At 40.7% G+C, this 72,089-nt stretch overlaps 1 protein-coding gene across 1 annotated transcript; it reads right to left on the bottom strand.

The window, feature by feature from the left end:
- Positions 1-14,326: 14,326 nt before the first annotated feature.
- HRNR (hornerin) lies at positions 14,327-44,950 on the bottom strand. The gene is made up of 3 exons (XM_058439728.1): positions 44,767-44,950; positions 37,529-43,157; positions 14,327-14,724 (listed from the first exon to the last, which is right to left on the bottom strand). Exons 1-3 carry the CDS (start codon positions 44,902-44,904, stop codon positions 14,327-14,329), a joined length of 6,165 nt encoding a protein of 2,054 aa, XP_058295711.1. The 5' UTR covers positions 44,905-44,950.
- Positions 44,951-72,089: the final 27,139 nt, after the last annotated feature.

Below are 72,089 nucleotides of genomic sequence, written 5' to 3'. Positions count from 1 at the left end.
ATAGTGGTGGCGAGATTTATATCCAGGCAGTCAGATCCCAGAACTTATGGGCCTAACAGTTGCAACCATACAGAGCTCCTATTTGGTATAGAGACAGCCACATTTTGTGTCATTTACCCACAGATTCCTTCATCCAATATTTCCTGGATACTGACTATATTCAGGAGACCTTAAACAGTGTTAAAAGTGTATATTAAAATTGCCCCATCTTCCTAGTGTCCCTGTGTGGAAATCTAATCTTGTCAACTTGACTGCAAGCTCCTTCAGGGTAGATTCTTTACTCCTGTCTCTCTTTTACCCTCTGCCCTTTTATCCTGTCCCAGTATGCTGGATGTAGATGCTCACCCAACTGATGGTCTTGATTGGATTATAGCACCTACAGTCTGTGACATGTGCAACAGATTCTCAAATTGGGGGAGAAGTTAGAAGTCTTCTGGTGCACTTCCCTGATTCCAAGTAGCCCCAACTACAACTACAACTAAACCATTTAAGGCAACACAATAATTTAATTCAGGGGTTGGCAAATGATGGCCCATGGGACCAATCAAGCCTGCTGTTTTTGTAAAGCCCACGAGCTAAGAATGGTTTTACATTTTTCACTGATTGAAAACAATCAAAAGAAGAATACTATTTTGTGACACTAAAAATTATATGAAATTCAAATCTTAGTGTCTATAAATAAAGTTGTATTGGAACACAGCTTTGCTTATTCATTACATAATATTGTATACGGCTACTTTCATGTGACAACACCTGCTCAATGCTTCTGGGTGGGCTGAAAATTGCAGTACTGCTATTGTAATTTGACATCGTTGGGAGTGCCACTTTATAGTTGTACCATAACGTTTTATTTTATTTTTTAATTACTAGTGCATGCCCATCATGTCAAAACAAAAAAAGAAGACAGAAATGGACTTCAAATGTCACACTTTTAAGGCAGGATTCTTTTGTTTGTTATGAATTAGATGGCAAAGCATTATGTTTATCATGCAATGACACTATAGCTGTGTTAATAAACTATATGTTGAAATGATCAGACTAAGCACTAATCACAATATTTCCAACTCACAGGAAGCAACAGTTAGAAAAATTAGGAAATTAAAATAAAATATGTCATCATAGCAGAATTTCTTTATTAAAAAAATGAAAATGAGACTGCAACTAAAGTAAGTTTCTGAGTGGCTCATTTGTTAGCCAAACAAGTTAATCAATGGTGTGTTAATTAAATCACGTTCAATTGCAGCAGCTGAAGAAATGTGTCTAGAGAAAATAGACTTGCTTAAGACTACCAGCTTTTGGGTGAAGAGTGAGGGAAGACATTGGACACAACATCAATAGTCAATTAAAAAATAAGGCACATGATTTTGAGTGATTTTCCTTGGTTCTTGATGAATTTACAGGATGTTTTTGACACTGTTTAATTGTTTTTTTGAGGAATTAATGCTGAGTTTGAGATGACTAATTAGCTTCCATAAAACGTTCATGTGGAACAACTATGTGCAGAGATGTTTTCAAAGTACAGAAAATACTAATTTCCTGAAGTGAAATCTCCTAAGAAATGTTACAACTGATGCTAAAATACATGTGGAGAAGAAAAAGGTTTTTGGAAAATGTTCAAAGCCTGTGAACATGCAGTGTTTAAAGCCTGTGATTGTTCACCGTACTATCCTTCAGCAGGTACTTTGCAGAAAATAGTTGAATCTTTCATATGCCATTGAACCAGTGGTGTCAATGGAGAACTTCATTCACTCTTGTGACTTAACTATGGCCAGTTTTGTGATTTTCTTAATCAGATCTAGAAGCTGAATATCCTTGCTTGCTGTACAGTGCAGCAGTTTGATAGCTTAGCAGTTGTAAAGTTTTACTGTGATGTTTTGAGCTCAAGGCTAAGAATGGATTTGTTTTTTGTTTTGAATGAGAAGAATCACCCTCATTCACTATTTTTTTTTTCTTAAACTTTCATTTTAAGTTCTGGGGTACATGTGTAGGATGTGCAGGTTTGTGACACAGGTAAACCTGTGCCATGGTGGTTTGCTTCACAGATCAACCCATCACCTAGGTATTAAACCCAGCATCCATTAGCTATTCTTCTTTATGCTCTCCCTTCCCCCACCCACAAGGCGCCAGTGTGTGGTGCTCCCTGCCATGTGTCCATGTGTTCTCATTGTTGGGTTCCCACTTATAAGTGAGAACACGTGATTTTGGTTTTCTGTTTCTGCATTAGTTTGCTAAGGATAACAGCTTCCAGCCCCATCTATGTCCCTGCAAAGGACATGATGTCATTCCTTTTTCTGGCTGCATAGTATTCCATGGTATATATGCACCACATTTTCTTTATCCAATCTATCATTGATGGGCATTTGGGTTGATTACATGTCTTTGCTATTGTGAATAGTGCTCTGATGAACATATGTGTACAAGTATCTTTATAATAGAATGATTATATTCCTTTGGGTATATACCTAATAATGAGATTGCTGGGTCAAATGGTATTCCTGCCTCTAGATCTTTGAGGAATTGCCACACTATCTTCCACAATGCTTGAACTAATTTACACTCCCACCAACAGTGTAACAGTGTTCCTTTTCTTCTGCAACCTCACCAGCATCTGTTGTTTCTGGACTTTTTAATAATCGCCATTCTGACTGGCGTGAGATGGTATCTCATTGTGGTTCTGACTTACATTTCTCTAATGATAGCGATGTTGAGTTTTTTTTCATGTGTTTCTTGGCTACATTCATTCACTATTTTTGAACACTAAATGGCTTTGGAAGTTAGCTTATGTGGCAGACCTAATAGTATTTCTTAATAAATTCAATCTAAAATTGCAAGGCAAAACAGTGCTTAAATGTGAAACTTATACAGTGGTAAAGTTATTTCAAAGACAACTAACGTTGGTTGAGTAACAAGTAATGTTAGAGTGTTTTATATATTTCTCGTGCTGTCAAAAGTTAAAATAAAAAGTGGAGCTGGGCATGGTGGCTCACGCCTGTAATCCCAGCACTTTGGGAGGCCGAGGTGGGTGGATCTTGAGGTCAAGAGATCAAGACCATCCTGGTCAACATGGTGAAACCCCATCTCTACTAAAAATACAAACATTAGCTGGGTGTGGTAGTGCGTGCCTGTAGTCTCAGCTACTTGGGAGGCTGAGGCAGGAGAGTCACTTGAACCTTGGAGGTGGAGGTTGCAGTGAGCCGAGATTGTGCCACTGCACTCCAGCCTGGTGATAGAGTGAGACTCCATCTCAAAAAAAAAAAATTAAATTAAAAAACAATAAAAAAATTAACAATAAAAAGTAGAATTTTCAAGGCCAGGTGCGGTGGCTCACACCTGTAATCCCAGCACTTTGGGAGGCTGAGGTGGGTGGATCACAAGGTCAGGAGATTGAGACCATCCTGGCTAACATGGTGAAACCCTGTCTCTACTAAAAAAAAAAAAAAAAAAAAATACAAAAAAAAGTGGAATTTTTATTCCACAGAAATTTTAGCTAATATATTTTTTGAGCTCAAATTATAGTTCCAGCAGTGTTCCTTGGACATCAATGCAAATGCAAAGCAAATTTCCATGTTTCAAAATCCATTGCATTGTAATTAAAGAGCTTTCCGCCAACCTTCAATTGGAAGTGATTTGTCTTTAGTGTAATGACATGCTGCAAGGCAAATATCAAGTGATGAATCTTGTAGAGTTCTAGAAAGACCTTCCAAGTGATAAATATGCTCAACTAAAATCAAATGTTTGTGGATATCAGTATTTGGCAGTATCTATCTGTGTGAAAAGACATTTAAAAAAATGGACTATGCGTTACATATCAACATTAGCAGATGAACATTTGCAATAGATTTTGATAATAGGAGTTCGAGATCAGCCTGGACAACATGGTGAAACCCTGTCTTTACTAAAAATACAAAAAATTAGCTGGGCATTGTGGTGGGTGCCTGTAATCCCAGCTACTCAGGAGGCTGAGTCAGGAGAATCGCTTGAACCGGGGAGGCGGAGGTTGCAGTGAGCCGAGATGGCGCCACTGCACTCCAGCCTGGGCAACAAGAGCAAAACTCTGTCTCAAAAAAAAAAAAAAAAGATAATAGAGAACAATGGCTTTGAACCCCAATTAGATGATATGTTACCCTCCCGACCCTCAAAAACAGAATTCAATTTTTCTCATTGGTAGACCTGTATTACAAAAACATTGTATTCAATTATTATTATATTTTGGATTTTGCCAATAAAAATTGTGGAAATTTGTTTTCTCTTATCATATATAAGTACTTTTGTAATATCTTTGGTTCACAAATACTTAAAATCTTTACTGTCTGGCTCTTTACAGAAAAAGTTTGCCTGCTCTGATTTAATCTACCAGAACAACAAACAAGCAGACAGACAATAACCCAAAGATTCCATTTTCTTTATAGTTCACTTCTTGTCAGGAAATATATCCTTGAATCTCAGTTAAATCCTTAGTTTTGTGGTTTTAGTGATTTCTTTTTGTATTGCCATGCCATCCGTGAAAAGCAAGGTCATCATGCCATTGTGGAAATCAGTTTTAATTTGCTCTGAGTCAGTTCTATGTAACATAATAATGAAATAATGAAACCCTTTATTTGCAATAAAGATTTAGTTTCCTGAATGGGTCAAGCTGGTTCTTGATTTATGGGAACCGTCTCCTCTAAAGTAGGGATGGGAAGGGTGGAGGTTGAGGATATCCATTGTGATTGAAGTGGTTGTGGATGGTAGTGAGTTCAGAGTCCCTTGAGCTACTGGGAGCAATGGAGTCAAGAGAACAAGAAGGAAGCCTCCCAGTGCCAGGAAGGAAGACAGGGCTCTGTGCAGGGATCAGGCACGGCCAGGGCTTGGCTCAGTCCTCTTCCTGGGCCAGAGCTGCCAGTGTCTCTCTCTGTCTCTGCATTCCACTCTCTCCTCTTCCTATGTTCTTTTGCATGTTTGTGTTCAAGAAGGGGAGAATAAAGAAGAGTAGCTCAGTTTAGGCCTGCCATATGGTGTGACTAAATGGTGAGCTATCTGAAGACAGAGACTTGACCTTACATTGCTTTGCATTCCCACTTATGTCTAAAAATAATAATCACAATAATGCTACATCCATAGTACTTCACATTTTACAAAACACTCTCATATTTAGTATTTCATTTGACCCTGTGAGGTACACGTGAGTTTTATAGATGAAGTTCAGAGAAGCTAAGTAATTAATCAAGATCGCATAGTCAGTATAATGCAGAGCTAGGACTTGAATCCAAAACTTCTACCTCCCAATCTGGTGCCCATTCCCCCTGCCTAGCACTATGCTGGACATAGATAGCTTCTGAGCCCTTGTTGGTTGATTGATTGGAGGACATCTAAGACTTTACTGCTCAAATGCTATTGTGCCAAAAGCCCTACCATTATATGTGCACGTTGCTTTGTTGAGGCACCCTCTTTCAAAATATGGATTGACATATTAAGGCATTAACACTTTTAAAGTGAGTTCTTTTCTTCACTTGCTTGCACCCAGAACAAGAATGTGAACATTAGGAGTTTTGCTGGTAGAGAGAATAAGGCTTCTGAAAAGGTAAACAAGGGAGGCTGTCAGATTTTTCCTCTTTCATAGTTTTTCCTGGGGTCTTACAAGACTTATACCACATGAAAACTTGTCCTTTTGTTCTCCTGGAGCATGGGAGAAACGAACTTGGAATCTTCCAGGTAATCTCAGTAACCGGTCTGCTGGCTGAACCTCTTGCAAGATGCAGGCCCACCTTATCCTGCTCCTGCAGGGTGGCATCCAGCCTCTGCATGACCATTCAGTCTGATGGGAGACTGAATAAACTGTCCCACCCTGGGACAATTCTAGCCATGGGGTATATTCATCTGCTTGGAGCTACAATCTGCCTGGGACTTTTGCTTCTTGGTTCCCATTCTGCCTTCTAGAACAATATAAATCAAGTCTCATGAATGCTTCCTCCATGTGACATCAGGAAACAATAGGCCAGTCTCTTTCTTACATATCCTCATCTCAGTCTCTATAGCTTCTGTCATTTCAATCCTTTCTCACATAATAAGATCTCAAGAACATTCTCAATCCTGGCTGCCATCTCTGTATATGCTATAGTTTCTCAACTCCTCTCATAAAACATGGTACTCAGAACTGACTGGTACTCATTTGTTCATATGTTCATTTATTCAACATATATTTATGGAGCTTACTGTATCCCAAACCCTGGGCCAATTTCTATACAAGATCAGATTCAATTCCCGACTGTGGTGCTTAATTTAAGAATCAAATCATCACATGCAAAAATAATTACAAACTGTGATACAGCCTGTGAAGAAGAAATGCAGCACAATTTTTTTTTGGGAGCTTCTTAACATTAGAAGTCAGCATTAAGGGAGAGCCTAGTGCTTCTGGCCTATGGAGACAGAACCCAGAGCTGCAGAAGCCCTAGAGGAGATTTAGGATGGCAAGTCCTGGGCTTTCAAGAGGGACCTAAGCACACTTTTTGACAACTCACTTCCAAACAGTAAGGAGTTCCAGGTATTTTCAGATCTGGTGGATTATACCAGAGTCATTCTGTCACCTGTGGTCTCTCTGTCTCACCTCGTTTTCTTCTTATCTGTTGGGAAAGACACAGGGAGAGACAGGCCAAAGTTGCACAAGAAGTCTTGGGAAAGGTTTTGGAAGAGTTTTGAGCCATGGCTCCCTAGGTTCAGCCAGTTCTGGGGAATGCTATGTTTGGGAAAGCCTTTGTTTTTGTAGACATCAAGTGCTGATTCTCAGCAGAGGCAGAGCTACATCCCCTCTAATGTCTTTCCTTTGCCAGGATGGGCAAAGGCTGGCTCAGTCATCCGAGGCTGGCCTCTGGCTATGCCTCCAAGCTCTGGATGTCCCCTCTGGCTGAGTGAATGGCAAAAGTCAGTGTGGCTCTTCCTGCTGGCCTTGGTGCAGCAACTGTCCTGGGTACAGGCTGGATGGCATATACCACAGTGAAGTGAGGCCCTGCTCTGTAGAAACCTAGCCTCCTTCCCTTGTCTCATAAATGACAAGAGACCATTCAATAGCTGCTATTGTTGCTACTCTTGTTTCTCTATTAACATCATTGCTGTCATTACTGCACACTGACTATTCTAATCACTAATAAGAGGAGTTTTCTTTTACCCAGAAGCCTGATAGCTTACCCAGGTCAGAAATAGTCAGAGGCATTATAAAAGGGCTTGTCCTGATTGCTCTGCCTGTGGAGTAGTCATCCTTTTATTCCTTTACTTTCCTAAAGAAGTTGCGTTCACTTTAAAAAAACAAAAAACAAACAAGGGCTTGTCCTGAAGATTAAGGACCCCTCGAGTGACACAGCCAGAGCCAGTGACAGGGTTCTGACCTTCCAGAAAATGAGGCACATTGGGATGATAAGGCCGAATGGTCTCCATCATAGACTTAAATGGAGTTTAATCCCCATCCATGTGGTGGACCAGGGAGGAAGGGGCCTACTCCCAATATTCTCTTTCGCTCTAGGCACTAAAGACCAGGATTTGGAGTGTGACCTCATTATTAAAAGGCAAGGAGTATATAAGGCCCAAAGAACTTGAGATCTGGGCTAACAAAAAAAGAGGCGAAAGTCTGGAAGAGAACACAAGAACAGGAGTCCTCTTTGGGGCTAATCTGAAGTCACACATTATGAAGGTGACTTGTTTTCCCTGCTTGATTTACCGAAAACCTTCCAAGAAGTAATTTCTCCAGCTATGCTTTGGGGACAGTTGAGTGAGTCTATAGTGCCTCCTTGAGGAAGCACCTGGAAACAAACACCCTGAAGTGAAATCAGTGTAGATTCATCTGTAGGCTTGGAAATTATAGTATGTGATAAGCACTTGTTAACATGTTGTTGGGGGATGTTGGGGTAACAAGGACTAACAAAAAAGTCACCATGCTGTTTTTCAAAAAGGAGAGTGAAACATATTTATTTCCCTTTGCAGTATTCAGGGAAAGGACATTCTGGTTCTTTAATTTAAAATATCTCTCAAAGTGAAAAATTCTCTGTCCTGACCCTCTGTTCCCCTGTAAACTTCTGATACATGGTGTAGACATCTGCGTGATCTAGTGCACTATGACAGGCACATCCCAGTGCCCTGGACGGATGATGAGGCCCAGTGTCTATTACATGTGAATATTGGTGTCTGGCTTGCCAGGGGATGCTGAGTGTGGCTAGTGTGAGTCAGCATCCTGGAACCCTGAGACCCCTGGGTGAACCCATGGGCTGGCTCCTCAGCAATCAGCTTACCAGTGGAATAAACTCTGGTCAGATTATTCCACTGAAATGGCAGCTAGTTTGTATGCTAGCTTTTCAGCTTTCTGGGTGAACCAACTCTAGCTTCAAGTTGCTACAAGTTCACTGTTACATTTGGCATTGTGTTAAGGAATCAGGCACCACTGAGTACTTGTAAGAGGAATGTTGTAATAAGCGTCAGAAAAACTGGGCTCACATCCCAGTCCTTTCGCTGATCAGCCATATGTTGTTGGGCAGATCACTTTACCTCTATATTTTCTAGTTTTCTCAAGTACAAAATGGCTAGGGGTGGGAAGAAAAAAAGAGGACATCGTTCCCTTTCAGGTCTAACCATCTTAGCACTAAGATGACTTGGGTATGGTCTTGGCAGTGCCTTGGGAGTGAAAGGAGATTACCCATTTCTCCATACTAATCACAGGCTCATGGAGCTGCTCTGGAGTTTGGCATTTCCAGTTTGTTTTGCTCTAGGCCCGTCCCCTGAGGTCTTCATTTTATGCCAAGTTTCATCTCCTACCATTATGACCAGAAGTGTAAATAAAAACGTATAGTTGCTCACCAGTTCCTAAAGAGACCCCTTTGCAGAGGTGTCTGAGATTTTTATTTTTCAGATCAGGGCCTGAGATATGAAGGAAGTGAGTGGGAAGAGCCCCTATGTTAGAGGCTAGGTGACAAAACAGCTGGCGAAGCTATTACCAGACTAATTGGACCCCCAGACTGGGTGGATTTGTGTTTGGTTGCTTTTTAGTTGTGACCTGGCATAGAATGCAGTTCAGCACCTTGCTCAGAGCTGATACTCAGTGAAGATGTGTTGAACTGAGACCAGGGCAGCAGAATTGGCAAGATCATGTGCTCCGGGGCATAAACCTACTTCAGGGTTGTACGTTTGTGTCTCCCCCAGTGGTGGTGAAGCTGCTGTACTGTCATTGAACTGTGTATGGAGTAGGAACTTAATGGCTTCTAAAGTGGGCCTGAGGCCTGATGGTGTTCTGACTGCCTTCTATAGGAAGTGTAGGCTCCTAGGCTTTTTGACTGGACTGGCCTGAAAGTGGCAAGGTGGGAGGCAGGCTCCTATGGAACAAGATGGGATTGGTCCTGTCCTGGGAGGCTTGGTGCAAAGGACAATGGAAGCCAGCGTCTGGGAGGCCAGTGACTTATCGAATGATGTACACAAATAAGACCAGACAGAGGTACAGGACGAATCTTCTCCAAGAGTCCTCACTGATGCAGAGTCCTTTAGCACAGATGACTCCAGGTGCCATTGCCTTTGAGCTGTCCTTGAGCTCATCTCGGGAACTCCTTTAGGAGGACTCCGAGTCTTAGGTATGAAGCTCTGTTTTTGTTCATTCAATGCAGGGAGATGGAAAAAAAGAGGAAACATGGGAAGGATGGAGAGGGAGGGAAAGGGGAAGTAAGAGGAGAGAGCAAAAGGGGCAAAGAGGGGAGCAGAGAGATGAGGAGAGAGAGAGAAAGGTGGAGGGAAAGCAGGGGAAAGAGAAGAGATGAGAAGGGGATCTGATGACTCCCTAGGGCAGCTGTAGAGTCAGGGGAGGTCCAGGCTATGGAGGTTTCTGTACCCATGTCTCCCTTTGCTTTCTTAGTTTTGTTCAGCCTGAGCCTCATCCCAAGATCCAGGGTCCTGTGCCATGGATTATACCACCCATGTGTGTCTACACCCAGAGCCAGTATTGCCACTGAGGAGACATATGCCATTTTTCAAAGTAGGAGCTCCTTAGGGTAGGGGGGCAATGATCTAACATGACATAAAATCCCACATCCAGAATCCACACAAGCCTCTCAAGTTTGTCACCAATGGGGCAAATTCAACAAGCATTCACTGTGTAAGCCACCATGTGTAGTGCTGGGAGGAAAGCCAGAGTTCCTGCCTCAAGGAACTTATGATTTAGTAGTGGTGGTGGTGTGCCCTTGTGTAAGCAAGAGAAATACATAGGTGTAGTGCAAGTGTGAACATTCTTTGTGGCTAATGATGGACTCCATGCTATAAGTACTCAGTGTTTACCAAGAAGAAAGATGCATATTGTTACCTCTAGTTTTGTTAACAGCTAGATCTAAGACAGGGAAGAGAGGATGTTTGCAGTTGGGATCCCTGCTCTGCACTGAATGCTGCCCAGACTACTTCTGTGCTCACCAGGAGAGGACCATTAAAGGCAAAAGGAGGAAATACATCTGGGCTTGCTGGTCTAAGCTGAGAATTTCAGGGCTGACATCTGAAGGCAGAGCCAAGAATAACTTCTAAGCAGTGAAAAATGTCAGACCCTGGGCTTGAGCCTCAGGGAGACTGAAGGGCAATTTAAATCTCTTTTCTGGTGGAGTAGAGGATGTTTTTATGGTTGGGATGGCTCGTGTTATCCTTCAAGGAGGCAGAGGTATGATGGTATGTCAGGTTCCTCCTGGGCCTGATTCTTTCTTTGAAATTTGCTTCTTCTATCCCTGAAGCACTTTGGAGTTGAGACTGAATAATAACCAGCCACATAAACCTGGGTTCTACCACAGAGTTCATCGTTAACAAACCGTGTGCCCTTGGGCTGGTAACTTCTTTCTCAGTTAAAGTACCCATTTGTTGACTTAGGAGCCAGAGGGTGTGTGAATGTCTGTAGACACCTGGTGGCAGTTTGGAGGAATTACGTTCAGTATCATCAGGGAGCAAATCCCTGTGCATGCTGCTCAGGTGTGTCCCAAGTGCCCAAAAGAGCTTCCTGGGTTTGGAAGCGGAATTAGTCAATCTGATATCAGTTTGAGGAGCTCATCCTGGGAAAAGAGTCCTGTTTTTAAAGTCATGCTTGTCCAGAAATTCGTCCTTGTTACTGGCCCAAATGTTTACATTTGATTTAGTTTTACCATTCCCACAGCCTCTGCAATCAATTTCCTTTCTTGGTTCTATAGATTTTATTCTAGAGGCAAAGTCCTGGGGGATTTAGGAGTAACACAGTGTCTTACACACAACAGAAGTTTTATGGTGCTTACCAAGTGTCTTTCAAGTTCTTACTATCATCCCCATCTTGTAGATGGAAAAATTAGGGCACAGAGAGGTTAAACAACCTACCCAAGGCCACACAGCTAGTCAGGGACATAAGCAGGATTTGCACCCAGACAGTTTGACTTCATAATCTCTACTTTTAACTTTCTTAACAACTGTTGACGGATGAACAGACGGGTGTAATTTGAGGGGCCCTGAAAAAGGTCTTACTCCAAAATATACTTTCCACTGAGGGAGTATAGTTGTATAATGTTTACCATAAAGCACTGCCCTTTTTCTGTTTCTTATAGTGCTTTTTAAAGTATAAATAGCCTATGAAGGGTTATATTAGCCCTTTAGTGTGAATTTATTCATTAGATTTTTTTATTGTCTTGTTTAATAAGTGCTAGAAGGGGCTAGAAGGAATTACTGTGGTCTGCAAAGGGATCTCAATAAATGGAACTGTTTTATTTCTTTGCCCTTGTTCTGAACTGTACTGAAGAATAGAAAGAAAATGTGGTGCTCAAAATGTCATCTTTTTTATTGATAGTGGTTAAGTAAGACATAGTAGCGCTAGGTCTGCTAGCTGGGGCTTGCTCATACTAGACCTGAGAATTAGGCTAACTTACCACCTAATCATGACAGGCCTGGGCATCCTTGCCTAAGAGTAAGTCCCTATTATGCCATAGGGATCTTTGCAGTTCCCAAGTAGAAGCAGAGCAGAGCTAAACCAATTATTCTTACAAAATTTACCAACCAGTTAAGTCCTTCTACCATCTCAGGGGCAAGGAGAAGAAAGGAGTGAAAAGAGGCCAGGAGTGGAGAAAAGGCGCTCACCTCTAGTAGAGACCTTAGACACCTAATAAAGCCTTCTCATCATACAGATACAATGGAATTCCAGAGAAGGGAAGGGACTTTGATAAACTAAGGTTGCAAGCTGTGAAGGGGCTGAGTCACACTGGATATGCTGATTTGGCTGCCGAGCTCCATCAACATTCCACTACAATGCTCTTTTCCAGGAAGAGTGAGCAGTGGGAGTGCTTTAGAACCTGGCATCCCAGGGACCTGGTGGGAAGGGGGAGCGAAGAAGTAAAGCTAGAGCAATATGCCCAGTGAACAGGTCCTAGGGTGAGCCCTCAGCACTTTGGATACTGGAGTCAAGCCCTCTTTCTTTTGCTGTCCTCCTTGAAGCTCCACTCAGTGTCAGAGAGGGAAGATTATTTAAGATCACCCACTATATGAGGATTTCTCAGAAACAGAACCAACAGCATGTGTATTTATAGAAAGAGATTTATTATAAGGAATTGGCTGATGTGAATATGGAAGCTGGAGAGTCCAAAATCTGCAGTGTAGGCCAGCAGGCTAGAAACTTGGGAGAGCTGATTATACACAATCCTAAGGCAGTCTGCTGGAGAATTTTCTCTTGCTCAGGGATGCTAGTCTTTTTGTTCTATTCAGGCCTTGAACTGATTGGATGAGGCCCATCCACATTAGGGAGGGCAATCTGCTTTACCCAAAGTTTACTGATTTAAATGTTAATCCCATCTAAAAATATCCTCTGAAATGTGAAAGGGAAGTTCACTATGACAAAAGAAAAAAATTAAGCAAAAGGTAAGTCATGCAAGCAACGGCCTTTCCTTTTGTTCCTAGGCAGATAGCTACTGATAAAAGGTTAAATATCTCCACTCTATGTTCACCCTACCTTGTGTAAAGCACTGATTTACTGAGCACGAGACAGAAACATAATTGACTATTCCCTTAACTTCTTCTTCTTTTATCTTGCAATATGTAGATTTAGTAATGTGACCCTACCCTCCCCATTTCTTCTCCACCCTGCTTTCACCCTTTAAATATTGAAGTCCTCAAAAATTATCATTGGAGAAAGCACAGACCTCTTTCTGGAGTGGTCCTTAACCTTGGCAAAATAAACTTCTAAGTTGATTTGAGACCTGTCTCAGATAATTTTTGGTTTACAAAATTCACACATAAGATTAACTATCACACCCAGTTTTTCCCTTGATTGACTCTGTGAGACTGAGTTTTCTCCTTTAGTCATCTGAGTACCACCTTCAAGATTTTTGCAATATCTTTGTATATATAATAATAATATTCTTATTTAATTTATTTATTTAGAGACAGAGTCTCACTCTGTTGCCCAGGCTAGAGTGCAGTGGCACGATCTCGGCTCACTGCAACCTCTGCCTCCCAGGTTCAGGAGATTCTCCTGCCTCAGCCTCCTGAGTAGCTGGGATTACAGGTGTGTGCCACTATGCCCGGTTAATTTTTGTATTTTTTGTAGAGACGGGGTTTCACCATGTTGGCCAGGCTGGTCTTGAACTCCTGACCTCATGTGATCCGCCCACCTCGGCCTCCCAAAGTGCTGGGATTAGAGGCATGAGCCACAATGCCCGGCCTAATATTTTTAAACCAATGTTAACTACTCACTTAAGAATTTAGCCTTACACTAATATTTGAGATAACCGGTTTGTTGGGCTGGTTTTAGTATTTTCTAACACAAATAAGAATAAATACTCAAACATTCTTAAAAAGTGCATGTAGCACTTAAGACTATCTTGGTACTCTATTTGGGAAACCATGTAGCCAAGGCTGTTGGGGCGAACCAAGGTGGTGGGGCTCCGACGAGCCAGCAGGGGGCGCACTTGCAGGTCACCTGAAGTCCTCATTTACAGGATAAGGTGGAGGCTGAGGGAAGTCTTTCAGAGGCCGGACGCTGGCACCGGACGGAGTAGGGAACCCCAGGCGTTATCCCACCAAAGGGTCCCAGCGCCTAGAGGGGCTGCGGAAAGCTCCGACAATACGAGGAGCCCTTGGGGCCCAGAGCGGGATCCTGCGCGCTGAGGCCCCATTCTCTGTTAGGATCACGGGGGCTGCCCCAGGCAGCTGCTGGGCCCGGTCGCGGACCTCGGCCAGAACATCCTCCCAGAACACGGAGGAATCTCACATTAGTGGCCTCCCTTGGTAGAGGTGGGGAGCCGAGGGGCGGCAGTGTGGAAGGGCCATCGGCCTAGGTCTTTCGTATCCCCTCCGGCCGCTCGGGGCTGTGCGTTCGGAAACAGCGAAACGAACGGCCTCAGGAATCTGGCCTCAGCCGAAGCACTGGTGAGCACAGGCTCCCGCGCCGAGGGAAGTAGGAAAAGCTGCTTCCGGGCGGAGGGGCTTCACTTCCGGGGCCCGCGTCCTCCCCGGGGGCTCCGGCGAGAAGGGCCTCTGGGAGCTTAAGGGCCCCGGCACGCGTCCCCCTGGCGCAGAGCTCGCTACCCGGGGCGCGGGCTGCCTCCTTGTTCTGGTGTGATCCGAATGTAACGGAGCGGGCTTTGGGATCCAGAACCCCGGACTGAGGTTGTGCTTGGCTTGAGGGGCGGGCTGGTAGGTCAGCCCCCTTGGGGTATCGTTGGTCCTCTCCAGGCGTGTCACATTCTGCCCTCACATGGTGCCTCGGTACTCCCCGAAAGTCATGCCTTGATTTTTCTTACTAATAATAGTTTACACTGTTTTACCGCTTCACTGCTTCACGTAAGTAAAACAATTATTTCAAAAGGAAATGTTGGTCATTTATAAAATGGTGGTAAAGATGGTACAGCGGATTAATGTGAGGATTAAATGAGATGATACATGAAAGTGCTTAAAACAGTACAGGGTACTTACCGTTATTATTGTTAAGTAAGTGAGTTCTGGGAAACAGTGGGTTTATGGTCCTTCACAGCAGGTTTTGGAAACGTCTGATTTCCAGCCTACCCTCCTTCCTCCTGTTGCCGTCTGTTGCCTGATTGTTCTCACTGGCTGAAAGGAGATAATCCCTGCCACTCCATTTACCACTGAAAATTCTTGTCAGTTTGGTTGCTTAGGTAGCTACTAAGAGTTGCCAGCAGGTGGACCCAGAGCACGCGGTTGTGTTTGTCTTTTTGGGTCCCATGTTTAATTAATAATTTAGTAGGGACGTACTGAACACTTATTCCACACTATGGTACACTGTACCAGGGGATAGAGGGATGCTTGAGGGTGTGGGAGGCCGACCCTGGTCTCAGGGAGAATATAAATGATTTATTATTCTGGTCTTTCACAAGATTTTGGCCTTTTTTAAAGATTCATTCATGTATTCATTCAACAAATATTTATTGGATGTTTACTCTGTTCCAGTTTCCACTCAGAGATGTGAAGTATATCAATGAATAGAATAGACAAAGATCTTTGCCTTCATAGAGATCACATTCTAGCACACAACAATAAAGATAATAAATTATGTGAAATGTTAGAAGTGTTATGAAAAAGAAAAAATGTAGATAAGTGTTTGTGTGGGTAGGGTTGGTGGGATGGGCAGGTTGCAGTATGAAATAGAGTGGTTAGTATTAAATAGGCTTCATTAGGAAGGCAAGATTGAGCAAAGATTCAAAAGATGTGAGGAAATTAGATCTGGCGGGAAGAGTGTTCTAGATATGAAAAAATTGGAGTTATTACATTTACTCCTTTAAAGATGAGGTAATTGAGGTTCAGATAAGTGACTTGTTTAGCGTCTTATAAGAGGTTTCTAACAAAACTGGTCTGGTTTCACGTCCTCATTTCCAGTCGTGTTCATTCACCAGATCACATTACCACTCGGTGTTTTTAGGGTGATGGAGACTTCACAGTACATAACTTGCTTAAATCATGACTCAGGTTATCTTGGCATACTTCCCATCATTGGGTAATACCAAATTCTCTGTGATCTTTCTTTTTATACATAATCAGTAAATATTTATTTTGCCAACTGGTGTGGAGGATAGAAATGAGGCATAAAGCGTGTCTCCTGCCCATAAGGGACAAATAATCTATACATAACCATTTTGGCCTTCATCTCTTTTTCATCTACTTTCTCCATTTCCCCCAAGACAAGCCCACTGATAATCTGTACCTACAGCTTAGAATTAGGTCAGGTCCTTAAACTTGGTCACCCATTCTTGGTTTGTAGGTTCCAGAATTTCACTGGATTCCTTTTGCTGACAGTCGTTATGCCTCTGGTTATCCCCCAGGTCTCTACTCCCTTTATCCTGTGTTGAACTTGTCTATGAGACTGAGCTTATGCTATGCTTTTCACTCCTCAATTAGATATTCCATCTGGATCCTTAGTTCCCCTCTAGAACTGCCTCCTTGTCTCTTGTATTCTCAGTTGTTGAGATCTTTCCACTTGAGTGGAGACTTTGCATCGCTCCTATTTGGGAGTTGTGCCCCTTGTTCGCTGTGCTTGCTCCCATTGAGCTGCCTCTCTGAGCCTGAGTCAGTTCTCTTCACCTCTGGCCCAGGGAACTCTGGACATGTGCCACACCCCTTTCCCTTCATGCCTACACTTGCTGGGAGGATATTGTGGTGCCTTGTGTTAAAAGTCCTGGGTTATGGCATATGTGAAACAGCCGCGAAGGACAGAAGACTATTTTTAGGTAATTAATTGCCTGGGAACTAGTTGTTTAAAGGAGAAAGGTGTTCGGTAAGCCTGAGTGGGTAAGAATGAGGAAGGTGGAACTCAAGCCTGTTCTTGAGGGATGGGTAGAATTAACAGGTGTAGGGGAGAGAACAGGGTTGGGGGTGAACCTAGTATGTTGTGAGCCAGTAAGGAGATTAGCCTAAGTGGAGTGGAGAAGATGTGTTTGGGAGTGGTGGTGGGAAGAGGATAGATAGGCAGGGCTGGATTAGAGCAGAGCCTGGAGCATCAGCTTGAGAAGTTTGCATTACAACATCATAAATTATTTTTAAATATTTTATGGTTTTTGGGAAGCTGGCATGAAGGCACAATGACAATGTGTCATTAAGATCTGTATATCTACCTGCCTATCTTTGATCATCTCAAATTTGCCGTGTCCCTGAATGCCCCATATGAAAGAGGTTCCCTTGGTTATTTTGTCACAGCATTATTTACTTTTTCAGTTTTTTCTAGTGTGCCCTAGAATGAATGTTGCCAGAAAGCAAGGACTTGTTCTGCCTCCTTGTTGAATGCCCAGAATGTAGAACAGTTTCAGATACACATTCAATGCTTTAAAAATATTTGTTGAATGAATGAATGCCCTGAGCTAAGTTTATTTCTTTAAACCTGATCTATTCTACCTTCTGAATTCTTGAATTCTGTTAGTGCTAACACCATCTATTTGGTCTGCTAAGTTGGATACTGGGAGTCAATTTTGATGAAGACGTGAGTATAGGTCTTGACCATTCTTAAACTTCACATGAGGATTGTATTCCCACTGAAGCCTTGTGTTTTACTCCATTATGCCAAGTTAACACAATGCAGCATGTTGCATTTTAGATATGAAGACAGAAAACATCAAACATGAACAGTGAGGCTAAAGGAATGAGAAGTTATTGGGAGCCAGGGCCATGGGCAAATTGTAAATTGTATGTTTCTAAATGTAACCATCATATTACCTGTTCTGTCCTCTTCCAAGGAGAAGAATCATGTAATGGTTAAGAACATGGTCCCTGGAGTTAGGCTGCCTGGGCTCAAATTCTGGCTCAGCCACTTACTAGCAGTGTACCCTTGGGAAAGCTGCTTAACTTCTCTGTTTCTCAGTTTTCTCATCTATAATATATGGGTAAGAATAATACTTACAGAGTTATTGTGAGGATTAATATGTGGGAAGTTCTTAGAGCAGTGCTAGCATATAGTAAATGCTCATCAAATGTTATTATTAGCTATATTAGCTATTATTAGCTGTTAATATTTAGTGGGCCATTGAAACAGCATAGGCTCTATTGCCATTTGGGCTGCTGATCTGAAACAGGTGGCCAGACTTCATTGAGGGATGACCTTTGCAAGGTGTGATTGAAGGTATGGGATTGAAGGAAATTGGGGATTTTTTGAGAGAGGACTGAGTTCCTGCAGGAGATATAGTCACCCCAAAGGGAGGTACCAGGTCCAGATGGAATTATTTCCGGTGGAATGTGCACACAAATTCTTTGACACAACTAAGGAAGTATTACTACTTAGTTATCTATATGTGAATCTGCACAGAAAACTAAAAGAACTCTGTTGTTACCTTGTTTTTGCTTTTTTGGGGGAGAAGACAATCAAGTTTGAAGCCAGGCAAACCTTTGAACATTGTTATTAGGGCAGAAAAAGCCTTCTTCCTCTACTTTCCCATCCTCTCCTTCCTCGCTGTCTGTTTCTCCCTCTCTGTAAACACAATGGGACATTTCATTTCAAGAGTGTGTCTTGTTGAGGTGGGGCAGAAGGGTTTGGTGGTTTTATCAGACTGTTTAACCATAAAAAGTTTTGCATCCCTGTGTTCCTGTGCCCCACCATTTCAGGCACTTGGTATTTTTATTGCCTCACCCCCATCAACAGAGAAAAGGTGGATTTGATGTCATTTATTTATTTATTTATTTTATTTATTTTTTTGAGACGGAGTCTTGCTCTGTCCCCCAGGCTGGAGTGCAGTGGCGCGATCTCGGCTCACTGCAAGCTCCGCCTCCCGGGTTCACGCCATTCTCCTGCCTCAGCCTCCCGAGTAGCTGGGACTACAGGCGCCCGCCAACACGCCCGGCTAATTTTTTGTATTTTTAGTAGAGACGGGGTTTCACCGTGTTAGCCAGGATGGTCTCGATCTCCTGACCTCGTGATCTGCCCGCCTCGGCCTCCCAAAGTGCTGGGATTACAGGCTTGAGCCACCGCGCCCAGCCTGATGTCATTTATTATATACTTTAAAGTAATTTTATTTTGCTGAATTTGTAAATACATGCAAATGAAATATTTTAGAGCTACAAAAACAACCATGGCCAGATATGTGAAGTATGAACGAGGTCTTTCCCAGTCCCCTTCTGGGTTTTGCACAGATTTATTCTGAGGGTCCCTTAGTCCAAACTGGGGGATCCATGGACAAAGAGGTCAACATTCTTCTCTTCTAAATTCAAAAGGCAAGGTGCAGGTATGAGACATTAAAGTTTGAAAGAAGATGCTACTGGGAACATTTTTTTCCTTCTACTCTACCCCTATCCAGAATAGAAAAAAGACCATCTAAACAAGAGTGGAGAGGAGTTTGGAGAAAAAGTAGAATAGGTTGTAGTGTATGGGCTGGGCCTGTGCTCTTCCCTTGCCCCAGACTGAGTGTGAGGAGTGGTGAATAAGAACACCACAAACCTGTCTGTATGTATGGGAATCCCAGAGCTGAGAGAACACGTGTCTCCTTTTCTTAGTGTCACCAAGATGACTGCAAACGCTGTAGAGAGGCCCTTCAGTGCTGTGGAGTGGAAAACTTGATTTCACATGTTTGGCCTTGCTTGTTGCAGAAATTCAGACCCCTGAGTTTCTCTTAGCCCTAAAATGGCATGAGAGGACATCTGAAATTATCAATTATTCTTGTTCCCTTCTTAGATTCTTGCTTGTCTTCCTTTTACCATTCTGATCTATCTTTAAGAGAGGTCACTTTTCAAATTCTATCTTTAAGAGGTTTTAGGTCTCAATATATTGGGTTTTCCCTTCAATGTGGGTCCATTTTGGACTCTAAACCTCAAGTTTCCTCTTATGTGGTTCCCTCTTTACATTTATTCCTTGATACTTTCCCAGACCTGTTTCCAGAGCCAAAACCATCTCTTCATTTAAAATATTCTGAAATTTCTTTATCTACTCCCTTAAGTCATTTCACTCTTTCTGAGCCAATCTGATTTTCCAAGATTTTACTGATTGGCCTTTAGCTTTGGGATAATGTCCTTCAGCATTCCCTCCTCTTTGGTGCAGTTGGCAGTTTCATTTCCAATATATTAGGGCCCCAGTCATCATTGTCATTCTTTTCTTTTCTTTTTTCTTCTCTTTTCTTTTCTCTTCTCTTCTCTTTTCCCTTTCCTTTCCTTGCCCTGCCCTCCCCCATTCTCCCTCCCCACCCATCCCCCATCCCCCTCTCCCCTCCCCTACCCACCCCCTCCCTCTTTCTTTTCTTTCTTTCTCTTTCTTTCTTTCTTTCCTTCCTTCCTTCCTTCCTTCTTTCTTTCTCCTCTCTTTCCTCTCTTTCTTTCTTCTTTCTTCTTCTCCTCTTCCTCCTCCTCCTCCTTCTTCCTCCTTCTTCCCTTTCTCCTTCTCCTTCTTTCTTTCCTCTTCTTCCTTCTTCTTTCTTCTTTTTTCTCCCTTCCTCCTTCCTTTTTCCCCTTCCCGCTTTCCTTTTCCTCCTTCCTTCTCTCTCCTTTCTCCCTCTTCTCCTCCTCCTTCTCCTCCTTTCTTCTCCCTTTTCTTCTCTTCCTCCTCCTTCTCATCTTCTTCTCCTCCCCCCTCCTCCTTTCTTTCTTCTCCTTCTCCTCCTCCTCTTTCTTTCTTTGTTTCTTTCTTTCTTTCCTTTTTCTTTCTTTCTTTCTTTCTTTCTTTCTTTCTTTCTTTCTTTCTTTCTTTCTTCTTTCTTTCTTTCCTTTCTTTCCTCCTCCTCCTTTCTCCTCTTTTCTTCTTTTTCTTTCATTTGTTCTTTCTTTCTTCCTCTCTGTCTCTCTTTCTTTCTTTTCTCTTTCTTTCATTCATTTGTTCTTTCTTTCTCTCTCTTTTTTCTCTCTCTTTTCTTTCATTCATTGCTTTCTTTCTCTCTTCCTTCCTTTTTCTTTTCTTTCTTTCTCCCTCCTCCTCCTCATGATCCTCCTCCTCCTTCTTGTTCTTTTGGCTTATTGGTAAAATCTACTGCTCCTTTCTGATTGAACCCATAGCTTTGGGTCAATGAATTACAAAGTTAGAGTTTCAGTAGGATTTTTGAAGTAACTACCTCCTCACCTTAACCGAAACTAGACTTTTCCTGAATGATACTACTTTTCAGCAGTTCCAAGTATAGGTTACGCATTCTCCCTCTGTTGTGTTGTAGCCTAGAGGTGCGCTGAGCATGATTTTGTTGCTCACCACTGTGGCTTCTTTCAATAACCACTCCTTCAATGATGCACATACATTCCACCCTCTTTCCATCCTTACTTTTTCCTTGACTGATCTCCTTCCCCTATAACCACATAATCTTCAGTGGGGACTTTGGCAACTGTCTATTTCTTTCCACCCTAGCTATTATCATCATTCTGGAAAACTTCAACAATCATGTTGGTGATGCATCTGGATCCATCATTTCTTACACTCCATTGATCTCTACCTCCACTCTACCTCAGCCAGCCATTCAAATGACCACCCGCTGGACCTTGTCATCAACCATAACTTCTCTGCCTCTAAAGCTGTGAACCCTGAAATGTCACTCATTGATCACACAGAATAGGCTTTTAGCTGTCCTACTCTTAAGTTCCCACTAAGCCTGTTCTTAAAAAATAATATTTTTATTTTTATCTTGAGTAATTGCATGGCTACCATCTAGAGCTGATAGTAGTAAACTTTTTGTCATATTTGCTTCAGGTCTTATTAAAATGAATAAAACATTGCAGGTAAATTTAAGTTTCCTGTGTTTCTCACCCCCAAGTTCTAATTTTTTTTTCTTATCAGAAGTACCACCATAATTAATTTGGTAAATATGTGTGATGTATGTGTATAAATATATGTGTATATATATGTATAAAATATGTAACTACATTTTAAAATTTATGTAATGTACTGTACATATTAATAGTTTGCAACTTGATTTTCACTCAAAGTTATTATGTTTTTAAAATCTATGTGTATATATAATAGTTATTTTCTTCTAGGTGCACTGTAGCTTTCCAATATAAGCATATAGTATACTTTATCCATTTTCCAAATTCACTATTACAAACAATGCTGTATTAAACACCCTTGTAAATGTCTTCCCAAACAAAATAGGTCAGTGTAGTGCCATGGCTAAGGTAGCACCACAGCTAGACTATATGGCACCTTTGTGTGATTAAGAAAGACTTCCTCTTTTTATGGACCTGGTCCTCTGAGCTCACAGCTTGGCAAATAGAAAGTGCCTGGGGCAAAGTTAAAAGCACTCAGGTGGATGTAGCTTTTAACTAGGTATGCATGGATTATTAACTGGGACATGGATTGGATTTCTGTGCCAACTTGCTCCCTCTTGGCACCACTGGGACAGTGAATGAATTGCATAGCCACATGTGGTGCCCTGGGTTAAGAACAAAATCTTTAGAGTCACATTGCTTGGTTTCAGTAGCAGCTATGTGACCATAGCAAATTACTTAACCTCTGTGCCTCATCAGTAAAATGGTGATATGGAATGATCTATCTCCTAGGGTAATTGAGAGAGTTATACGTAGTAGTGCTTAGTGCATAGTAAGTTTTATATAACTATTAGATATTATTATCACAAATATAGGTAAATCTTGGAGATATTGCAGGTTCGGTTCCAGACTACTGCATTAAAGAGAATATTGCAATAAAGTGAGTTACATGAATTGTTTGGTTTCCCAGTGCGTATAAAAGTATGTTTACACTATAGAGTAGTCTCTATTGAGTGTTCAATAGCATTATGTCTAAAAAAGTATACATTCCTTCATTGAAAATACTTTAATGCTAAAAAATGCTAATGAACCTTCAGCAAGTTGTAGTCTTTTTGCTGGTGAAGGGTCTTGCCTTGATGTTGATGGCTGCTGGCTGATTAGGGTGGTGGTTGCTGAAGGTTAGGGTGGCTGTGGCAATTTCTTAAAAGAAGACAACAGTGAAGGTTGCTGTGTTGACTGACTCTTCCTTTCATGAGAGATTTCTCTCTAACATGCAGTGCTGTTTGATACAGTTTTACCCACAGTATAATTTCTTTCAAAATTGGTCAATCCTCTCAAACCCTGCCACTGCTTTATCTACTAAGTTTATGGAATATCATAACAGTGTTCATAGCATCTTCACCAGGTGTAGATTCCATCTCAAGAAATCACTTTCTTTGCTCATTCATAACCAACTTCTCATCTGTTTAAGTTTTATCATGAGATTGTAGCAATTAAGTCATCAGGCTCTACTTTTTTTTAAAAATTTTTAATCAATTTGTTTTTATTGTTTTTTATTCGACTTTTAAGTTCTGGGGTACGTGTCCATGATGTGCAGTTTGTTACCTAGGTAAATATGTCAGGCTTTACTTCTAATTCTAGTTCTCTTGCTATTTCCACCACATCTGCAGTTACTTCTTCCACTGAAGTCTTGAATCTCGAAGTGATCTATTAGGGTTAGAATCAGCTTCTTTCAGACCCCTGTTGATATTTTGACTTCTCCATGAATCATGGATGTTCTTAATGACTCCTAGAATGGATAATCCTTTCCAGAAGATTTTCAATTTTCTTTACTCAGATCCATCAGAGGAATCACTATTTATGGCAGGTATAATCTTCCAAAATGTATTTCTTCTTCTTTTTTTGAGACGGAGTCTTGCTGTCGCCCAGGCTGGAGTGCAGTGGCGCGATCTCGGCTCACTGCAAGCTCCACCTCCTGGGTTCACGCCATTCTCCTGCCTCAGCCTCCCGAGTAGCTGGGACTACAGGCCCTGCTACCTCGCCTGGCTAATTTTTTGTATTTTTAGTAGAGACGGGGTTTCACTGTGTTAGCCAGGATGGTCTCGATCTCCTGACCTCGTGATCCGCCTGCCTCAGCCTCCCAAAGTGCTGGGATTACAGGTGTGAGCCACCGCGCCCGGCCCCAAAATGTATTTCTTAAATGAGAAGACTTGAAAATTGAAATCACTCCTTGATCCATGGGCTGCAGAATGGATGTTGTGTTAGCAGGCACAGGAACAACACCCTTGTACATTTTTATCAGAGCTGTTGGATGACCAGGTGCATTGTCAATGAGCAGTAATATTTTGAAAGGAATCTCTTTTTTCTGAGTAGTAGGTCTCAACAGTGGGCTTAAATAGTTAGTAAACCATGCTGTAAACAGATGTGCCATCATCCAGGCTTTGCTGTTTCATTTATAGAGCACAGGCAGAGTAGATTTAGCATGATTCTTAAGGGCTCTAGGATTTTCAGAATGGCAAATGAGCATCGGCTTCAACTTAGTCACCAACTGCATTAGTCCCTTACAAGAGAGTCAGCCTGTCCTTTGAAGCTTTGAAGCCAGAGAATTGATGTCTCTGTGGCTATAAAAGTCTTAGGTGACATCTTCCTGTGAATAGAATGCTGTGTTTTCTACATTGAAAATCTGTTGTTTAGTGTAGCCACCTTCATGACTTATCTTAGCTAGATCTACTGGATAACTTGCTGCAGCTTCTCCATCAGCATGTGCTGCTTCACCCTGCACTTTTATATTCTGGAGATGGCTTATATCCTTAAACCTGAAGAATCAACCTCTGCTAGCTTCAAACGTTTCTTCTGTAGCTTCCTTACCTCTCAGCCTTCATAGAATTGAAGAGAGTTAGGGCCTTACTCTAGATTAGGCTTTGGTTTAAGATAATGGTGTGGCAGGTTTGATCTATCTAGATCACTAAAACTTTCTCCAAGTCAGTGGTAAAGCTGTTTTGCTTTCTTATCATTCATGTGTTCACAGGAGTAGCACTTTTAATTTTCTTTAAGAATTTTTCATTTGCATTCACAAACTTGGCTAACTGGCACAAAAGGCCTAGCTTTTGGCCTCTCTCTGCTTTTGACATGCTTTTCTCACTAAGTTTAATCATTTCTATTTATTTATTTATTTTTGAGATGGAGTCTTGCTCCGTCGCCCAGGCTGGAGTGCAGTGGCATGATCCCGGCTCACTGCACCCTCTGCCTCCCAGGTTCAATCAATTCTCCTATGTCAGCCTCCCGAGTAGCTGGGACTACAGGCACCCACCACCACGCCTGGCAAATTTTTGTATTTTTAGTAGAGACAGGGTTTCACCGTATTGATTAGGCTGGTCTTGAACTCCTGACCTCAGATGATCTGCCTGCCTTGGCCTCCCAAAGTGCTGGGATTACAGGTGTGAGCCACCGTGTCCAGCCCAGCTCTTATTTTTTATTTAAAGTGAGAGACGTGGCTGTGCCTGGTGGCTCATGCCTGTAATCCCAGCACTTTGGGAGGTCGAGATAGGTGGATCACTTCAGGCCAGGAGTTTGAGACTAGCCTAGGTAACATAATGATACCCCATTTATACAAAAAATTTAAAAATTAGAAGGGCATGGTTGTGTGTACCTGTAATCCCAGCTACTTGGGAGGCTGAGGCATAAGAATTGCTTGAACCCGGGAGGCAGAGGTTGCAGTGAGCTGAGATCTTGCCACTGCACTCTATCGTGGGCGATAGAGTGATACTCTGTCTCAAATAAATAAATAAAATAAAGTGAGAGACATGTGACTCTTCCATTCACTGGAACACTTAGAAGCCATTGTCTGGTTACTAACTGGCGTAATTTCAATATGGTATCTTAGGGAATAGATAGGCCTGACTAGAGGGAGAAAGAAAGGGGAGCAGCTGATCACTGGAGGAGTGAGAACACTCATTTATCGATTAAACTCTCTGTTTCATATAGGAAAGGTTTGTGGTGCCCTCAACAATTACAAGTGTAACAGCAAAGATCACTTATTACAGATCACCATAGCAGATATAATAGTGAAAAAGTTTGAAATACTGTGAGAATTACCACAATGTGACACAGAAACATGAAGGGAGCACGTGCTGTTGGAAAAATGGTGCTGATAGACTTGCCTGACAGGGTTGCCTCAAACCTTCAATTTGTAGAACACACAGTCTGTGAAGCACAATAAAGTGGAGCACAATAAAATGAAGTATGTCTGCATGCAAACTGCTCTGAGGTCTACGAATAGGAGTAGAACTGCTGGTAGACAGGGTATGCACTTTTCAAATAAATCTGTTCCTTATCCTGTCTCTATTTTTTCAGTCTGCCAGTCCCCTTCCTGCCTTCTTTCATATCTATCTAGGATTCCATCATCACACTTTTGAAATTGTGGGCCTCAATCATGTTATAATGCATTGTGATTGTTGTCAGCAATTGGTAAGCATCTCAAAAAAGAACAAACCAAGTTACCCAGATCACTCCCCAAAGTGGGCAGAAGAGAAAAGGATTGGGTTAAAGGTTGCAATAACAGTGACCCCCTCCTGCCAGGCATGATGAATCTTCCTATCTAGACACACTTGCTGTAATCTCCTTTTGTTTCCCACTCTACTTCCTTTGAGAGATGTCAGAGATAATGATGGTGAGTGGGCTAAATTCATTTTCTTGCTCTCACTTCCTTCTCCACTTGGCTCTTACCTTCACCTCCACTACTCCCCATGCACACACGCCTTCAGATATAATGTTTACAGCTACTTATTGCCTTTTATTTGCTGTGCTCTCACTGCTAATTATCCTACGTTATGTTTCATTCTCTTTGGTTTTGTTGCCAAGAAATATCCCTATATCCTTACTCCCTGCCATCCCTTGCTCTACTAGAAATCTGGTTTTCCTTTAATGATGCTGTTTTCCTTTTTCTATGAAGTGGATCCTAGCTGTTCTGGTGAAGTCACTGTGGGCTAGTAGATTGAGAATGAGTTCATAGTCACACTTGAGTTCAAATCTGGACTACATCATAGGTGAGCTGTGTGTCCTTGGATTTATAACTTGTAAGAACCTCAGTTTGCATACTGAGGAGAAGTTTAAGGATCTCTGCATCAAAGAGTTATTGTGAAGATAAAAAAGGGGTAAGTAATGAGACATTGGTACATAGCTCCTAGTATATTCCATATTGTTAGTTTTATTTTACCTGAAAAGTTGCTGCTGCTAACAAGGCCCATCTTTCCTACAATAATGGAGTCAAGAGTGTAAGGTCTTGCCTAAGGGAAATTTGGCTATAAAATTATCCCTCCCTTCACACACATATAGTTTGGGCCAAGGAGGGGGCCTGTAAGGCAGCAATCCCCAACCTTTTTGGCAGCAGGGACTGGTTTCATAGAAGTCAATTATTCCATGGATGGGAGAACAGTGGGGGTGGGATGGTTTAGGGATGAAACTGTTCCATCTTGGATTATCAGGCATTAGATTCTCATAAGGCACATGCAACCTAGATCCCTCCTGGTGTAGTTCACAATAGGGTTCATGCTCCTATGAGAATCTAATGCAGCTGCTGATCTGACAGGAGGCGAAGTTCAGGCAGTAATGCACTGTGGGCTGCCACTCACCTACTGCTGTGTGGCCTGGTTACTAACAGGCCACAGACTAGTACTAGTCCACAGCCCAGGGGTTGGGGACCCCTGCTGTAAGGGTTTCTGGCTTTTCCTCCCATACCTATAACCTCTACAGACCATTATGTGTCCTTGGACCCTTCATTTTTCCTTGTACCTGCCCTGCCAGTCTCAAACCTGGGATTAACCTAATTCCATTTTTTTTTTTTCTTTTTGCTTCTTCTGCCAGGCTGTTAGATGGCAAATATCACATACATGGTGCCTTAGCTTATTTCTACACATTTATTATATTAACCTTGCCCACACTCTGAATATTGCCTGGCAATCCCTGTCATTATCCCTAGTGGTTCATTTTACCAGACCCCTCAGCTGGATTTTTCAGACCTTTCCCTTTTCAGATCTTTCCAAGCCTCCTGCTTCACTCCCTCCCCATCTTCCTTTTAGTAGATCACTTTACTTCCTTCTTTGTTAAGATTGGGAAGTGATTCAGAAAGAACGAGGAGTCCAGTCTTGAGAAAAATGTTTTCCTGGCTAAATGACACAGTAGACATTTCAAGGAAAGAAATCACTAGGCTACCAAGATTACAGTTAGTCTATTCATGTGGATGAAAAAATTTCCTCCATATCATTATCATACTTGTAGGTGTCAGTGTTGCAAAAGTCAGGGATGAAGTTGTTTACCTTAGAGAGTTAGCAATTTATAGGAAAGGGCTCAAGGCTTCATTGATTTGGAAGACTAGGTAGAATCTTCTTCCTCATTTTTAGCTTATCTCAGGGTTGTAAAGATTTTTGTTTTTCCTCTCCAGTAGTGCGACTTTATATGCTTAGTCATAACGGTGGTTGGGCAAGGAGTCAGTTTTGTTGTCTCCATAGGGGCCAACAGATGTGAATTCTCCTAACTGATTCTAAAAGGAATCCACTGGGTCATGGACCACTAACATAGAGATTCCTGGGTCCCATCTACTAGAAATTTGGATTTAGTTGATCTGGGATAGAGGCCATGAGTTTGCTTTTTAAATAATTACCATAGGTGATTCTGATGTAGCTCATCCTAGGAACCTCTTTTAGAAACATTGTATTTTTGCTGAATTTTAATCTCCTTTTTGTCTCAAGAGTATATGAGGTATTCTTTTCCTTTCCAAGACTGATTTCTCTATGTGTATATTTGATTCCATTTCTGTCATTCCTTCTAGGTCCTTGATCCAACAATGATTCCTTTCTCTGTATCAACAGATTCTTACTTTCTATAAATCTCCTTCCACTTGGCTTAGAACTGTTATTCACATTCAGTAAATTTTTATTGAGTGCTGTCTGTGTTTCCAGCATCTATTTTAATTTCTTCCTTTATAAAGGGTTTTTCTTTCTTCCTTGCCTACTCTCCTATTTCCTCTTTACTACAAACTTTTTAAAGAATCTTTTCACACTGATATTTAATAAGAATTATAACAACAAGTAGTAATAAAGATAGCCACTAATATTTATTAGATGATTACTGTGAACCAGACACTTTTCTAAGTACACTATATATATTAACTATGTAGCAGACAGTTCACAAATTAACTAAAAAATATATACATATTAGGATCTGTTTCTGGGCTATTTATTGTTATATTGATCTGTATTATCTACTCTTCTGCCAATATGCTATTTGGCAGAAGAGTATTTATAATAACTTTATAAAATGCGTTTTATCTTCCATTACTTAGTGAAATTCCCTTCCTTTGGCTTCTGGAACACCATTTTCTCTGCCTCTACTCCAACTTTGATTCATCTTTATCAGTGTCCTTCACTGAACTTTCTTCTCCGCCTCCTTCATGTGATTCTATTTAAAGCCCTTTACAGCCTGCCTCCAACTTGCTTTTCCAGCTGCATTCCTGATACTGGTTTTCCTACATGCTTCAGCCAAAGACATATACTCTTTGATCCCTGAGAACACTATTTCCTCAGTGTCTTTGCACATGGAGTTCACTTCTCTGCTTGTGAAGTCTATGAATATTGCATGGCTGATTTGTCACAATTTTAAGTCTTCAACATCTGGAGTGTTCTGGCAAGAATTTGTAGTTAAGGACAAACCAAGGTGGGTGGTGATGCTCAGGAACCCTTTGTTTCTAGGGTAGAGCACACAGAGTCAGGGAGTCTGAGAGAACAGGAGGGGTAGAGAAACAGGGCAGAGACAGGCTATTGAAGGAATTGGGTATCAGATACTTAGCTTTCAAAAGGTACCAGACTGTGTGTGATTGTTTATTATTAGTCCCTGGTGATCTACAAAGTAAGGCATGCATTAAGGAGGTCAAGTCAGAAAATGCCACCCTCTGGAATTGAAACTAATGAGAACTATTAAATGTGATGAAATAAATAAAATGTGAAGAGATGAGTTATCTGCAGCAGGAGTCCACCCTTGGAAATTAAGTGCTGCTAATGAGCAGTGTGTTCCTCAAGTCTCTCTCAAGACATTAAGTGTGGTTGCATTGAAGCAGGAAAGGGGGAGTCCGAGGATGAGTACTAGTTGGTGTGTCTCCAGCAGTGTCTAGAATAGTGGATTGCACCAGTCCTAGTTGACTGTAGTTGTTTAGAGAGAAATATTACTGAAGCACAAGACAGTGTTGTGTTAGCAAACACATATGTTTTGGAGTTAGACAGATTTAGGTATAAAACCTGACTTTACTAATATAAGCCAGTTACTTGACCTTTTAAAGTCTCAGTTTGCTCTTCAATAAAATAACATTTATAACCACAGGGTCGCTATGAGAATGAAATTAAATAATAAATATATGTCAAGCATATAGCACATAATGTAATGTTCCCAGTTCATAAGATGTTCAATAACAATGCTGCTTTTGTATTTTTCTATCCCTTTTAGGAAAAATTTTTGAATCATCAGATTACCATAGCACAACCTTGGAGAATAAAACTCTTTTGCTCTGAAGCTCATCTAATAACCTGAAATCTCTCGAATGAATCTATCCAATGACAGGGAATACCTCATGTTAAACAGCTGGTTCTTGTTCTGAATACATTTTTTTTCCTTTTTTTGTCGTTTTTATTATTATTATTATTACATTTTAAGTTCTGAGATACATGTACAGAACGTGGAGGTTTGTTACATAGGTATACACGTGCCATGGTGGTTTGCTGCACCCATCAACCCATCATCTACATTAGGTATTTCTCCTAATGCTATCACGCCCCCAGCCCCCCACCCCCCTGACAGGCCCCGGTATGTGATGTTCCCCTCCCTCTGTCCGTGTGTTCTCATTGTTCAACTCAAAAGAGAAACAGAAGCATTTTCTGCTTTCCCAATTTCTTAAATATAATGCAACTTTATGTTTAATTTAACTAACTTAATTTTTTGAGACAAGGTCTAGCTCTCTTGCCCAGGCTGGAGTGGAGTGGCATGAATATGGTTCAGTGAAACCTCCACCTCCCTGGCTCAAGTGATCCTCCTTCCTCAGCCTCCCGAGTAGCTAGGACCACAGGCACGCACCACCATGGCCAGCTAATTTATTTTTTCTTTTTTTCTTTTTTTCTTTTTTTATTATTATACTTTAGGTTTTAGGGTACATGTGCACAATGTGCAGGTTTGTTACATATGTATCCATGTGCCATGTTGTTTTGCTGCACCCATTAACTCGTCATTTAGCATTAGGTATATCTCCTATTGCTGTCCCTCCCCCCTCCCCCCAACCCCACAACAGTCCCCGGAGTGTGATGTTCCCCTTCCTGTGTCCATGAGTTCTCATTGTTCAGTTCCCACCTATGAGTGAGAACATGCGGTGTTTGGTTTTTTGTCCTTGCGATAGTTTACTGAGAATGATGATTTCCAGTTTCATCCATGTCCCTACAAAGGACATGAACTCATCATTTTTTATGGCTGCATAGTATTCCATGGTGTATATGTGCCACATTTTCTTAATCCAGTCTATCGTTGTTGGACATTTGGGTTGGTTCCAAGTCTGTGCTATTGTGAATAGTGCCGCAATAAACATACGTGTGCATGTGTCTTTATAGCAGCATGATTTATAGTCCTTTGGGTATATACCCAGTAATGGGATGGCTGGGTCAAATAGTATTTCTAGTTCTAGATCCCTGAGGAATCACCACCCTGACTTTCACAATGGTTGAACTAGTTTACAGTCCCACCAACAGTGTAAAAGTGTTCTTGTTCTGAATACATTTATATCTTGTTAGTAAATAAATAAATTGGACCCTTAAGACTTTGCTTAGAATGAATCTGTCTCCCAGAGCTTGATCACATTTGAGTGTACAGAAAAAAACTAACAAAAGTGAGATCCAACTCGGGATGAGTTATTGAGATTCTGTAAGATCCTGCCTGAAACAGCCCACCTCTTTCTCTTTTCTTATTTTAGCTGTAACATTATGGTTCTTAAGGTTCTAGAGTCATAATAAGGAAAAGAGAAACATTGTGAAAAACTTGGCTTAACTATATAACTAAGCATTTATTGGGAATTTCTTTGCTTTCTCTTATTAGAAAAATTTTCTTGCCCCTTACCCCTTGGAAGGGAAAGAATAAGGTTGGGGTGTTGCCCAGACAAAGGGTCAGGGTTTGGTTCTCATCCTTATATACCCAGAAATGCACTCATATCAGTGCCCCAGAGTTGATCAGACTCAGGAAAGCTGTTTCATTGTAACTGAACTCATCAGGGACTGAAGTATAAAAACCAGAGTGCCATTTTATTAATTTACAGTCAGAAATGCATTATCAGAAACACTGGGTATTTATATTAATCTTGCTGATGAATGCTTTCTCCTTTTGGGAAAATTATGGAAAGCCAAATTTTCTTTCTTTTTTTTTAAGTTTATTATTATTATACTTTAAGTTTTAGGGTACATGTGCACAACGTGCAGGTTTGTTACATATGTATACATGTGCCATGTTGGTGTGCTGCACCCATTAACTCGTCATTTAGCATTAGGTATATCCCCTAATGCTATCCCTCCCCCCTACCCCCACCCCACAACAGTCCCCGGTGTGTGATATTCCCCTTCCTGTGTCCATGTGTTCTCATTGTTCGATTCCCACCTATGAGTGAGAACATGCGGTGTTTGGTTTTTTGTCCTTGTGATAGTTTGCTGAGAATGATGGTTTCCAGCTTCATCCATGTCCCTACAAAGGACATGAACTCATCATTTTTTATGGCTGCATAGTATTCCATGGTGTATATGTGCCACATTTTCTTAATCCAGTCTATCATTGTTGGACATTTGGGTTGGTTCCAAGTCTTTGCTATTGTGAATAGTGCCGCAGTAAACATACGTGTGCATGTGTCTTTATAGCAGCATAATTTATAATCCTTTGGGTATATACCCAGTAATGAGATGGCTGGGTCAAATGGTATTTCTAGTTCTAGATCCCTGAGGAATCACCACATTGACTTCCACAATGGTTGAACTAGTTTACAGTCTCACCAACAGTGTAAAAGTGTTCCTATTTCTCCACATCCTCTCCAGCACCTGTTGTTTCCTGACTTTTTAATGATGGCCATTCTAACTGCTGTGAGGTGGTATCTCAGTGTGGTTTTGATTTGCATTTCTCTGATGGCCAGTGATGATGAGCATTTTTTCATGTGTTTTTTGGCTGCGTAAATGTCTTCTTTTGAGAAGTGTCTGTTCATATCCTTCGCCCACTTTTTGATGGGGTTGTTTGTTTTTTTCTTGTAAATTTGTTTGAGTTCATTGTAGATTCTGGGTATTAGCCCTTTGTCAGATGAGTAGATTGCAAAAATTTTCTTCCATTCTGTAGGTTGCCTGTTCACTCTGATGGTAGTTTCTTTTGCTGTGCAGAAGCTCTTTAGTTTAATTAGATCCCATTTGTCAATTTTGGGAAAGCCAAATTTTCTAGAAGGCCCCTTGGTGAGTTTGTAGTCTATGGCAGAGGGTTTGCTGTGTGGTTCAGCTGATGAATATCATTAGGCACTCATGTGGTGAGACATTTATTTAAAAAACTAGGACATGCTGGACCAGATACACCAGTGGACTAGCTTGTCAGAACACTCTCCCTTGAGCAGTCCTTGATGGGCATTCTAACATTGTTCTTTGTGTTCTCCTTTTTCTTACAAAATAATTTAAGATTTACAAGTAAGTGTAGATTTACAAGTCAGTGAATGATATAATGAATACCATCTTAAGAAAACTTTTGGTACTGTTTACTCGATCTCAGTTCCATTTTCTTCCTTCCTTCCAGAAGTACATGCTGTTTTGAATTTGCTGTTTATCATTCCCATAAAGATTTTTACGTTTACCAAATATGTATTAACCACAAACAATATATAGTATTGTTATGTATATTGTAAACCTATGTAAATGGTATCACACCATGTATACTTGTTTTACAACCTTTTCACTTGGCATTACACTTTTGGAATTTGTCCATGTTGGTATATACATACCTGTAGCTCATGAATTTTAACTGCTATATAGCATTTTAGTGTGTGGGTATATTACAATTTATCCATTCTTCTACTGAACTTTTAGGTTGTTTGTAACATTTTGCTATTACAGACTCTTGTCTGTGGTTGCCAGATTTCCTCTTAATTAGTTATCAATTCAGACTTCTGCTGCTCAGTATCCTCCCGACACTGGATATTGCCAGATTTTAGTTTTTTTCTGATCCTATGGGTATGAAGTGAATTTCATTGTGTTTTAATTATCTATTTCCCTGAGCATTGTTTTAAAAATGTCACTTTGCCATTCAGATTACCTTTGGTGAATTTTCTTTTTATAAGTTTTGCTGTTTCTTTTAATTTTTAATTTTTATAAATTTTGGTGAATTTTCTAAGTTTTGTTGTTTTTTAAATTTTTAATTTTTATAAGTTATTTATATAATTTGGCTTAATCATTTGTTGTTTATAGGCATTTCAAAAATGTTCTTGGACTCTGTGGTTTGTCCTTTTTACTTTTTGAGCGTGTCTTTGGATTTACAGACATTTGGAATTTAATTATAGTAAAAGTCATGAGTCTTTCCTTGGTGGTTTGTGTATTTCTTGTTTAAAGAATCTGCACTTATTTCGAAGTCATAAAGATATTCTCCTATATTTTCTTTAAAAATTTTTTAAAGTTTGGCTTATCACAGTTAGGTTTTTATTTACTTGGAAGTGATTTTTGTAAATGGTGTGAAATAGAGATAATTTTTTTCCTATGGAAAATTTATTACCTTGGCACCATTTATTGAAAGAGTTGCCTCTCTCCACTGATAGGCAAAACCACGCTCTTGTATATCAAGTATGCATGGATCTGTTTCCGGAGTCACATTGCTCTGTATATCTGTTCCTACAACAATTCTGCACTGTTTTAAATAATATAACTTTGTAATATATTTTGATATCTGATGAGATGAAACTCCTCCCCTTCTTTATCTTGGTGGCTTACATAATGCCAGCACTTTGGGAGGCCGAGATGGGCAGATCACCTGAGGTCAGGAGTTCGAGACCAGCCTGGCCAACATGGTGAAACCCTGCCTACTAAAAATACAAACATTAGCTGGATGTGGTGCTGCCTGCCTGTAATCCCAAGAGACTGAGGCATGAGAATCACTTGCACCCACGAGACGGAGATTGCAGTGAGCCGAGATTGTGCCACTGCACTCCAGCCTGGGCAACAGAGTGAGACTGTCTCAAAACAAAAAACAAAAAAAATTCGTGTGTCAAGTTGCACAGAAAGCCTTTAAACAATCAACTTTATTGAGATATAATTTCCATATAATAAAATATGTACGATTATGTGAGTTTTGACAAAAGTATATATCTATGTAACTACCATTATAATCTACATATAGATTTATTCCATCACCCTAGAGTGTTCCTTTGTGACTCTTCCAGCCAGTTCACAAGTTCTACTCCCAGCCCTAGTCAAGCACTGATCTACTTTCTATTTTTATAGATTAGGTTTGTTTTTAGTAAGTTTCATATAAATGGAATCATAAATATGTACTCTTTTGTGGATGGCTTCTTTTGATCAACATGTTTTTGAGATTCATCTACGTTACATGTATCAGTAGTTTATTCTTTTTTTCCTTGCTAAATAGAATTCCATTGTATAGCCATACCACAATTTGTTTATCCAGTCATCTGTTCGTGGACATTTGGATTGTTTCAAGTTTGGGGCTATTATTAAAGCTGCTATAAACATTCATGTAAACATCTTCAATGTAGACATACGTTGTCATTTCGCTTGGGAGTGGAATTGCTAGGCCCTATAGTAAAGTACACAATCGTGTTGCTTAACAATGAGGGATATGTTGTGAAAAATGCACCCCTAGGCAAACATCAGAGAGTGTACTTACACAAATCTAGATGGTATAGCCTACTAAACAACTAGGCTATATGGTATAGACTGTTGCTCCTAGGCTACAAACCTGTACAGCATGTTACTGTACTGAGTACTGTAGGCAACTAACACAATGGTAAGTGTGCATCTAAATGTATCTAAACATAAAGAAGGTACAGTAAAAATATGGCATAAAAGATAAAAAAGGTACACTTGTATAGGGCACTTACCATGAATAGAGCATGTAGGACTAGAAGTTGCTCTAGGTGTGTCAGTTTGTGGTGAGTGAATGGGAAGGCCTAGGACATTACTATATACTACTGTAGAGTGTATAAACACTATACACTTGAATTACCCTAAATTTATAAAAAAATTTCTTTCTCCAATAAAAACCTTAGCTTACTGTAAATTTTTAGCTTTATAAAGACTTTTACATTTTTAAACTTTTTGACTCTCTTAATAATACTTAGCTTAAAGCACGAACACATTGTATAGCTGAACACAAATATTTTTTTCTTTACATCATTATTCTATAAGCTTTTTTCTGTTTTAAATTTTTTTTAAAAAACTTTTTTTGTTAAAAATTGAAACTAAAACTAAAAACTTTTTGTTAAACTAAGACAAATATCGCCTTCTACCTCCATATGTTGTCTCCCTCCAAGGTCTTCAGGGACAATAACATGTATGGAGCTGACAGCTCCACATTATTGTGTGTGATTTTGGTGTCATATCAAAAAAATCATTGCCAATACCAGTGTGATGGAATTTTGCTCATTTTAAAATGAAGTAGTTTGTCTTATTGAGTTTTAAGAATGCTTTATCTATTCTTCATTGTGAAAAATAGAATATTGGGAAATAGCTGTTTGGGTTGGTTTCTAGGATGACCATCTGTATGTAAGAAGTGAAATGAAGCACAGATGAGAAAAATCTTAGTATTTAATCAACATTTATTTATTGTCAATTTTAATGCAATCCAGTTGTTTGAATCCAAAGACTTGAAACAAATATGTTACAGTCAAATTAAGGAACTATATAGCAGTGACAGATACATGGATGATATTTTTTTAGGTGGAAAGGTTATTGAACTACAGTAGTAGGTGGAAAGCATTGTATTTCCATGGAATAACTCCTCAATACGTTTCCCAATATTGAGCAGCCTCTTAGAAATAGGGAGCAAGATCTTTCTTGATGAAAACAAGCTAAAGCCCACATTTGAATGTTTTTTTTTCCTGAAATGATAAATCCCTGTTCTTTATGAAATAATGCTCTTGCTCACTGGTTTGGGAAAAGACCCTGATGCTACTTTTTATGCCACTAATTAGCTTACTAATTAAAGATATACCCAAGAAAAGGGACTTGATGGTTTTGATAAGTAAAGACACTACCGCTGCTGCATCTTTGCTTTCAGAGCCTTCACCTTCTGCCACAATACCAAAAATTGGGACACACCAAACATGGGACACACTAAAAATCAGGGTACATTAATTGCTGTAAAACAAAGCTTTGTATCTAGGACTGGTAATGCATTTGTAATATTTTGCTTTTAAGAAATGTAAGGTTAGCTTTGGCACCATCTATAATTGAATGATGAGCTCTCAAAAAGACAACTCCAACTAAACCCAAAGCTCTTTAAAAGCTTTTCATTATTCCTCAAAGTTTAACCCTCATTCTAACAAGTTATTCCACTCAGTATTTTCTAACAAAGTAGCCCAAATGCCTAACAGTCTTTGGAAGGAACCCCATAACAAGATATATGCTACAGTTATAGGCTCTAAAGAAAGAGACAGAAATGCATTGATTCACTTTTAGAAAGAATTTCATGATGGATTGCTTGTCTTTCATGATTAATTCATAGATGACTTTCCTATTTCTTAAATTGCTACTTGAGTAAATTGCATTTATATTTATTATTCACTGATAAAAGTAGCACCTCTGCTCTTGGACATATTCATAGGGTGAAGTGCTACTAGGAAAACTGAGAAAATTTGAGCCAGAACTTCCCCCTTCAGGGTTACTACCTCCTTTGCAATAAGAATACCCATCTTGCCCTGAGCCATTTCCATGCTGACTATAACCAGAGGACTGTCCTGAGCCAGACGCATGTTGGCCATAGCTGGAAGACTGCCCTGAATCAGACCCATCTCGGCCGTGGCTAGGATACTGGCCAGATCCAGCCCCGTGTCGGCCATAGCCGGAAGACTGACTGGAGCCAGAGCCACGGTGGCCATAGCTGGAAGACTGGCCTGTGCTAGATCCCCCCTGGCCAAAGGTTGATGACTGTCCTGATGTAGAACCATGCTGTCCATGGCTAGAGAAGTACCCTGAACCACTTCCATGCTGACTATAAGCAGAGGAATGTGCTGAGCCAGACTCATGTTGACCAAACACAGAAGAGTGACCCGAGCCAGACTCATATGGGCCACGGCTGGAAGAATGACCAGAGCCAGACCCATGTTGGCCATAGCTGGAAGAGTGCCTGGAACCGGACCCATGTCGGCTGGGACTAGGAGACTGGCCAGATACAGAGCCCTGTCGGCCATAGCCAGAAGACTGACTTGAGCCAGAGCCATACTGACCGTGGCTGGAAGACTGACCTGAGCTAGCTCCATGTTGGCCACAGCTTGATGACTGTCCTGATGTAGAACCATGTTGCCCATGGGTAGAGGAGTGACCTGAGCTAGATCTGTAGCCAGAGGACTGTCCTGAGCGAGACTCTTGTTGACCTAAGCCAGAAGAGTGACCTGAGCCAGACTCATATGGGCCACGGCTGGAAGACCACCCTGAGCCAGACCCATGTGGGCCGTAGCTGGAAGACTGCCCAGAACCAGACCCATGTTGGCCATGGCTAAGGCTAGGAGACTGGCCAGATCCAGACCTGTGTCGGCCGTGGCCAAAAGACTGGGAGCCAGACCCATGCTGACCATAGCTGGAAGACGAACCTGAGCTAGATACATGTTGTTCGCCCCTAGATGACTGTCCTGACCTAGAGCTGTGTTGTCCATAGCCAGAGGAGTGACCTGAGCCAGATCCATACTGACTGTAACCAGAGGACTGCCCTGAGCTAGACTCATGTTGACCAAAGCCGGAAGACTGGCCTGAGCCAGACCTATATGGGCCATTGCTGGAAGACGAACCAGAGCGAGACCCATGTTGGCCGTAGCTGGAAGAGTGCCCGGAACCGGACCCATGTCGGCCGCGACTAGGAGACTGGCCAGATCCAGAGCCCTGTCGGCCATAGCCAGAAGACTGACTTGAGTGAGAGCCATGCTGACCGTGGCTAGAAGACTGACCTGAGGTAGCTCCATGTTGGCCACAGCTCGATGACTGTCCTGATGTAGAACCATGTTGTCCATGGGTAGTGGAATGACCCGAGCTAGATCCATGTTGACCGTAGCCAGAGGACTGTCCTGAGCGAGACTCTTGTTGACCTAAGCCAGACTCATGTGGGCCACGGCTGGAAGACTGCCCTGAGCCAGACCCATGTGGGCCATAGCTAGAAGACTGCCCGGAACCAGATCCATGTCGGCCATGGCTAGGGCTAGGAGACTGGCCAGATCCAGACCCTTGTCGGTCATGGCCCGAAGACTGATGGGAGCCAGACCCATGCTGACCATAGCTGGAAGACGAACCTGAGCTAGATCCATGTCGTTCGCCCCTAGATGACTGTCCTGACCTAGAGCCGTGTTGTCCGTAGCCAGAGGAGTGACCTGAGCCAGATCCATGCTGACTGTAACCAGAGGACTGCCCTGAGCTAGACTCATGTTGACCAAAGCCGGAAGACTGGCCTGAGCCAGACCCATATGGGCCATTGCTGGAAGACGAACCAGAGCGAGACCCATGTTGGCTGTAGCTGGAAGAGTGCCCGGAACCGGACCCATGTCGGCCGCGACTAGGAGACTGGCCAGATCCAGAGCCCTGTCGGCCATAGCCAGAAGACTGACTTGAGTGAGAGCCATGCTGACCGTGGCTAGAAGACTGACCTGAGCTAGCTCCATGTTGGCCACAGCTCGATGACTGTCCTGATGTAGAACCATGTTGTCCATGGGTAGTGGAATGACCCGAGCTAGATCCGTGTTGACTGTAGCCAGAGGACTGTCCTGAGCGAGACTCTTGTTGACCTAAGCCAGACTCACATGGGCCACGGCTGGAAGACCGCCCTGAGCCAGACCCATGTGGGCCATAGCTAGAAGACTGCCCGGAACCAGACCCATGTCGGCCACGGCTAGGGCTAGGAGACTGGCCAGATCCAGACCCTTGTCGGCTAGACTCGTGTTGACCAAAGCCAGAAGACTGGCCTGAGCCAGACCCATGTAAGCTGCTGGAAGACCGACTGGAGCCAGACCCATGTCGGCCGTAGCTGGGAGACTGCCCTGACCCAGACCCACACTGGCCACGGCCTGGTGACTGGCCAGATCCAGACCCGTGTCGGCTGTGGCCCAAAGACTGACGGGAGCCAGACTCATGCTGACCACAGCTGGAAGATTGACCTGAGTTAGAGCCATGTTGGCTGGAGCTTGATGACTGCCCGGACGTAGATCCATGTCGTCCCTGGCTAGAGGAGTGACCTGAGCTAGAACCATGCTGACTATAGCCAGAGGACTGTCCTGAGCCAAACTCATGTTGCCCAGAGCCAGAAGCCTGGCCTGAGCCAGACTCATAATGGCCACGGCTAGAAGAACAACTTGAGCCAGACCCGTGTTGGCCATGGCTGGAGGAGTGCCCCGAACCGGACCCATGTCGGCCGCGGCTAGGGGACTGGCCAGATCCAGACCCTTGTTGGCCGTGACCCGAAGACTGACGGGAGCCAGACCCATGCTGACCATAGCTGGAAGATGAACCTGAGCTAGATCTGTGTCGTTCGCCCCTAGATGACTGTCCTGACCTAGCGCCGTGTTGTCCGTAGCCAGAGGAGTGACCTGAGCCAGGTCCATGCTGACTGTAACCAGAGGACTGCCCTGAGCTAGACTCGTGTTGACCAAAGCCAGAAGACTGGCCGGAGCCAGACCCTTGTGGATCATTTCTGGAAGACCAACCAGAGCCAGACCCATGTTGGCCGTAGCTGGAAGAGTGCCCAGAACCGGACCCATGTCGACCGTGACTAGGAGAGTGACCCGATCCAGAGCCCTGTCGGCCATAGCCAGAAGACTGACTTGAGCCAGAGCCGTGCTGACTGTGGCTGGAAGACTGACCTGAGCTAGCTCCATGTTGGCCACAGCTCGATGACTGTCCTGATGTAGAACCATATTGCCCATGGGTAGAGGAATGACCCGAGCTAGATCCGTGTTGACTGTAGCCAGAGGACTGTCCTGAGCGAGACCGTTGTTGACCTAAGCCAGAATAGTGACCTGAACCAGACTTATATGGGCCATGGCTGGAAGACTGCCCTGAGCCAGACCCACGTGGGCCATAGCTGGAAGACTGCCCGGAACCAGACCCATGTCGGCCACGGCTAGGGCTAGGAGACTGGCCAGATCCAGACCCTTGTTGGTCATGGCCCAAAGACTGATGGGAGCCAGACCCATGCTGACCATAGCTGGAAGATGAACCTGAGCTCGATCCGTGTCGTTCACCCCTAGATGACGGTCCTGACCTAGAGCTGTGTTGTCCATAGCCAGAGGAGTGACCTGAGCCAGATTCATGCTGACTGTAACCAGAGGACTGCCCTGAGCTAGACTCGTGTTGACCAAAGCCAGAAGACTGGCCTGAGCCAGACCCATGTGGGCCGCTGCTGGAAGACCTTCCGGAGCCAGACCCATGTTGGCCGTAGCTGGGAGACTGCCCTGACCCAGACCCACGCTGGTCACGGCCTGGTGACTGGCCAGATCCAGACCCGTGTTGGCCGCGGCCCAAAGACTGACGGGAGCCAGACTCATGCTGACTACAGCTGGAAGATTGACCTGAGCTAGAACCATGTTGGCTGGAGCTTGATGACTGCCCTGACCTAGATCCATGTCGTCCCTGGCTAGAGGAGTGACCTGAGCTAGAACCATGCTGACTATAGCCAGAGGACTGTCCTGAGCCAGACTCGTGTTGCCCAAAGCCAGAAGCCTGGCCTGAGCCAGACTCATAATGGCCACGGCTGGAAGAACAACTTGAGCCAGACCCGTGTTGGCTATGGCTGGAGGAGTGCCCCGAACTGGACCCATGTCGGCTGTGGCTAGGGGACTGGCCATATCCAGACCCTTGTTGGCCGTGACCCGAAGACTGATGGGAGCCAGACCCATGCTGACCATAGCTGGAAGACGAACCTGAGCTAGATCCATGTTGTTCGCCCCTAGATGACTGTCCTGACCTAGAGCCGTGTTGTCCGTAGCCAGAGGAGTGACCTGAGCCAGATCCATGCTGACTGTAACCAGAGGACTGCCCTGAGCTAGACTCGTGTTGACCAAAGCCAGAAGACTGGCCTGAGCCAGACCCATGTGGGCCATTTCTGGAAGACCAACCGGAGCCAGACCCATGTTGGCCGTAGCTAGAAGAGTGCCCAGAACCGGACCCTTGTCGGCCGTGACTAGGAGAGTGACCTGATCCAGAGCCCTGTCGGCCATAGCCAGAAGACTGACTTGAGCCAGTGCCATGCTGACCATGGCTGGAAGACTGACCTGAGCTAGCTCCATGTTGGCCACAGCTTGATGACTGTCCTGATGTAGAACCATGTTGCCCATGGGTAGAGGAATGACCCGAGCTAGATCCGTGTTTACTGTAGCCAGAGGACTGTCTTGAGTGAGACTCTTGTTGACCTAAGCCAGAATAGTGACCTGAGCCAGACTCATATGGGCCATGGCTGGAAGACTGCCCTGAGCCAGACCCATATGGGCCGTAGCTGGAAGACTGCCAGGAACCAGACCCATGTCGACCACGGCTAGGGCTAGGAGACTGGCCAGATCCAGACCCATGTCGGTCGTGGCCCGAAGACTGATGGGAGCCAGACCCATGCTGACCATAGCTGGAAGACGAACCTGAGCTAGATCCGTGTCGTTCGCCCCTAGATGACTGTCCTGACCTAGAACCGTGTTGTCCATAGCCGGAGTGACCTGAGCCAGATCCATGCTGAGTGTACCCAGAGGACTGCCCTGAGCTAGACTCATGGTGACCAAAGCCAGAAGACTGACCTGAGCCAGACCCATGTGGGCCACTGCTGGAAGACCTTCCGGAGCCGGACCCATGTCGGCCATAGCTTGGAGACTGCCCTGTCCCAGACCCATGTTGGCCGCGGTCCGAAGGCTGATGGGAGCTGGAGTTTTGCTCACCATAGCTGGAAGACTGACCTGAGCAGGAGTTATGTTGGCCAGAAAAGTCTCTTTGAAAACTCAGTCTTCTGGATATGGATTCAGTGCTATGTTTAATACTTCCTCTGACGTTCCTGGAATAGGAATCATTCTCTCCTGCACTCCAACTTGAATGACTAAAAGAGGATTCTTGCCGTTTGTCGTCCTCTTTTTCAGTTTCCTCTTGTTCCTCTTGGTGCTGGTGAATGCCCTCGCTCAGCTTTGACCCTGAAGCTTGGCAGTAATCTTTGCCAATGGTTTTATTATGAGCCTGAACCAGCTTGAATATCATCAGAAGATACTCAGTAAAATCCACTTTCTTGTTATGGTCTTGATCCAGACTTTGCAAGATGATATCCACGGTATCTGGATCATTTGGATTCTGTATAAGAGAAAGGTACAAAGAGTAGCTCTTTTAGTATGGACAATACATCTCGCTAATGAACTGAAGAAAAGATGTGAAAATGTAAATGTTTGGCTTATTTATGTGGAACTCATTCACACAGTCCTTTAGGCTGCATTTCTGTATCCTGAACAGAAAGAGAAAAAGGAATATGGAATGAATAATGTGGTGGGAAACAGCTAGAATAGGATGCAACTGGAAGATGAAAGGAAACAAGAGGGCTGATTATTTCTGGTAAAGAATGGGTCAAATATGAATGATTAGCTAATTTATAAGTAATACGTTTTTATACCTACGTTAATCATATCAACTTTTCTTTATCCAATTAAATTAACTAGCTACTTAATTTACTCACTGAACAAAGATTTATTATGTTACTAGTTGCCTACCATTATGTCATATGAGAGTATAAAGCAGTGAACAAGTTTGCTTCCTGAAAAAAAAAATGGAATTGAAAGTTTAGTTGGTCAGATATACAAACTTAAAATTATAATTTATTGTGATAAGGTTTCTACAAGAGTAGATCAGAGAGGAACCATTGGGGGTCCTAGAAAGGTTAATGAGAGGAAATGATGCCTTTTGAAGGATGGATTAGAATTAGCCAAATGAAGGAGTAGGAAGAGAAAGAGAAGGGGAAAAGATTGTTCTAGGCAGAGGGAATTATATGAACAAAGGGCTAGAGGTGAGAGAAGTTATGGAGCATTCAGAATTGCTAGATTTAGAGTTTGAAGAGTCAAGAAATGTGGATAGAGAGACAAATAGGGACTAGATTATGACTTTTAAGTTATGTTAAGGAACTTTGTACTTCATTTTAAGAGCAATTGGGAACTACTGAAGGATTTTTAGCTGAGGAGTGAAATGATTATATTTGCATCTAATGCTGAGAGTAGAAGTAGTAGGTGCCCTGAACCAGAGGACTAATAATAGTGATGAAGAGAAATGGGTAGTTTTGAGAGATTATTGATGAGTTAGATGGAGGTTAGAAGGTAGTGGTGTCTGCTGAGAGAGAGAAAATAAAAAATGACACCAGATTTTTGCTTTGGGCAAAAAGATGAAGGAAAAAGGTTAGTGCGGAAGATTATGAGATTCATAGCTGATACACTGAATATCTGACATCTGATATCTGAATAGCATATCTGAAATCCACAGAAATCCAAATTTAAGGAATTGAAACTCAGGAGTCTGATATAAGCTCCCAAATATCTAAGCTATCAAATCTAGACCTGACAGTTTTAACGTGGTGGACACACTCTTTTGTGATTCAGGAGTAAATGCTAATTTCCTGAACTCAGAAATCTACTTCACAGTTTTTCTGAGGACTGTCTGGGTTTGTAGGAATTAGTCACTTAGATAGAACATTATTTAACCTATGGGTTTTGTTTGTTGTTTAGTAGGGTCACTTCCCTTAGTTATGCTATGGAAACCATCATGGATCAGCTTTTGACCTTATCTCAAACTTTTACCAAACCCTGTTCTCTCTCACCAAGTAGGGAGAATCCTCTAGGATGTTTGGCACATGTGACGAGAAGGTGGAAAGGGATAAAGAAGAAAATTCCTGCATAACTCCATCCTGACGTGGAGTTCTTACCTTCAGAATTTGATGAAACTCCTTTTCCAGAAGTTCTTTCAGCTCTGCCTTGTTCAACATATCATACTCCCCATGCTGGGTGGCATATTGGTAGAAAACATCGATGACGGTGACGATGCCTTGTAGGAGTTTAGGCATTTTTTTTTTTTTTTTTTTTTGCAAGTTTGAGTAACCTAAAGGGAGGAAAAAGAGAGACCAATCCCTTACTATTCTTATTTCTTGTTTAAACGCGTAAATAGTTCTAATTATTTATAATAATTGTTCAGAATTAGTCAGGCATGATTAAATTCATTCTGTTGTAATCAAGAACTAATTCAGAGTTGAATGACTTGTTCAAGCCGTGTAGCAAGAGAGTGATGAAATTAGGAACATAATCCATAGGTCTTATTTCCATTCCTGAATGAATGTAGGAAAAATGACTTTCTGTTTTTGGCTTCCTGCCGTTACCAGGGATAATATCAGCTTTGTTCTGGAGCTGTAGAAGTCCTGAGTGTTCCACTTCATCAGCTTCCTCTTTCTGTCTAGGTTCCAAGCATACTGTGGGCACAGGTCCATCATCTACATGACATGCCTTACTCCAACTAAGGAGCATCAGTGGCTGAACTGAACTCTCAAGACTTCTAGGTCAGAGAAAGTAGACAATGTGAGCAAAGCCAACAAGCCTAGGTGATATGAAGCTAAGGGTAACTGCTATTAGATCCAGCTTCTGTTCTCATTCTCTAAGCAGGAAGTGACCCTCAGACCTTATTACACAATAGAGAGGAAAAGCTCAGTTGTAAAGAAGGCAACCTGCCAGTGGATAATTAGAACCCCATGACATCCATGTTATGAGGGAAGCGACCTCAAAGAAAGGAGATAACATACATAGTCCTAGTCTTTGTTTCATTTTTCTTTTCAGTAAACTTAAACTTATACCAAAGTTCCCCAGAGTATACTAAAAAGAGGCCTTGTATCTAGTGTCTCTTTGCCTTAGAGCACATCCTGGACTTTTGTAATTTATAGCCCTAAGTACCCTTGAGTGGAGTTGAACTGCTCACTTACCTAGCTCACCAGAGGAACAAGTAGGATAGAGACAGAAGCAGCTTGCAGGGTGCTGCGAGTTGGGCAGAGTGGCCTTTTTATAGAGGGAATAATGGTCCATCTTAGGGAGGAGTTGCTCTCTTTGAGATGTCCTAATTTACTCCTAAACAAGCCCATCTCCACCTCTATCTCCACCTCCCAGGTGTTTACCTGCTTTCTCACTTCCTTACATGTTCACCTAAGATTGCATTAGCAGTTCCCAAATCTGGGCTACTCTCAGCCCCACCTGCCAAAGTGTCAGGATACTTTGCAGAAAGGCCTCTTTTTGTATTCATCAAACTATCTAGCACAATACATTGACAACAAATTGTGTGGATTTTAATAGAAGTTGAATGGAGTGTGTGCAGGGACATCATGGCCCAAATGTCAAAGAATCATGGAAATTGATGATTAAAAGGACTGTAAAGATCATCTAGTCAAACTCTCCCATTGTAAGCTAAATTTTCTTAAATGGTATTCCAGCCAAAGTGTCATCTGTGGTATTGTTATTACCTTTTGAAATGGATAATGGCTCCAGGCCATCCTTTTATCTCATTAAGTACCTCAATTTACCAGACCCCTTATTGGCCATTCATCACCGTATCTTTCATTTCAAACACCATAGAACCTTAGAAAGAAATGCGTGCTTGTTAGCGTGGTATCCATGGTTCCTCATGATCTGGGCTGTGGCTTTTTTCCAGCTCCATTTCTCCCCTCCATATTTCTCTTTGTACTCCAACAGTAATTAACTAGTAATATTTCAAACTTCCTCAATATACCATGGGATATGTTATTTCATATTTTTTCTTAGAATGTCTTTCCTCATTGTCTGCCTAGTGAACTAATTATTCTTCAAAATCCAATTTAGGCTTCCCATAGGAAATCTTTCCTGAATTACTCAAGAAGGAGTTGTAATTGTGTACCTTGTTCATATTTATTGTTGTATCAATCATACTATATTGTAATCTTTAAAAATTGTTTTACTATACAATTATTGTTTAATATAAAAATTAGAAAATATTGATAAGCAAATAAGATAAAATCAAAATACTTTTGTAGGCACTAGCCAAAAATAACTACTGTTAGTTATTTGTTGTATATCCTTGCCTTTCACAAACACACACACACACACACACACACACATTTGTCTATGGGCTTATTTCATTTCTAGGCTATGAGCTCCTTGAGACTAAGGAATGGACATTATTTATACTTATGTCATTTGGAGACCTAGTATACTGCTTGTCACATAACGGTCTCCAATAAATGTCAGTTTGAACTCATTTGAAAGAGAAGCAAGGATCAAGACTATAGTCCTCTGCATTGGCCAACTTCCATCTTTTCACAGGAGGACTAGGGTCTGCCCTCTCTCTTGCCATCTTTGCCTCAGAGGACATGATTTTACCTGAATATAAACTGAATCTTAGCATTGAGAATCAATGAGTGGCTTTCTGCTTTTTTCTGAGGCCCTCGCTCTGCATTTCTTCCATTGTGAACATATAACACAAATTTCACTGAAGGTGTGTGAAGTTACATGGACTTAAATCTTGTGCAATATGGTCATCAGGATTTGAGAAGGTGTGGTACCAACTGTTGGCAAGTGATAAATTACATGATTCCAAATTCAACTATTGTTAGGCTATGTGTTTTCTTCTAAGAATTGCCCAGAGGGCTGCAGAGTCAGTATCCATTCTGTAGCTGTATTTCCTCTGGACATCTGATTGGGCCAGGTTTTCATGCTTCATCAGAACAATGACTTTTTAAAGGTGTGGCTGAGACTGTGGGAGTAAAGGGGGGTGGAATTTGCTGAGTGAAGACTGATTTCCTGCAGGAGCCAGCTGTTGTCACGAAGGGAGGAGAGGGTTGTGAGAGAAGACTATTCCAGGTGAACGTGCTCTTGGGGACAGTGTTCTCCTGAAATAGGGGCCAGCAAACTTTTTTTTTGTAAAGGGCCAGATAGTGCAAAATATTATCTCTGCAGGACAGATAGTTTTTGTTGCAACTACTCAACTCTGCTGTTGTAGCATAAAAGCAGCCATGGATGATATGTAAATAAATGAGCATGGCTATGTTTCAGTAAAACTTATTTATCAATACTGATCTTTGAATGTCATATAATTTCACATGTCATATATTTTTTCAACCACTTACAAATGTAGAAAACCATTTTATCCTATAGGCTACACAAAAATGGATGACAAGCTAGCTATTAACTGCAGGCTGTAGTTTTCCACTCTTTGCTCCTCTTCTGTATTTTCTTTTCAGGAAGATTCTCTGGGAGAGGAGGATCTGAGAGAAAAGAAGGGCTGAAAAGTGTGGGACATCAGAACCACTAACTCTTGCATGAGAGACTAAGAGTGAAGGTGAATTTGTAAATGTCAGCATGTGTAGGGTGGTGGGGAAAGGGAACAGAACAAGGGACCTTTGGCTGCTCATAAAAGGGAGATAAATTTTGATTTGATGTAAGGGAGAAATATTTAATATTCGCATTGACTGAAAATGCAATGAGCTCTTTGTGAAGTAACTGAATTTATTGTCAAGTATCATATGAATAGTTTTTTACTATTAAAGAAAAAAATAATTCTTTCATTACTTTGTTTTCTGAATATGCTCACCAACTAGAATTTTGTTGGGCATTTTTTCCTCATTTGTATCATGAAAATAAAAGGCATATTACATATGCGTTTTGGTCTCTTCTCTCCCTATTGAGAGTTACTTATTAAGAGTAGGACCAGATTATCACAAAAGTCACTTTCGAAACAGTTTCATGTTTTTTTTAGAGTGTGTGCTCCATAGTAACAGGGTCGAACATGAAGATTCCTCCATCATAGGTTTGGTTAGTGGTTTTTCCACTTGGAGATGATAGGTTTCAGGAGAAAAGCATTTCTATGGTATGTGCCATGTTCTAGGTTTTTGAGTGCCTTTCTCTGTGTGTTGGCAGAAGAATGAAAATTACATTCCTTTTTATGTCAAGCACAGTGCTTTGTGTGTGGGTGTACATTGTTTCATTAATTCTCACAACAACCTTGTTATCTAGATATTATGTTTCCATTTTGCAGATGAGAAAACTGAGGCTCAGATGAAATCTGTAACTTGTTTCAAGTCACTTAGCTATTAAGTGGAGAAGACAGAATTCAAATTCAAATCTGCTTTTTCCTAGGAATAGTCAGCAAGTAGGGAAGTATTCATGTCTTGGTAAAGGAAGGGTTTTGGAAACAATTCTTCAGGAATGGAGTGTTTCACCTAGGAAAAACAAACAAAACTAGCAAGGATAAACAGTGAAGTTCCCGTACCATCTCTGTGCACTTATTTTTTTCTGCCTTTCTGGAAGGCAGAGTAATGTGCCTATTGCACCATCTGCTGGGTCATAGGGAAATTCTAAAGCAGATCTTTTCTTCATTGCCTTTTCTGCCCTTTTTCCTTACAGAAATTATTTCATGGAATTTCTGTAGTTCTTCGTAGCCTAGTCTCTTTAAATCAGGAGACTATGTAAAAAATAGGGGATGTATATAAGAGAAGGTTGATGGTCATGATTTTGGGTAAATGAAATCAAAAGAAGTTAGCTATAATATGAAACTGGTAAAATAGTGCTTCCTTCTATATCCTCTTTTGGTATGAGTCCTTTTTACTATTATCTCAAAAAATAAAAAATGGATTGGATTTAATTTTACAGCTTAGTATATATTCCCTGGGGATGAGACAGGCATGGCGACATATCTTTCAGCTTCAGACCCACACCCTGGAATATATTCTGCTTCAGTACCGGTCTGCCTATTGAGTTGTTTCTTTCTCTCTTAATATCCTCCATTTTCTCTTCCAAGAACTCCAAAATGCTCCAAATGCTGGGAATCCAGAGCTCATTCATACTTGTATCCTTTTATTTATCCTGTCAGTATCTTTCTCATATATATATATGAAAAAAATATATATATAATTTTTTTTTTGGGTCTCACTCTGTTGCCCAGGCTAAAGTGCAGTGGTGCAACTATGGCTCACTGCAGCTTCCAACTCCAGGGCCCAAGTGATCCTCCCACTTTAGCTTCCCCAGTAGCTGAGATTATAGGTGTATGCCACTGCATCTGTCTAATTTTTACATTTTTTGTAGAGATGAGGTCTTACTGTGTTACTTAGGCTGTGTGTTCTTATCTTGATGTTTGATGCTCTTACTGGCTTAGTATTCATAGTCTCTATCCCTTAGTTCCTACTACCCGAAACATTCAGCATGCAGACCTGGTCCATTAAAGTGGACAGATGGAGAAGAGTGACTGGAAGTGATTCTCATGAACCTTTCAAGTGTTAGAAATGGTACCAAAAAAAAAAAAAAAAAAGCTGAGATATAAGGGCCTTGATTGTTGGAAATCAAATCCAGAACATTTGCCTTTTAATGTGCGTGCGTGCGTGCGTGCGTGCATGTGTGTGTGTGGCAGGGGACAGTGGTGGGATAGGAGATGGAGAAGGGAGAGTGAGGCATTGTAGTATGAATGTAATGAGTAGCAAACTGATCAGACCTCTGTTTCCTTTCTGGCCTCATCTTTCATCACTCTCTCCCTCGTGGTACCCTGCTGAAGCCATATTAGCTTCCTTGCTATTCTTCAAAACCTCCAGGCATCCTTCTTTTTAAAAGAATTTTTTGCCAGGAATGCTCTTCCCCTAAATGTCCATTTGGCTATATTACTTATCTCCTTCAAGTCTCTGCTCAAATACCACCTTCTCAATAAAGCCTACCCTCACCCTTCTATTTTATATATACTTCTAACATACCATATGGTTGGCTTATTTACTAGGTAAGGTTTTGAGCAGAGGAGTGGCATGATCTGACTCACTGCTATGTTGATACTAGACTGAGAGGTGAGATAGAATAAGGAAGATGAGTCAGAAGACAGATGAAGGAATGGAAGTAATCAAGGCTTCTGACTTGGATGGCACTATGTATGGTGGTTCACTAAGAACAGCAATACATTTTTTGCATTTTTAGTAGAGATAGGGTTTCACCATGTTGGCCAGGTTAGCTGGGCATGGTGGCATGCTCCTGTAATCCCAGCTACTCAGGAGGCTGAGGTGGGAGAATTGCTTGAACCTGGGAGGCGGAGGCTGTAGTGAGCTGAGATTGTGCCACTGCACTCCAGCCTGGGCAATAGAGCAAGACCCCATCTCAAAATAAATAAATAAATAAAAAGCAAAGCAAAGCAATAAATGAGAAAGAGAAGGTATGAGATGAGGGGAAATAATGATGAATGATTATCATCTAATTTATTTCTATCATCCATTTCTGTCTCTTTATAACTGAACTCCTTAAAAGAGCAGTCAGCACTCCTTGTCTCTGACTCCCATAACTTTCACTTACTCTTCAACACTTTATAGTTTGATTTTCACAGCTTCTTTCAGGCTTTTTGAAGGGCTTTTCTACCATGGTCTGTGCTTAAATGTTTTTACTCTCCAAGGCTCCATCCTTAGCTCTTTGCCTGTTTGGATCAGTTTCCAGTCTTACCATTTATAAAGTAGGGTAATGGAGCAGAATAGAGACAAGACACATTGTTAATTCATAAATTTTTGTTGGCAATATTTATGCAATTGGAATGTCAAAACCAGAGCATTAGAAGCTCTGTCTATAAACTCAACCATATTGCAGCCAGTCACAGTGATGATGATACTATAAGACTTAATACATTTCTGTAAAAGTTATGTAAAATATAAAATTTGGCAGAAACTTCAAAACTTGAACTTTCATATTTAATGCTCTAGTTGAAACCCAAACAACAAAATGTTTCTTTAATATTAAAATTTAAACTTACACCACTTACATATGCTAACTGAAGAGGGCAAGTATGCACTGTCCTTTAAAAGAAGATCAATATTAAGTAGAAGAATTAAGGTAGGATTACATTTTTAAAGAAAAGGTTAGAGCCAGATAACTTTGTCCTCAGAAAGAACTTGTCACAATAAATTCCTGTTTTTTATGTTTTTCTTCTTGTCTTGGTTTTTGAGTTAGTTCCTCTCCTGTTGGTGTCTCACTTATTAAGGTAATGGTCACATTGCTTGTGGATATATTTTTAGAGTGTAGCATTGTTATAAAAAATAGTAAAAACTTGTTTATTCTTGCTTCCATTGTTACTTGCCGCAGAGCAATTTTTTTAAATTAGTATCTTCTGTGTACATGTCAATGTGATTTATAGATATTTAGACATTAACTGTTCAAATCCTTAGGTGAAGTATTAGTATTTCTGTCTTACAGACAGTGAAACTGAGGTTTAACGATGTTAATTAACTTGCAAAATCACATCAATACTAAGTGGCAGAAGTAGAATTTGAACTCAGGCTTCTGACTTTAAATCAGGACTCCTAACTCTTAAAAGACTCAACTCTAAAAGTGACAATTACACTGGCAAGAATATTTAACACATGCAGAATGTTAGTCTGAATCAACAGTATTGTGTATATGGAATTGTGTAATTATATATGTCTTATAAAACTATCATAATTAATAATAATAGGCTTTATAATTATAGTTTACTAACCTAAGTTATATAATATAAATATGGAGTTACTATTTGATTAGCAAAAATGTTAATTCCAATTGTCTTTGCTTGCTTCTTTTTATGGTGTTGGAATTTTGCAAGGCTCTGTTCTAGATACACTTAGCTTTTTTTTAATTTTTAAAATTGATACCTAATAATTATACATCTTTATTAGGTACATGTGATATTTTGATACATGCATATGATGTGTAATAATCAAATTAGGGCAATCAGGGTATTTATCACCTCTAACTTTTATTATTAATTTGTATTGGGAACATTCCAAATCTCTTCTAGCTATGTTGAAATAAATAATTAATTATTGTTAACTATACTCACCATATGATGGTATCAACCACTAGAACTATTCCTTCTAGCTATATTTTTGTACTCTAACCAATCTCTCTTTATCCTTCCTCCTTTTTATCTTTCCCAGCCTTTGGTAACCATCATTCTACTCTACTTCCCTGAGATAAGCTTTTTTAGCTCTCACATTTAGTAAGAACATGCAATATTTGCCTTTCTGTGCCTGGCTTATTTCACTTAACGTGTCCTCTAGTTCCATCCATGTTGCTGCAAATTTCATTCTTTCTTAATGACTAAATAATATTCCATTGTGTATATATACCACTTTTCTTTATCCATTCATCCTCTGATGGACACTTAGGTTGATTCCATATTGTGACTGTTGTGAATAGTGCCACAATAAATGTGGGCATGGAGATATCTCTTCAATAAAATGATTTTCTTTCTTTTGGATAAACATCCAGGAGTGGGATTGCTGGATCATATGGTAGATCTATTTTTAGTGCTTTGAGGAACTTTAGTACTGTTTTCCATAGTGGCTGTACTAATATATATGCTACCCACAGTGTATAAGAGTTCTCTTTCCTCTGCATCCTTGCCAGCATCTGTTATTTTTTTCTTTTTAATAATAGACATTTTAACCGGGCTGAGATGATATCTCATTGTGGTTTTCCTTGATAATTAGTGATGTTGAGCATTTCTTCATATGCATTTTTTTTTATTATACTTTAGGTTTTAGGGTACATGTGCACAATGTGCAGGTTTGTTACATATGTATCCATGTGCCATGTTGATTTCTCGCACCCATTAACTCGTCATTTAGCATTAGGTATATCTCCTAATGCAGTCCCTCCCCCCTCCCCCAACCCCACAACAGTCCCCGGAGTGTGATGTTCCCCTTCCTGTGTCCATGAGTTCTCATTGTTCAATTCCCACCTATGAGTGAGAACATGCGGTGTTTGGTTTTTTGTCCTTGCGATAGTTTACTGAGAATGATGTTTTCCAGTTTCATCCATGTCCCTACAAAGGACATGAACTCATCATTTTTTATGGCTGCATAGTATTCCATGGTGTATATGTGCCACATTGTCTTAATCCAGTCTATTGTTGTTGGACATTTGGGTTGGTTCCAACTCTTTGCTATTGTGAATAGTGCCGCAATAAACATACGTGTGCATGTGTCTTTATAGCAGGATGATTTATAGTCCTTTGGGTATATGCCCAGTAATGGGATGGCTGGGTCAAATGGTATTTCTAGTTCTAGATCTCTGAGGAATCACCACACTGACTTCCACAATGGTTGAACTAGTTTACAGTCCCACCAACAGTGTAAAAGTGTTCCTATTTCTCCACATCCTCTCCAGCACCTGTTGTTTCCTAATTTTTTAATGATGGCCATTCTAACTGGTGTGAGATGGTATCTCACTGTGGTTTTGATTTGCATTTCTCTGATGGCCAGTGATGATGAGCATTTCTTCATGTGTTTTTTGGCTGCATAAATGTCTTCTTTTGAGAAGTGTCTGTTCATGTCCTTTGCCCACTTTTTGATGGGGTTGTTTTTTTGTTGTAAATTTGTTTGAGTTCATTGTAGATTCTGGATATTAGCCCTTTGTCAGATGAGTAGGTTGCAAAAATTTTCTCCCATTCTGTAGGTTGCCTGTTCACTCTGATGGTAGTTTCTTTTGCTGTGCAGAAGCTCTTTAGTTTAATGAGATCCCATTTGTCAATTTTGGCTTTCGTTGCCATTGCTTTTGGTGTTTTAGACATGAAGTCCTTGCCCACGCCTATGTCCTGAATGGTATTGCCTAGGTTTTCTTGTAGGATTTTAATGGTTTTAGGTCTAACATTTAAGTCTTTAATCCATCTTGAATTAATTTTTGTACAAGGTGTAAGGAAGGGATCCAGTTTCAGCTTTCTACATATGGCTAGCCAGTTTCCCCAGCACCATTTATTAAATGGGGAATCCTTTCCCCATTTCTTGTTTTTGTCAGGTTTGTCAAAGATCAGATAGTTGTAGATATGTGGCATCATTTCTGAGGGCTCTGTTCTGTTCCATTGATCTATGTCTCTGTTGTGGTACCAGTACAATGCTGTTTTGGTTACTGTAGCCTTGTAGCATAGTTTGAAGTCAGGTAGCATGATGCCTCCAGCTTTGTTCTTTTGGCTTAGGATTGACTTGGCGATGCGGGCTCTTTTTTGGTTCCATATGAACTTTAAAGTAGTTTTTTCCAATTCTGTGAAGAAAGTCATTGGTAGCTTGATGGGAATGGCATTGAATCTATAAATTACCTTGGGCAGTATGGCCATTTTCACGATATTTATTCTTCCAACCCATGAGCATGGAATGTTCTTCCATTTGTTTGTATCCTCTTTTATTTCATTGAGCAGTGGTTTTTAGTTCTCCTTGAAGAGGTCCTTCACATCCCTTGTAAGTTGGATTCCTAGGTATTTGATTCTCTTTAAAGCAATTGTGAATGGGAGTTCACTCATGATTTGGCTCTCTGTTTGTCTGTGATTGGTGTACAAGAATGCTTGTGATTTTGGTACATTGATTTTGTATCCTGAGACTTTGCTGAAGTTGCTAATCAGCTTAAGGAGATTTTGGGCTGAGATGATGGGGTTTTCTAGATATACAATCACGTCATCTGCAAACAGGGACAATTTGACTTCCTCTTTTCCTAATTGAATACCCTTTATTTCCTTCTCCTGCCTGATTGCTCTGGCCAGAACTTCCAGCACTATGTTGAATAGGAGCGGTGAGAGGGCATCCCTGTCTTGTGCCAGTTTTCAGAGGGAATGCTTCCAGTTTTTGCCCATTCAGTATGATATTGGCTGTGGGTTTGTCATAGATAGCTCTTATTATTTTGAGATACATCCCATCAATACCTAATTTATTGAGAGTTTTTAGCATGAAGGGTTGTTGAATTTTGTCAAAGGCCTTTTCTGCATCTATTGAGATAATCATGTGGTTTTTGTCTTTGGTTCTGTTTATATGCTGGATTACATTTATTGATTTGCATATGTTGAACCAGCCTTGCATCCCAGGGATGAAGCCCACTTGATTATGGTGGATAAGCGTTTTGATGTGCTGCTGGATTCAGTTTGCCAGTATTTTATTGAGGATTTTTGCATCAATGTTCATCAAGGATATTGGTCTGAAATTCTCTTTTTTGGTTATGTCTCTGCCAGGCTTTGGTATCAGGACGATGCTGGCCTCATAAAATGTGTTAGGGAGGATTCCCTCTTTTTCTATCGATTGGAATAGTTTCAGAAGGAATGGTACCAGTTCCTCCTTGTACCGCTGGTAGAATTCGGCTGTGAATCCATCAGGTCCTGGACTCTTTTTGGTTGGTAAGCTATTGATTATAGCCACAATTTCAGAGCCTGTTATTGGTCTATTCAGAGATTCAACTTCTTCCTGGTTTAGTCTTGGGAGGGTGTATTTGTCGAGGAATTTATCCATTTCTTCTAGATTTTCTAGTTTATTTGCGTAGAGGTGTTTGTAGTATTCTCTGATGGTAGATTGTATTTCTGTGGGATCGGTGGTGATATCCCCTTTTTCATTTTTTATTGCATCTATTTGATTCTTCTCTCTTTTCTTCTTTATTAGTCTTGCTAGCGGTCTATCAATTTTGTTGATCTTTTCAAAAAACCAGCTCCTGGGTTCATTAATTTTTTGAAGGGTTTTTTGTGTCTCTATTTCCTTCAGTTCTGCTCTGATTTTAGTTATTTCTAGCCTTCTGCTAGCTTTTGAATGTGTTTGCTCTTGCTTTTCTAGTTCTTTTAATTGTGATGTTAGGGTGTCAATTTTGGATCTTTCCTGCTTTCTCTTGTGGGCATTTAGTGCTATAAATTTCCCTCTACACACTGCTTTGAACGTGTCCCAGAGATTCTGGTATGTTGTGTCTTTGTTCTCGTTGGTTTCAAAGAACATCTTTATTTCTGCCTTCATTTCATTATGTACCCAATAGTCATTCAGGAGCAGGTTGTTCAGTTTCCATGTAGTTGAGCGGTTTTGAGTGAGTTTCTTAATCCTGAGTTCTAGTTTGATTGCACTGTTGTCTGAGAGACCGTTTGCTATAATTTCTGTTCTTTTACATTTGCTGAGGAGAGCTTTACTTCCAACTATGTGGTGAATTTTGAAATAAGTGTGGTGTGGTGCTGAAAAAAATGTATATTCTGTTGATTTGGGGTGGAGAGTTCTATAGATGTCTATTAGGTCCACTTTGTGCAGAGCTGAGTTCAATTCCTGGATATCCTTGTTAACTTTCTGTCTCATTGATCTGTCTGACGTTGACAGTGGGGTGTTAAAATCTCCCCTTATTATTGTGTGGGAGTTTAAGTCCCTTTGTAGGTCACTCAGGACTTGCTTTATGAATCTGGGTGCTCCTGTGTTGGGTGCATATATATTTAGGACAGTTAGCTCTTCTTGTTGAATTGATCCCTTTACCATTATGTAATGGCCTTCTTTGTCTCTTTTGATCTTTGTTGGTTTAAAGTCTATTTTATCAGAGACTAGGATTGCAACTCCTGCCTTTTTTTGTTTTCCATTTGCTTGATAGATCTTCCTCCATCCCTTTATTCTGAGTCTATGTGTGTCTCTGCATGTGAGATGGGTTTCCTGAATACAGCACACTGATGGGTCTTGACTCCTTATCCAATTTGCCAGTCTGTGTCTTTTAATTGGTGCATTTAGCCCATTTACATTTAAAGTTAATATTGTTAAGTGTGAATTTGATCCTGTCATTATGATGTTAGTTGGTTATTTTGCTCGTTAGTTGATGCAGTTTCTTCCTAGCCTCGATGGTCTTTACAATTTGGCATGTTTTTGCAGTGGCTGGTACTGGTTATTCCTTTCCATGTTTATTGCTTCCTTCAGGAGCTCTTTTAGGGCAGGCCTGGTGGTGACAAAATCACTCAGCATTTGCCTGTCTGTAAAGGATTTTATTTCTCCTTCACTTGTGAAGCTTAGTTTGGCTGGATATGAAATTCTGGGTTGAAAATTCTTTTCTTTAAGAATGTTGAATATCGGCCCCCACTCTCTTCTGGCTTGTAGAGTTTCTGCCGAGAGATCAGCTGTTAGTCTGATGGGCTTCCCTTTGTGGGTAACCTGACCTTTCTCTCTGGCTGCCTTTAACAGTTTTTCCTTCATTTCAACTTTGGCGAACCTGTCAATTATGTGTCTTGGAGTTGCTCTTCTCGAGGAGTATCTTTGTGGCATTCTCTGTATTTCCTGAATCTGAGTGTTGGCCTGCCTTGCTAGATTGGGGAAGTTCTCCTGCATAATATCTTGCAGAGTGTTTTCCAACTTCTTTCCATTCTGCCCGTCACTTTCAGGTACACCAATCAGACGTAGGTTTGGTCTTTTCACATAGTCCCATATTTCTTGGAGGCTTTGTTTCTTTCTTTTTATTCTTTTTTCTCTAAACTTCCCTTCTTGCTTCATTTCATTCATTTCATCTTCCATCACTGATACCCTTTCTTCCAGTTGATCGCATCGGCTACCGAGGCTTCTGCAGTCTTCGCGTAGTTCTTGAACCTTGGCTTTTTGCTCCATCAGCTCCTTGAAGCCCTTCTCTGCATTAGTTATTCTAGTTATCCATTCGTCTAATTTGTTTTCAAAGTTTTTAACTTCTTTGCTATTGTTTTGAATTTCCTCCCGTAGCTCAGAGTAGTTTGATCCTCTGAAGCCTTCTTCTCTCAACTCGTCAAAGTCATTCTCCATCCAGCTTTGTTCCGTTGCTGGTGAGCAACTGCGTTCCTTTGGAGGAGGAGAGGTGCTCTGCGTTTTAGAGTTTCCAGTGTTTCTGCTCTGTTTTTTCCCCATCTCTGTGGTTTTATCTACTTTTGGTCTTTGATGATGGTGATGTACAGAGGGGTTTTTGGTGTGGATGTCCTTTCTGTTTGTTAGTTTTCCTTCTACCAGACAGGACCCTCAGCTGCAGGTCTTTTGGAGTTTGCTAGAGGACCACTCCAGACCCTGTTTGGCTGGGTGTCAGCAGCAGTGGCTGCAGAACAGTGGATTTTCGTGAGATTGCAAATTCAGCTGTCTGATAGGTCCTCTGGAAGTTTTGTCTGAGAGGAGTACCTGGTTGAGTGAGGTGTCAGTCTGTCCCTACTTGGGGGTACTTCCCTGTTAGGCCGCTCGGGGGTCAGGGACCCACTTTAGGAGGCAGTCTGCCCATTCTCAGATCTCCAGCTGCGTGCTGGGAGAACCACTACTCTCTTCAAAGCTGTCAGACAGGGACATTTAAGTCTGTAGAGGTTCCTGCTGACTTTTTGTGTGTCTGTGCCCTGCTCCAAGAAGTGGAGCCTACAGAGGCAGGCAGGCCTCCTTGAGCTGTGGTGGGCTCCACCCAGTTCGAGCTTCCTGGCTGCTTTGTTTACCTAAGCAAGCCTGGGCAATGGCGGGTGCCCCTGCCCCAGCCTGGCTGCCACCTTGCAGTTTGATCTCAGATTGCTGTGCTAGCAATCAGCGAGACTCTGTGGGCATAGGACCCTCCGAGCCAGGTGCGGGACAGAATCTCCTGGTGTGCCGTTTTCCAAGCCCGTTGGAAAAGCACAGTATTAGGGTGGGACTGACCTGATTTTCCAGGTGCCGTCTGTTACCCCTTTCTTTGACCAGGAAAGGTGACTCCCTGACCCCTTGCGCTTCTCAGGTGAGGCAATGCCTCATCCTGCTTCGGCTCGTGCACAGTGCACTGCACCAACTGTCCTGCACCCACTGTTTGGCACTCCCTAGTGAGATGAACCCGGTACCTCAAATGGAAATGCAGAAACCACCCATCTTCTGTGTCGCTCACACTGGGAGCTGTAGACCAGAGCTGTTCCTATTCGGCCATCTTGGCTCCACCATAATGTCTTTTTTTCATCCTTGATTTTAACTGGGGTCTTTTCTTAGTTTAGCTAATGGTTTCTTGATTTTGTTTATCTTTCCAAAAAACCAAATTATCATTTCATTGATTATATATATATATATGTAATTTCAATGTCATTTTCCATTGATTATGCATATTATATATACTCAATGTCATTTTTTCATTTATTATATATATAGTCTCAATGCCATTTCTTTCTGCTCTAATTTTTATTATTTCTTTTTTTCTATTAATTTTGGGTTTGGTTTGTTCTTGCTTTTCTAGTTTCTTGAAGTGCCTCATTAGATTGTTTATTTGGAGTCTTTCTACTTTTTTTGATGTAGGCCTTTATTGCTGTGACTTTACCTCTTAGAACTACTTTTGCCATATTCTATAGATTTTCATACATTGTTTATTCATTTTTTTCTCAACAAATTTCTTATTTTCTTCATTGACCTATTCATTGTTGAGGAGCATGTTGTTTAATTTCCGTGATTTTGTGCAATTTCTATTGTTCCTTCTATTATTAATTTCTAGTTTTAATCCATTGTTGGAAAGATACTTGATGTGATTTTGATTTTTAAAAATTTATAAAGACTTGTTTTCTTCTTTGAAAGTTTAGTTGAATTTGGCAGTGAAGCCATCTGGTCCTGGACTTTTCTCTGCTGGGAAACTTTTTATTACTGATTTAATCTCATTACTCATTAATTGCCTGTTCAGGTTTTCTCTCTTCCTGATTCAATTTTGGTAAGTTGTATGTGTCCAGGAACTTGCATATTTCTTCTAGGTTTTCTAGTTTGTTAGTGTATGGTTCATAATAGTCTCTGGTGAACATTTGTAATTTCGTGATATTAGTTTTATTGTCTCCTTTTTCATTTCTGATTTTACTTGGGTCTTTTTTCTTTTTTTCCTTGGTTAGTCTAGCAAGTGTTTTACTGATTTTGCTTATCTTTTCAAAAAACAACTTTTCATTTCATTAATCCTTTGTAACATTGTTTTAGTCTATATTTTATTTAGTTGTGCTCTGATCTTTACTATTTCTTTCTTTCTTTCTGCTGACTTGAGGTTTGGTTTGTTCTTATTTTTTAGTTCCCTGAGGTGCATTTTAGGATTATTTGAGATCTTTCTTTTTTTTTTTTTTTTGATGTAAGTGTTTATTGCTGTGAACTTATTTCTTATCACTGCTTTTGCTGTATCTCACAGATCTTGGTATGTTTTGTTTCACTTTTCATTTGTTTGAAGAAATTTTTTGTCTCATGTTAATTTCTTTCATGACCCAGTGGTCATTCAGGAGCATGTTGTTCAGTTTCCATGTATTTGTACAGTTTCCCAAGTTCCTCTTGTTATTGATTTCTAGTTTTATTCCTTTGTAGTCTGAAAATATACTTGATATGATTTTGGTTTTTAAAAATTTATTAAGACTTGTTTTTTGTCCTAACATGATCCATCCTGGAGAATGTTTCTCGTGCTGATAAGAAGAATGTGTTTTCTGTAGCTATTGGATGGAATGTTCTGTTAATGTCTTTTAGGTCCATTTGATCTAGAGTGTAGCTTAACTCTGATGTTTATTGACTTTCTGTCTGGATGATCTGTCCATTGCTGAAGGTGGCATGTTTAAGCTCCCCACTATTATTGTATTGCAGCTAAATGTATTAATATTTGACTTATATGTTTGGATGCTCTGGTGTTGGGTGCATATATATTTACAATTGTTATATTGTTTTGTTGTATTGACTCCTTTATATCATTATGTAATGGCCTTTTTTGTCTTTTTTCAAAATCATTCTTTTTTTATTTTTCGCACATTTATTTCAGCAAAACATCATCCTTTGCATTAAGTTAACGTTAATTTGGATTTTAGAGTTTATACGGTTTTGTTTTTATCTTTTATGTAAGTTAATTTTGGTTCTTCAGTTGTGTAAAAATTATAAGGGAAATGAATTTATATATAACTAGTTAAAACTGACATACAGGATACACTTACAATAAAAACAATTTAAGTCAATCCTGAAAATATCTGCGAAAATATTTTCATTCAAAGGGTTAACATAATAATTATATTTGAGAAACACCACTTTTTACTATTATCAGTAATCTTCTGCTTAAAAATTCACCAAAATACCCTATTGCATATATTCTTTATATTAAGTCCAAACAGCCCTTCTAATCCACACCCAAAATCATCTTAGTTTTTTCATTCCTTTCATCTACTTGCCCTCTACTCAAGCCCCTGGAGCTTCTCCCCTGTGCCCTCAGGAACTCCTACTCCTCCATAGAGACCCAGCTCAAGTGCTACTTCCTCTGTGAAGTCTTTCTGGAATCCCCACAGGATTTAATGCTCCCACAATGTATCACTCAGGGCCTTGCAGGAAACACACCACACGTTCCAATGGGTAGTTGAAGGACATTATTAGAAAGGCATTGTAACTTCTGAGAAACAGATACAGGTTGTGGAAGAAGCTGAGGACACACTCAGTATCCCACCTCACACTTTTCCTTTCCTTTTATCTGCTACCAGGGTCTCCATTGGCTGAACCTAACTAGAAGCCAAAGGGCAAAGAAATTGTGATGTTTAATTTTATGTGTCAACTTGACTGGGCTAAAGGAGTCCCATATAGCTGGTAAAATATTATTTCTCACTGTTTTACCAGAAACAGAATAAGAATGTTTCTGGAAGAGATGAATATTTGAATCAGTAAACTGAGTAGAAAATGTCACCTTCACCAATGCAGCTGGGCATCATCCAATGTGTTGACGGCCACAATAGAACAAAAAGGCAGAGGAAGGAAGAATTTGCTTTCTGCTTGAGCTGGGACTTGCATCTTCTCTTGCCCTTGGACATTGCACTTCTGGTTCTTAAGCCTTCAGAACTTGGACTAGGACTTACTCTTAGAGTTCTCAGGCCTTCGTGTATGTGTGTGCATATATATATTTATATATGAGAGAGAGAGAGAGAGATTATACATTGGTTTTTTCCATAAAAGTTACGCTGAGTTTGTCTGCCTTCCTGCCTTTTCTTCTACCACCTCCACCTCTTCTTCTGCCTCTGCCGCCTCTGAGACAGCAAGACCAGCTCTTCTTCTTCCTCTTCCTCCTCAGACTACTCAACATGAAGGCAACAAGTATGAAGACCTTTATGATGATCCACTTCCACTTAATGAATAGTATGTTTTCTCTTCCTTATTTTATTTTATTATTTATTTATTTTTTTAGGAACAAAATATAATTATTTAATAATTAATATTAATCAGTAAAATCTTAATACATGTAACAACATGGTTGTATCTCAAAACATTAGGAGAAAAAAGTTGAACAAAAGATTGCATAATTGTATTTATATAAAATTCTAGAAAGTCACAAAACAATGGAGACTGGAAGTAGATTGGAGTGGTGTGATGCTGGGATGGAGGGAGGGGAGGGATCTAAGGCAAATTAGCACAGAAAAATCTGCTATGGTTTGGGACTGTGTCCACCCTGCTCCCTACATCTCAAGTCAAATTATAATTCTCAGTGTTGGAGGTGGGGCCTGGTGGGAGGTAATTGGATCATGGGGGTGGAATGTCCCTCTTGCTGTTCTCATAATAGTGAGTGAGTTCTCATGAGATCTGGTTGTTTAAAATTGTGTAGTACCTCCTCCCATCTCTTCCTTCTGCCTCTGCCACGTAAGACATGCCTGGTCCCCTTTACCTTCTGCCATGATTGTAAGTTTCCTGAGGTCTCCCTAGCCAGGCTCCCTGTACAGCCTGCAGAACCATGAGTCAATTAAACCTCTTTTCTTTATAAATTACCCAGTCTCAGATAGTTCTTTATAGCAATGTGAGAACAGACTAATACAAAAACTTTTTAAAAAAATTTATATATATAGATGTTTTATATAGTTATATATAAATTATATAAATATATGTAATTTATATAATTTTCTATATAAATGTGTGTGTGTATATATATACACATATATATTTTTTTCCACAGCCAATATCATACTGAATGGACAAAAACTGGAAGCATTCCCTTTGAAAACTGGCACAAGACAGGGATGCCCTCTCTCACCACTCCCATTCAACATAGTATTGGAAGTTCTGGCCAGGACAATCAGGCAGGAGAAGGAAATAAAGGGTATTCAATTAGGAAAAGAGGAAGTCAAATTGTCCCTGTTTGCAGATGACATGATTGTTTATCTAGAAAACCCCATTGTCTCAGCCCAAAATCTCCTTAAGCTGATAAGCAACTTCAGCAAAGTCTCAGGATACAAAATCAATGTGCAAAAATCACAAGCATTCTTATACATCAATAACAGACAAACAGAGAGCCAAATCATGAGTGAACTCCCATTCACAATTGCTTCAAAGAGAATAAAATACCTAGGAATCCAACTTACAAGGGATGTGAAGGACCTCTTCAAGGAGAACTACAGACCACTGCTCAATGAAATAAAAGAGGATACAAACAAATGGAAGAACATTCCATGCTCATAGGTTGGAAGAATCAATATCGTGAAAATGGCCATACTGCCCAAGGTAATTTGTAGATTCAATGCCATCCCCATCAAGCTACCAATGACTTTCTTCACAGAATTGGAAAAAACTAAAGTTCATATGGAACCAAAAAAGAGCCCGCATTACCAAGTCAATCCTAAGCCAAAAGAACAAAGCTGGAGGCATCATGCTACCTGACTTCAAACTATACTACAAGGCTACAGTAACCAAAACAGCATAGTACTGGTACCAAAACAGAGATATAGACCAATGGAACAGAACAGAGCCCTCAGAAATGATGCCGCGTATCTACAACTATCTGATCTTTGACAAACCTGACAAAAACAAGCAATGGGGAAAGGATTCCCTATTTAATAAATGGTGCTGGGAAAACTGGCTAGCCACAGGTAGAAAGCTGAAACTGGATCTCTTCCTTACACCTTATACAAAAATTAATTTAAGATGGATTAAAGACTTAAATGTTAGACCTAAAACCATAAAAACCCTAGAAGAAAACCTAGGCAATACCATTCAGGACATAGGCATGGGCAAGGACTTCATGTCTAAAATCATTCTTAATTTAAACCCTCTTTTATCTAAGCATAGCTACTCCTGCTCTCTTTTGATTTCCATTTGCATAAATTACCTTTTTCCATCTGTTCACTTTCAGTCTGTGTGTATTTTTATAGGTGAACTAAGTTTCTTACAGAGAGCCTATAGTTTGATCATTTAAAAAAATCCATTCAGCCACTCTATGTCATTTAATTTTAGAAATTAATTTATTTATATTAAAAGTTATTAATGATAGGTAAGGGTTTACTATTGGCATTTTGTTACTTGTTTTCTGGTTGTTCGGCAGAGTTTTCTCTCTCTTCTTGTTTACCTTTGTAGTTAAGTGTTTTTTTCCCATAGCATGTTTTGATTTTGTGCTGTTTATTTTTAGTGTATTTATGATAGGTTTTTGCTTTTTGATTACCATAAGGCCTACAAAAACATCTTATATTATTGCAGGTTATCTTAAGCTGATAATGACTTAATTTCATTGCAAAGAAAATAAAAATAATAACAACAACAAAAACAACAACAAAAAATCCTCTGCAGATGGTTCAACACTATTCTTTAACACTATTTAACACTATTTTTTAACACTGTTTCCTCCCCACTTTTTGACTTTTTGATGTTTCAATTTACATTTTTATATTGCCTATCTCTTAACCAATTGTTTTAGTTATTGTTTTAATAAATTTGTCTTTTAGTCTTTATTCTTAAAATATAAGTGACTGACTTACTTCAATTACAGTTGAAGTAAGTACACAATCTGAGTCCACCCATGGACATGTGTGATCCAGCACAGGAGAAAATCAAGGATCCTGCCATGGGCAGTCAAGACATTTAGAGTATTCTGAATTTGTCTGTTTTTTTTTTTTTTTCTTTTAGCAGTGAGTTTAATAACTTCAGATGTTTTCTTGTACATTAGCATCCATTTCTTTCAGATCGAAGGACTCCCTTTAGCATTTCCTGTAAGACAGATCTTCTGTTAAGGAATTCTCTCAGCTTTTGTTTGTCTGGAAATTCTTTATCTCTTCTTCATGTTTGAAGGCTGACTTCGCTAGGTACAGAATTCTTGTTTGGCAATTTCTTTTTTCCTCTGTCACTTTGAATATAGCATCCTGTTCTCTCCTGGTCTGCAGAGTTTCTGCTAAGAATTCTGCTGAAAATTGTACTGGGTCTTCACTGAATATGATATATTTCTTTTCTTTTGCTGCTTTGAGTATTCTTGCTTTGTCTTTAGTTTTTGCTAATTTAATTATGGTATGTCTTGGGGATTTCCTCTTTGGGTTGAATTTGATTAGTGATTTCTGAGCATCTTGTACTTGGATGGCATCATCTTTCTCCAGATTTTGGAAACTTTCAGCCATTATTTCCTTAAATATGCTTTCTAGGCCCTTCTCTTTTTTGTCTCCTGAGAATTCTTGTTATATGGAGGTTAGTTCACTTGATGATATCCCATAATTATTATAGGCCACTGATGGACTATAAGTAATTCATGGTCTTCTACCTCTGCTAGGTCCAGACTGACAATGAATATTGACAGAGACTCTCCCTTTGACCTAACTATAACTAGTCAGGCTCTTCTGAATCCAACTAGACCCCAGTGTGGGGAATGTCCACAAGAGTCCAGTTTTAGCAAGAATCCTGTTAAATCAGTTTAGACAGAATCCTCCACCATTGATATATGATCACCTTCAATATCTGACCAAATTCTTCCTCTCTCACCATCTCCCAGGTAATGTGGGATCACTGTGGCCTGTCTTCAGTAAGAATCTTGTTAGGTCAGCTTATCAAGAATTATCTTACCCTTGCAGTAGTTTTTTAACTACTGACCCTCCACATTCTTCTCCTTGGCTATAAATTTCCTCTTTTCTTTGTTGCATTAGGAATTGAGCTCCATCTCTCTCCCCACTACAAAAATCCCATTGCGGCAGTCCCTATACCTATCAAGGTAGCCCTGAATAACATCTATCTTACCAGTTTAACAAGTGTTAGTGTATTCTTTTGCTTTAATTGTATCAAATGATTGTTTATGGCTTATTCCTGAGTATCGAAGATTAAATCTTTGCCTTTCTGTCTTACCTGTTGATCCAGACCCTGAATGATCAGGAAGATCCTGACTGCTTAAGACTAGGCTTCGGTGAAACCCCGTCTCTACTAAAAACACAAAAAATTAGTCGGGTGTGGTGGTGGGCTCCTGTAGTCTCAGCTACTGGGGAGGCTCAGGCAGGAGAATGGTGTGAACCTGGGAGGCAGAGCTTGCAGTGAACTGAGATGGCGCCACTGCACTCTAGCCTGGATGACAGAGTGAGACTCTGTCTGAAAAAAAAAGAAGGACTATGCTTATTTGTGCTTTTGTGTGCTTTTATCCCCAGATTTCAATGGACTGAAATAAAGGTTGAATGGTCTGTTTTTCAGACTATCCACAGCTGTATCAGCACTTCCATAGCTGCCATGTTTACAACTATAACCTGATCCTTGCACCATTACTATCACTCTGTATATGATTAGACCCAAATTCACCTTGGGTTTGACTTGTCTGGCTTCTGAGTGTGTTATCTATCTCCTGCTTGATTATGACTACGACTTGCTTGTTCCTGGAGGGAACGTCCTCTGTCCATTGTTTTACTGATCATCACTTCTCATGACTAGACCCAAACTGTCCATGAATTTATGTCTGGCTAGGAAAAGACATGGACTGTCTAGAGCTGTCTCATCTCTGTTCATGGGCCATCTATCTACATTTTTCTGGTGTTGGATCCTGATTGTTCTTATATAGATTCAGACTAACCATTAGTGGATGTTTGTCTGTGATAAGACCTAGCGTTTAGAGTTTATAGAAATATCTCTTATCAACCAACTGTCCATGGGTTGATTCTATCTCTGTGTCTCCAGATTATATTTTATGGCCACTGACCTGATTGTAACTTAATCCTTGATGTCTGCTTATTTTGGGTCCAGAATATATTAATAGTGCTCATCTGTGAATTGACCCTGAAGGTCTAGTGCTGCCTTTTGAGTGTCTATAGTGAACCAATTTCTTTTCCTTGTGTTGAACACAGATTCTTCTTGGAAGACTAGATTGCCTATGAGTAGATGTCCATCCTTGATGAGTTTCTGGCTTACCTTTTCACTGTCCATGGCTAGAGCTATCTTTTTTATTTTTTTATTTTTATTTAATTAAATTAATTAATTAATTAATTTTTTTGTGTGCTGGATCCTGTCCGCCTATGCCTATACACAACTTGACCATAGGAGATGGGTAACTGTCTATCCCAGTCTTCTAACTATTCTTCATTACTGGAAAGAGTAAATTTAGATCTCTGCTGTTTATGCTGGATGTAGACTGTACAGGTGATGATTATCTATGAAAAGATCATGAATGTCCAGAGCTCTCTCCTTATTGACTGTAGCTGGATCCATGTCTTCTTGTACTGGGTCCAGATTTTCCATATGTAGACCTAGACTGTCCATAAATCGATATCTGTCCTGAGCATCTAATGCTATCTTGTGATTATCTATAGTGAGAGCCTTGTTTTCCTATTTTATCAGATTTCTGTTGTTTGTGGCCATACCCAGGCTATTCATGGGTTGATGCTGACTGAGTTTTCTGATTGTCTTTCAATATCATTAGATTGATTATACCTGGGCACCTTGGTCCACTTGTACTGATTCCAGACTCTGTAGGTGATGATTGGTTATGAGATGACTTGGCACTCTCTCCTGACTGTCCATTGAATTCATGCAAACTGTCAATGACCGGTTATTTGGCCCTGCTGAGATACTATCTGGAACTTCTTCCTGTTTGACCATGACTAGGGTTTTGTTTTCCTCTTTTGCTGGATCGGTATTGCCTATGACCATATTTAGACTGGTCATGGGTAGATACTGACTGTTCTTTTGAATCTCTTGATTGTCCCTCACTGTCACTGGACTAACTATAGTTGGAACTCCTGGCATACAGGTGGCATGTCAAAGAACTAGAATGAGACTCCCTATGGAAGAATGTGTAGATATATAAGAAAAAAAGCAACAGATAGAACTCTGGAGCCTTTCAGTCTTTAGAAGCCAAGCAGAGGAGGCAAAGCCAGTCAAGTAGATGCAGAAGTAGTGGCCAGTGAGATAGGAGGGAATCTAGGAACGTATAGTGTCATGGGAGCCAAGAGAAAGAAGGAAGGAGAGGTTAGCTAAATGCTAAATGCTGCCAGGATACTAAGCAATTGAAATGACCATTGAACTTAGCCATATAGATGTTGCTTAGTGGCTTGTTTGGCATTTGAGATGTTTATAGGCATTTCAAACTTGATGTGACAAAACAGAGCTCCTGATTTCTCCTTCATCAAACTATAGTGCACCTGTTATTCTTCATCCAAATAATCATAAAAAGTATCATCGTGAACCAGCTTGGTCACGCTAAAACGTTGAGTGATCTTTCATTTCTCTTTTCCTCATCTTGTATGTACAGTCCATCAGCAAGCGCTGTCAGTTTTCTCTCAAAAAGTTTTATTTTCTTTTTGAGACAGGGCCTCATTTTGTCACCCAGGCTGGAATGTGGTGGCACGATCTTGGCTCACTGCAACGTCTGTCTTCCAGGCTCAGGCAATCCTCCCACCTCAGCCTCCCAAGTAGCTGAGACCACAGGTGCACGCCACCATGCCTGGCTAATTTTTGTATTTTTGGTAGAGACGGGGCTTTGCTACGTTGCCCAGTTTTGTTTTGAACTCCTAAGCTCAGGCCATCCACCCACCTTGGCCTTCCAAAGTGGTGAGATTACAGGCATGAGCCACCACACACAGCCTCAAAATATTCTTAATCCATCTTTATTTCCATCTTTACTGCTAACGATCTAGTTCATGTTACCATCATCTCAGGTATATTATTGCAACTAGTCTCTGCTCTTTCTTCTTGCTTCATCCCACAATCTCCTATCCACACAACAACCAGCATGAAGTTTTGAAAAATGTAAATCAGTGTTACTTCCCTGCTTAAAACACTCGAAGAACTTCTTATTATACTTAGGATCTTAGATAAACTTTTTACTATTATTCTTTTTGTGATTTGACCCTCATCTGCCTCTCTGATCTCATTTTGTCCCTCCCTTCTCCTTCTTCACCATGCTGTGGACTCATTGACCTTTCAGTTCAGAAGAATATGGTGTCTATTCTGCCTGTTCTTTTCTAAAGACCCTGTGCTCTGACTTGTTTGTTGATCTCTTTTTCTCTATATAGCTGGTGTCTATATTTCTGGTTGCTGTTCAGATGATGTCTCCTATGAGTAACTTTCCTTCCTGTCTCTGGTACATTTATTTTCTTTATGTCATTTTATTACTGTTTGAAATTTGATTAGTTTCTGTTTCCCCCTCCAGAATGTGTAAGCTATTTGAGAGTGATGATTTTGTCTGTTTACTACTGTAAACTCAGAATCTAGAATAGGGCCTTGCTCATGGTTGGCAGGCACTTATAAATTATTGTTGTATGAATAAATAAATAAGTGTTTCCATCTGTGTAAAGTATCCTTCCTTCATTTTTCTTTAGTACATTGTTCACATTGTTTTCTTTGCATGCCTAGTACTCATTCTACATATAGCATGTAGTGTACTGAATTACAGTTGACATTTTATGGGATTGTCTCATATGACAAGTGATCTTTGTCAGGTGAGGCCAGTGATTACAGCTTATTCATGTTAGTATCCATGTCATGTATCAAAGTACCTACTCAGCAGTAGGACTCAGTTACATGAATCAATGGATGAATCATTCCATTAGAATTCAACCATCATGAACTCAGACAATAGAGAATCAGAGGGTTGGTTTCCTGAAATCAGTTTCTGTCCCACTGATATTGATCTAACTAATCTTACTGGTCCTGTCTAAATTATCATATATCTAAAAGGATGCAGGATATAAGCATCCTCTGCATCTAAAGATTCAACAAGATGTATGACTCATCCAGTCCACAGTAAGAGCTGCATGATATTTAGATAAAGCCCTCTGAAAATAGTGGAGACAATCAATATATCTGTCTTTCTTTCAGCCTACCATATCTTAGGGCTGGCTGTACAATGCAGCAATGCAAAGAGTACTGAGTAATCTCAGAGAAGGCACATTTCAATCTTCAATTTCTTTCTCTATTAGAGAATCTTATGGTTACGGGGCACCTAAAATAACTTTTTAAGAAATCCAAGCATCCAGTAGTGTTATGCAGAGTACGTCCCTAGATTTCCACTTTGGTTAACAATAAGTAGGAATAGTTGGATGGATTCCCTCTTAGCCAGTTCACCAACATACATGTAAGGATGTCAATTGAAGGAGTGGCAGGATACTAAAGGTCAGGAGAGTGGCCTTTTATACCAGCTAAAGGCTCCTGCTCAGGAGAAGCCCCCTTTTGTGAATGGTCTGATTCATCATATTCTGATCCACCCATATCTCCACTTTTCTTTCTCTACTGTTTATTTCCTAACTTTTTCAAATACTAGTTTCTGCTTATATTAGCAGCTTCCAGATTTAGGTTGACATTTGTCCTGGCTAGCATAAATTTTACAGAAGGATCTCTTTGGAAATAATAGCCTCCTTGTATACATCTGTCATCTTTTATACTTTCTTTTATTTCCCATATTGATCTAACAAATGCTTGAGGCATATATGCTGAAAAGCAATGATCCTTGAGCTGAGGTAGTAGAATATGCATGTGTAAGAGAGATCTGAAATCCAAAACAGGTGAAGAGTTTCGGAGAGTTCCCAGCTAGGATTTAATCTCACCTAGTTTGTTACTGTGAATTCCATATGTGAGTATTATAGAAATATGCCTGGGAGATAATGTGCTGCTAACTGTGATCTTTGATATATTGTTATAAATGGAAATGAGAGAACATTGGAGGTTGGCAGATTTAGTTGTATTATCCCAAATTGAAAAGTGAGGTCTACTTTTCTCTTTTTATCATGGTTATTAACCTGGAATATCAGACATATGCTGCACACTCTGCCTTGGTGAACCTTGAGACAGTATGTTTACTTCTATAGTAGCACCACTAACTCTGTGCAGGAGACTCTCATAGAGATTCTCACTAACTCTGCAGGAGATTCTCAACCCTGGACTTTTTGTTTCTAGTCCTTTGTATCTCACTGCATATATAATCTCGCCACGTGGATACTTAGATACTTAGATATCCCCATCATCCCATACTGGACCCATTATAATATTTCCCCCAGATGTGTCTTTTCTTCTATAGTCTCCTGTCACATATCAGTGACATTCTTTTGTGTCTCAGACTAAGGACTCTATAGTCATTCTTCATTTCTCCCCTTTCTTCACCTTCACACTCACATGACCACCACATTCTGTCAGTTTTACCACAGATTTATCTCCTGGATCTAAGCTTCCTCTCTGTTCTTGGCATGGCTTGTTTTATTCTGGCCCTGGCTACCTTGTATCTGGATTATTTCCAGAATCTTCTTAATTAGTCTTTTTCTACCATCAAGATATCTTCATACCAGTCCTTCTACATTGCTGCAAGATTCATATTCCTATAAACAAATATTATCATAACATTTTCTTGCCTT

This window comes from Hylobates moloch, unplaced genomic scaffold (assembly GCF_009828535.3).
Source record: "Hylobates moloch isolate HMO894 unplaced genomic scaffold, HMol_V3 SCAFFOLD_5, whole genome shotgun sequence".
Classification (NCBI taxonomy): Eukaryota; Metazoa; Chordata; class Mammalia; order Primates; family Hylobatidae; genus Hylobates; species Hylobates moloch.
The sequence above is the reverse complement of the archived record's forward strand: the minus strand, read 5'-3'. Positions and strand labels throughout refer to the sequence as shown.

Excerpts from the sequence above, each read along its gene's own strand:
- HRNR (XM_058439728.1), bottom strand. The coding sequence starts at position 44,904 with ATGCCTAAACTCCTACAAGGCATCGTCACCGTCATCGATGTTTTCTAC. Across the intron at positions 43,158-44,766 it reads AGTTTCATCAAATTCTGAAG|AATCCAAATGATCCAGATAC; the intron begins GTAAGAACTCCA and ends TCTCTTATACAG. Across the intron at positions 14,725-37,528 it reads GTATTCTTATTGCAAAGGAG|AAAAATCAAGGCATGACTTT; the intron begins GTAGTAACCCTG and ends ATTATTAGTAAG.